Source organism: Setaria viridis, chromosome 2, assembly GCF_005286985.2.
Source record: "Setaria viridis chromosome 2, Setaria_viridis_v4.0, whole genome shotgun sequence".
NCBI classification, from domain to species: domain Eukaryota; kingdom Viridiplantae; phylum Streptophyta; class Magnoliopsida; order Poales; family Poaceae; genus Setaria; species Setaria viridis.
This window is the reverse complement of record NC_048264.2, coordinates 11,025,310-11,094,993: the sequence shown is the minus strand read 5'-3', so window position 1 is coordinate 11,094,993 and position 69,684 is coordinate 11,025,310. Positions and strand designations below refer to the sequence as shown.

Sequence of the window (69,684 nt, the reverse complement as noted above, 5' to 3'; positions counted from 1 at the left end):
CATTTTCCGTAAGTTATCTTCTAATAAAATTTTTTATTTGCATGCTTATATTATTTGTTTAATATTATTTTGTTTTATAATTCTGCCTCTCTGCAGTACGTTTGTGGTTACAGACGCCATCCTCGTCATCGTGTCAAGCATGATCCTAAGTCGCTTGCAAAGTTCTTTGATGATTGGCCTCGCAGTGGAGTTTCATTTTCTGAATGTCTGCTGGTAAGTTGAACTCAACCTGTGTATCAGCTAACGTTGAATGGAACACATTTTATGTTAACATCTACCAATGTAGATTGTGGTGCCTTACTATGCATGAGGAAATTTTGGTATGTTTGTATTGGACAAACATGCCAAAATGATAGATATAACTGACCCTTCTCCGGTTCATCATAATCCTACGCATAATCATCCATCCTACTACTATCTTCCTAGAATACAGAAGATTGCTAGAACGTATGATCATGCCATGGATGAAATAGATCCCTCTTGGAATGATGACATTTATGATTGGAAACATATATATCCGGGCCTTGTTCCCAAGACATTTTATGGGTAACAATACAGCTTTACCTCATAAGATGAATAAATCATTTTTTAGAGAAGTTTAAATTTAAATGTTTCTCTTAACTTGCCTAGCTGCTTGACTGGGTTTTTAGTAACTGAGCTCATGAACATGTGGGATGGTGAACGGATTAATGGTTTGCTCAATGTGGTTAGTATTGATATTTCCTTGTCCATCAATCTCCATCTCTACTTAATTTTCTGAATGTTGATAGCTAATTTTATTTTTTCCTCATTGAAAGGATTCAAGACTCCTTAGGAAGTGGCTTCTTATTGAAGTCCTGAAATGCAACTTTAATGAGAGTGCAGATAACATACCAGAAGATGTAAGAGTCGTTGTTTGCTCCATAAGGAATACATATGTCAAGAAATACATCTGGATGTAATATTATTTGTTTCTACTGCTTGGAAGGGTTGCCAAGCATAGCTGTAACTGTTTATTTTTCCAGCATGAACTTGGATATTTGTTGATCCATCTATCTATCAATAATACAATTGTTTTTCTCACCCGGAATTGAGCTTTTGTACTGCCTCATTGACGAAGCATATTCGAATAATTGTTGATCCATCTATGAATAACTGGACATGGTATCGCATGTGTAACTCTGACACATGCATAATGCCTCCGTGATCTTGCATGCAATGAAACTTTGCTAATTATAAACAGGATTCATGTAATTGACCAATAGTCATGGCAGCAATCAGTCTATATCTCATATCTCGCTGCTCACAAGTTCAAGTACTTATCCACCATCACCTGATCCTGCATGCTAGGAAACTTCACTAATTAAGCAGGATTTCAGGAAACTTCACTAATTAATCAGTCTATACCTCTTATCTTGCTGCATACAATTTTAAGTACTACTTAAAAGGAACTTTACGCTCAGAGATCATGTAATGTTATTCACACAAGTCTGTGTTAGTCAAGTAATAAACAAGGTAAGTGAAAGTAAATCACCAATTATATGTCATATGGAAACCAATATTCGGCATATGACTTCATTGATTGGAAGTAAATCACCAATTCATTCATGAGTTTCCTAATCAATCAATCAATTGTATGGTAGGAAACTAATCAATCAATCATATTACAACGCAAAAGGAAATTAATCAATCAATTTTGATTTTCAACTAAAAATGGTTATGAGGGAAACTATATTTAAGATTTGTATACATCCTAATCACGGACAGTTTATTTTTCCCAGCAGACACAATCTTACAATGGAGCCGGCTGACAAACCACCTTCTCCCCCCAAAGAGGTGCATTGAAGAGCCGCTTGAGTCTCCCATGGTCAACAGCAACGTGCCGACTGATGTGGAGTATCATGAAGAAGAAAGCACCGAGGCAGAACCAACAGATGAAGTAGAGGATGGTGAATGGGTTCCAGAAGAGGATGAAGAAGAGGACAATGATTCTAAACTAGAGGAGTGCGGAGAAGAAGAGGATCACACAATCGCACCAAAAAGAGGAGGAGGAGGATGAGGACGATGATGACTGGGACAATGACAAGGCAGAAGAGGATGAGGACTACCAAGCAAAAGAGGAGGAGGATGGGCAGGACGATGACTGGGACAGTGACGAGGCTGAAGAAGATGAGGCCAAAGAGGATAAGGACGACTACGACGAAGAAGACGATGAAGAGGATGATGATGACAAGCCACGTAATAAGAGAAGATGTCTAGATCAAGATGGTGTTCAAGAGATGGCTGGAGCAGTACATGAGCAGCCTCGCAGCGAGAACCAAGGTTTCAATAGCAAGGACAACATGGACCAACCAGGTAGCTCCGATGAAGAGAGCCATGAGGAGAGCAGCGACACTGAAGGCACGGAAGATATAGTTGATTAGATATTGTTGGATAATATGTTAATGCTTGAATTTCCATTAGTTTGGCTATACTCTGCGTGTTTTGCTGAATTTTTTTTAACTATTTCATCAATTTTTGCTAATTCTGTGTGCCATGTCATGATTTGGATAATTGGAATGGACAATTTGCTTTATTTTGTCCCTAAAAATGATGTTTACCGTAACACCCTAAATCTCAAATTTTGCAATTTAATAAAATTTGCTAGAAATAGATTGCATGTGTCTAAGAATTCTAACGTTGCATTTAAATTTCTTAGGCAATCAAATTCTTTTTCAAAACAAACTAATGAATCATAGGAGTTCATTGTTGCATTCATGCTGGTGCATTATTTTTTATTGTTGAATTCAAATTTATGTTTGAATTGAAATTTTGAATTTGAGTTTGTTTTCTTTTCAAACCTTTTTCCTCTTTCTCTTTCTCTCTTCCAGCCGTCACCCTGTTTCTGGCCCAGCTCAGCCCGCCGGGCTGCACCCGCCAGCCCCCGCCTTGGCCTGCTGCCGCGCTAGCCCATCCCGCACCCCAGCCCAGCCTGCTGCGGCCTTCTCCCATGCTGGCCTGCGTTCACGCCTGCTCCTTGCCGCTCTATCGCTAACCGCTGGGCCCCATCGTCATCTTCCTTCTCCCGCTTGCGCCGCAACCGCCACCGGGCTTATCCGCACCGGATTCAGCCTGAGCGTCACCGCGCAACCACCTCCACTTCCTCCGCATGCACACGCGCCTTGGCCTTATCTCCCTAGGCTGTATAAACCCCTCCGCCGCACGTACCCAGCCCCTTCGCCCAAACCCTCACCTCGCTTAAGCTCTAAGCCGCCGCATGCATCTGCCGCCACGCTCGAGCCATTGTCGTCGCCGTCCCTCGTTGCCGTCATCTCTCCGCCGCCACGAACTCCGCCCGAAGGTCCGCAAGGTGTTGATGAAGTCGTCGTGGGGTTCTTGTGCTTGCTAATGGCCTTTCCCAGTGCGCCCGCGCTCGCCGGAGCTGTGCCTCGCCGCCGAGCTTCGCGCCGCCGCCGCTGCCGCAAAACCCACACCATCGACAACCAGATCGAGTTCGCCGCAAGCTCCTCTAGCTCCTTGTCAAACCCCCATCCAAAGCCGCGCTCGGAGACTCGTTTTCGAGTTACTCCAGTGAGTTGCCGCCGCGCGCCGCCACTTGCCGCTGATTCCGCCGCCGCCGCCGAGCCATCGATCTTCTCAGCCGTCAGATCCGGATCCAATGGCTCGGATCCAATCTGACCGGGTTGGTACCGATCAACACGAGCGCGCCGCATCATCTTGCTAAAAAGCCCCTGCGTTTCTTGCTTTTGCACCATAGTCTAGCGTAGTTCAAAAACCCTTAGGTTTAGGTCCTATTTTCTTTCGCCTAGGCCCCTGAGCTTCTGCATATTAGTACCCGCCATCCAGCTTGGCTCTTTCGCATGTTAAACCTTTAGTTTATACACATAATTTTGTTTTAGCCCTTGATTTCATCATGTTTAGCCCCTGAAAGTTTTAAAACTTCGCCAGCAAGCCCCTGCTTCTTGTTTAGTGCATATCTTCAGCATCCTAGACCCGTTTTAAGTGTTTCTTGCCTCCATGAGTTCATCTTGGCGCGTAGTTTATCTTGTTGAGCTTGTTTTTCTCTATTTATACTGTTTGATGTACTGTTTCTTATTTTATATCTTTTATTTGCTTGTATGTGCTCGTGTGATCATGTTAGAAGGACCACCACTTGAGGGATTTGAACCTCAAGCCTTCGAGGACTACGAGCAGTAGGAGGAACTGCAAGAACACAAGTCATGTCCTTCACCACAGCTTGATCCTAAGAACCTTTACTTTCATGTTCAATAACATTTATGCCATGCACTTTAAGACATAAACATGATGGGACCTAATTATGGATTGACTAGTTTTATTCCCTACACCTTAATCAACCTGGGGCATGGAGCGACCACCCATAAACCTTGATCCTAATTTATGCCATGCACTTTAAGACATAAACATAATGTTGGGTAGTACATGCTTAGTTTCTTAACTGGGACATGGTGGTGTTCATGAACTTAATTCTTAATCCTGATTTATTTATGCTATACCTTTCGTTAATGCAAGACCATTCATGCTTAATTGGAACATGGAGCGACCACCCAGGAAAACAGTACAACCACAAGAACTATATGGCTCTAGTCTTGGCTAATTAATTAGGGACTCTGGTTCATGGTAGCTTTACCTGAAAGGGGCAAGAGGAGGAGATAGTAGTTTGTGTATAACCCGGTCCTCTTGGGAAGGGAGCTTGGCTAAGATCCTATGCCCACTTGCGAGGTTTATGCATTGCGCTGATCATGAAAACCTTTAGCGAGCTATCCTGGCTGAGGAAACTTTGTAAAGGTCTCGTAACGTCCCTATGCAATCACACCTTGGAAGTGTGGTATGGTGCCTAGCTAGCACCGCATGGTTGGGTCTAAAGTTCTTTGAACTTTTACGTGACTTGTGGGTAAAGATGTGCAACATCTGCAGAGTGTAAAACTGATCGATCAGCCGTGCTCACAGTCAAGAGCGGCCTGGACCCTCACGTGAATAAATTATCGAAAGACAAGAATTAAATTGTTGTGATCTTATTTATGTTATCTCTGTTTATGATCCTGTTTAATGTGAGTGGTATAAACTTCCATGTAGTAAATGCTAATAAAATTTGACCAACTAAAAAAATACTGACATGCTACTAAAACCTTAGCCTATCCTTGATTGGCCTTACACTACATATTCCCCACGCTTGCTAAGTACTAACTATAAGTGGACTCACCGTTGCTAAACCTACTGCTCAGAACAAGTCAACACTGTGGAGGTTCTACAAGATTGGGAGGAGTACTAGGCGTACATTTCTCCAGTTAGCTGCCTATGGAGTCATCGTGCTTATTAAAGATCCGTTGCGTTAATAATAAACTTTTGTGTTATTCGATTTAAAGTCTATCGGTCATGTAATAATGTTATACTCTCTTTACGCTATGGCATTGACTTTGATATTCACTGAAGTTGTCGCATGTGTGTAATTTGATCATGACGCACATGTGATTTATGCATTCGGTTTTGCCTTTAGAACCGGGAGTGACAGAAGTGGTATCAGAGCCGTGTTGACTGCAGGACGTAAGCCTAGTTTAGAAAATGGTTGAAAATAAGGACTATAATATTTTAGAAGTCATTCTTAATTGAAACTTGTTTTAAGAAAAAACAACTACTTTAATTTTGTTCTTGCTTTTACTTCATCCTTTTTGCTTTATTTGATCTTTTATCAAAATTTTAATTTATTTTATTTTTCTCTTTATTTTTAGATAGCCCGCACCAAACACACTGCCTGCAAGAGTGCTATTCCCCAGTATCATCCTCAGGAGCCCGTGCAAGGAGCCAAAGCACCTCCTTATTTTTTCTACCACCCTAGCGACGATTCTGAGGAGGATCTAGTTCCACTGGAAGCGGAGGAGGAGCCGGAGTTTGAGGACCTGGAGATCGTCCATGACGAGCCTGCATCTGCACTAGCTCCAGCGCCTGCACCAGCTCCAGCGCCTGCACCAGCTCCAGCTCCAGCTCCAGCGCCTGCACCAGCCCCATCTCCAGCACCTGCACCAGGGCCTGATCCAGAGGGTGACCCCGAAGATGCTCCAGTTGGGGATGAGGATGTGCCAGACATAGTGCCAGATGTATGGAATATGGAGATACGGGATGAGTTGGAGGAAGGCATGGGGGAAGGCATTCCCATGCCCGATAAGTTAAGGAGGACTTGGATCAGCTTAGGGAAAGTCTTCAAGCCGGAATACAAGTGTAAGCAGTACACTCACCCCTGCTATGATACATACTGGGAGGTGGTAGTGTCCCTCTACGAGAAGGTGGGTGAAGGATGGAGGGTGGTGTCTGCTCACCCTGATGTGGCTCAAATGGAAACCATGGAGGCAGGGATCGCTGAGTCTGCTAGGAGGGCACTCTATGTCCTCTCACATGGGGCACACCACCAGTTGGAGGATAGCTATCACTGGTACATCCCCTACAGAGCCAGTGGCGAAGCTAAGACGTACATCGCCCCAGTCACTGGAGATTGCACCTGTGACTGTACTGTAGAGCTCAGTGAGTTGTTGGCTGCCACCAACACTGCTTTGGATGACGCCAACAACACTATCCATAAGGCTCAGGTGGAACTGCAGGAACTCAGGAATGAGAGAGACAGACTGGCTGCTATTGTGGATGGAAGAGATCCCCCAGGAAGTCCCGAGACGGAGTTCCCACTGCTGTCACCATCCCCAAAGAGGCCACGCTACAATGAGCCAGATGCCCGCACCATAGGAGTTCCAGTTTAATTTTAATGTAATCGTTAGCATCGTGCTCCGTTAGTTAAGTGTGCTTAGTTTAGAGTGTGCTTGAAGTGTTTGTCATTATGAACAATGTTTGAGTCGTTTCTTTGTAATGAGTGCGGTGTGTTGTGGAGTAATTGCCACAACGACATTGATTTATAGAAATAAAATTTTCTTAGTTTGGGGCTTAATTCTGTTTCAATCAATCATAATCTTGCAATCATGTTCTTCCATTCCATCTATATCTACCTATCATGCAAATGACAATGGAACCAAATCTGCTCGCGCTGCTCTCTGACATAGTGGTTCTGTTTTGATCAAAACTCAAACTACAGAACTCCGATTGAGGTAAATTCGGTTGGGTTAGCTTCAAAAACTTTGTGGGTTAATTTCTGTTAAAATTTCAGAATTTTTGGACACTTTGGCAGGGAGATATATAAGAAATTGTGGAGTAATCAGAATCTGTTACAGAAACCTGACACAGTCAACTTGTTTAAGTTATATCTTGAGTTCTGGACATCCAATTGAGATGATTCTAGTTGGGTTGGGTTCATAACCTTGTTTAGTATGACCTAGAAACTTTTCATGAATTTTGGACACCCTAACCGAGAATTGATTCATTAGAACAAACAGAAACTATTTAAACTGGATTCATATCGCTTTGACTTTTGGATTATCTTTTGTACATCAATCTAAATCTTATATTCCCAACGACAAGATGATGAACACCAGGTCCGGATCAAGAGTTGACCAGCCTGCACAGCCTCGTTGAAGGAGCAACAACAACAACACCAACCCCACTCCTCAACCGAACCAAGAAGTACCTGCCGGGATGGAACAGTTCCTTGCAACACAGACCCAGCTCCTCACGAACATGGCCAACACCATGGCAGCCATGCAGGCTCAGCTCAACCACAATAACAATAATAGTAACAGCAACAATCAGCAGCAGCCACCAAAAGACAAGCGTCGGAAGTTTATCAGCCACAGGCCCCCGACATTTTCCCACTCTACTAACCCGCTTTTTGCTAATGACTAGCTGAAGGAAGTAGAGAAAATTCTCACCATCACTCAGTGCACCGACAGGGAGAAGGTCCTGTATGCTTTAGGATGACTGGAGGGATCTGCTGCAGACTGGTGGGATGCTTACACCATCGCACACGCTAATGCTGATGCTATCACCTGGCTGAAATTCAAGAATAACTTTAGGAATCACCACATTCCTGCTAGTCTTATGAAGCTAAATAAGAAGGAGTTCCTTACTCTCAAGCAGGGGACAATGTCCGTGAGTGAATACAGGGACAAATTTTTCCAGTTGTCCCGTTATGCACCAGAAGATGTGGCTGATGATGACAAGAAGTAGGAGCTGTTCTTGGAGGGACTGATTGGACCACTCCAGTATCAGCTGATGTCCCACACCTTCCCATCCTTCTAGAAGCTATTGGACAAGGCTATTGTCTTGGAGCACAAGCGCAGCGAGCTGGGTGAGATCAAGAGGAAGTTTGTCTCACAAGGACAGTCTGGGAGCAACACCGGCCCCCGCTTCGCTCCACCACAAGGGACACCACTCCGCCTCATGGGCCCGAGTGGAAACTTTGGGCAGCATCAGTTCCCACGCCCGGTACAGCAATTCCAGCACCCTATTCAGCAGCTCCAACGCCCAATACAGCAGACTCCGCGCCTCATTTTCCCACACAACCGCCAGTACCATCCTGCAGGCACTCTAGTGAGGCCTAACACTCCAATGAGCAACACTTGCTTCAAGTGTGGAGAGGTTGGCCACTATGCCAATGCATGTCCCAAGAGAAATGGCCTAAACACTCCCGTGTAGAACAGCAGTGCTCCTAGGCAGAACTAGCAGATGCAGCAGCTGAGGAATGGGAACCAGACACCCCAAGGCAACCAGGGGCAGCAGAGCTACGCACGTGGCAAGGTGAACCACGTAGATGCTGAGACTGCTCAGGAAGCTCCAGATGTAGTGCTCGGTATGTTCCTTATCAACTCAGCCCCCGCATCAGTTTTATTCGATTCTGGAGCATCGCATTCTTTTATTACTTCTCAATATATGGCCAAGCACAATCTTCCCATCTGCACCATAAAGCATCATATCCTAGTTAGTTCACCAAGGAGGGAGATGAAAGCATCATACATGTGTCCTAAGGTTGATCTTAAGATTATGGGAGTGGACTTTTGGGCAAGGTTGATAGTTCTGGATTCAAAGGGAATTGATGTTATTCTGGGCATGAGTTGGTTGAGTATGCATGATGCAATCATTCGGTGTGCAAAGAGATCAGTTCTTCTAACAAGTCCTGGTGGAGAAAAGGTTGAATTTGTGGCTACGCTACCTTCAGCAGCAGATTGTACAATAAATCAGTTGGATGGAAAGGCTTTGGAGGATATCAAAGTGGTGTGTGACTACCCAGATGTGTTTCCAAATGAGTTACCAGGTATGCCACCTGACCAAGATGTTGAGTTTATTATTGATCTTCTACCTGGCACTGTACCAATTTTTAAGTGTCCATATAGAATGTTTGTTGATCAACTAAAATAACTTAAGAAACAATTAAAGAAATTATTGGATAAACAGTTCATTCATCCTAGTTCATCACCATAGGGAGCTCCAGTTATCTTTGTGGAGAAGAAGGATGGCACGCAGAGGATGTGTGTGGACTACAGATCACTCAATGAGGTAACCATCAAGAATAAGTATCCGTTGCCCCGCATTGAGGATTTGTTTGACCAGATGAGAGGAGCCAAGGTATTCTTCAAGATTGATTTGTGTTCTGATTATCATCAGATGAAGATCATACCTTCTGACATTCCCAAGATTGCTTCCACCACCAGATTTGATCTTTATGAATATACAGTAATGTCCTTTGAGTTAACTAATGCACCTGCCTACATCGTGTATTTGATAAATAAGGTGTTCATGGAGTATCTAGATAAATTTGTTGTGATGTTTATTGATGATATTCTGATCTACTCCAAGAATGAGGAAGAACATGAGGAGCATTTGAGGCTAGTGCTTCAGAAGCTAAGGGAAAATCAACTGTATGCAAAGCTTAGTAAGTGTGAATTCTAGCTGACTAAGGTTTCTTTTCTAGGTCATATCATCACCAATGGGGGAATTGCAATGGATCCAAGCAAAGTCAGGGATATTCTGAAGTGGAAGCCACCACAAACAATCATAGAAATCAGAAGTTTCCTTGGACTTGCAGGATACTACCGCAGGTTCATTGAAGGGTTCTCTAAAATAGTGAAACCTCTCGCATCACTGTTAGAGAAGGGAAGGGAATTCAAATGGACTGAAGCCTGTCAAGCTAGTTCTGAGGAATTGAAGAAGAGATTGCCTACAGCTCCAGTGCTAGTGATGCCGGATCTGTAGAAAATTTTTGACATTTATTGTAATGCGTCTCGACAGGGCTTAGGCTGTATTCTTATGCAAGAAGGGCATGTTATAGCCTATGCCTCCAGGCAGTTGAGGAAACATGAGCAGAATTATCCTACTCATGGTTTGGAGTTAGCAGCAGTGGTGCATGTCTTGAAGATTTGGAGGCATTATGTTCTCAGGACTAAGTGCCAGATCTACACTGATCACAAGAGTTTGAAATACATTTTCACTCAGACGGATCTTAACCTGAGACAGCGTCGTTGGTTGGAGTCGATTAAGGACTATGATTTGGAAATTCACTATCACCCGAGGAGATGAAATTTGGTTGTAGATGCTCTGAGTCGGAAGGGTCATGCCAATATGGCTCTAGTTTTCCAAATGCCTGAAGAGCTGATGAAGGAGTTTGAGAAGCTTAATTTGGGGATAGTTGCTCAAGCTGAAGGGGTAACATTGGAAGTGGAACCAACTCTAGAGTAGGAGATATGAAAAGGACAACTTGAGGATGCCAAGATCAAGGAGATCAAAGAACTCATGGAAGAATGAATTTTTCCAGATTTTACAGAGGATGATCAAGGAACTGTATGGTTCAAAAAGAGGATTTGTGTATCGGATGTGGGAAATATTAGAGACACCATTTTAAGGGAAGCTCATGACTCAGCCTATTCTATCCATCCTGGTAGCACCAAGATGTACTAAGATCTCAAGGAGAAGTATTGGTGGTATGGAATGAAGAGGGATGTGGCTACACATGTAGCCTTGTATGATATATGCCAGTGAATCAAGGCTGAACACCAGAGACTAGCTGGGTTACTACAACCATTGAAAGTGCCAGAATGGAAGTGGGAAGAGATCAATATGGACTTCATAGTTGAACCGCCCTGTACCCAAGCCGGTTATGACTCTATATGAATTATGGATAGGTTGACTAAGGTGGCTCATTTTATTCCTGTGAAGACCACTCATTCTGGGGCTAGGTTGGCAAAATTATATATGTTAAGAATTGTGTGCTTGCATGGTGTACCCGAGAAGATAATGTCCGACAGAGGTGCTCAGTTTACATCCCGTTTTTGGCAGAAGCTACATGAATCCATGGGTACAAAGTTGAACTTCAGCTCAGCTTATCATCTCCAGATAGATGGACAGACCAAGAGGATGAATCAGATTCTGAGGACATGTTGAGGGCATGCGCTCTAAAACATGAAGGTAGTTGGGATAAGAGTATGCCCTATGCTGAATTCTCTCATAACAACAGCTACCAAGCCAGTCTCAACATGTCACCCTTTGAGGCTCTATATGGAAGAAAGTGCAGAACACCTCTGTATTGGAGTGAGATAAGAGAGCCAATTATTTGGGCAAGAAATTATCCAAGAAGCTGAAAGGCAAGTGCAGATAATCAGAGAGAATCTGAGGACAGCTCAATCCAGGTAGAAGAGTTACGCTGATACTAGAAGGAGGGAGTTGACCTTTGAGGAAGGTGATTATGTGCATCATAAAGTATCACCTATCAGAGGCTTGCGCAGATTTAAGGTTAAAGGGAAGTTGTCGCCTTGCTTTATTGGACCCTTCAAAGTTCTGGAGAGAATGGGAGAGGTAGCTTATCGGTTGGAGTTACCCAATCAACTCTGAGATGTGCATGATGTGTTCCATATCTCTCAATTAAAAAAGTGTCTCCGAGTTCTAGAAGAACAATTACCCATGGAGGATTTAAAGTAAAGGATGATCTCACCTACACTGAATATCCCATCAAGATCTTGGATACTTTGGCTCGGTTACAAGGAACAAACTGATAAAAATGTGTAAGGTACAGTGGATTCACCATGCAGAAGATGAGGCAACATGGGAAAGAGAGAATGAACTGAAGGAGAAATTTCCCCAGCTCTTTGATAATCCATTCGAATCTTAAGGACGAGATTCTTCTTAAGGGGGTAGGATCTGTAACACCCTAAATCTCAAATTTTGCAATTTAATAAAATTTGCTAGAAATAGATTGCATGTGTTTAACAATTCTAAGGTTGCACTTCAATTTCTTATGCAATCAAATTCTTTTTCAAAACAAACTAATGAAACATAGGAGTTCATTGTTGCATTTATGCTGGTGCATTGTTTTTTATTGTTGAATTCAAATTTGTGTTTGAATTCAATTTTGAATTTGAGTTTGTTTTCTTTTCAAACCTTTTTCCTCTTTCTCTTTCTCCCTTCCAGCCGTCACCCTTTTTCCGGCCCAGCTCGGCCCGTCGCGCTGCGCCCCGCCAGCTCCTGCCTCAGCCTGCTGCCGCGCCGACCCATCGCGCGCACTGGCCCAGCCTGCTGCGGCCTTCTCCCACGTCGGCCTACATCCACGCCCGCTCCCCGCCTCTCTCTCGCTGACCACTAGGCCCCGCCGTTATCTTCCTTCTCCCACTTGCGCCGCAACCGCCGCCCGCCTTATCCGCACCGGATTCAGCCCGAGTGCCGCCATGCAACCACCTCCGCTTCCTCCGTGTGCATGCGCACCTTGGCCTTATCTCCTCGAGCTATATAAACCCCTCCACCGCACGCACCCAACCCCTTCACCCAAACCCTCGCCTCGCTCATGCTTTGCGCCGCCGCGCCCGAGCCGTGCCATCTCCCTTCCTTTTTGTCGTCGCCTCTCCGCCACCATGAACTCCACCTAAAGGTCCGCCAGGTGTTGATGAAGCTGCTGTGGGGTTCTTGTGCTTGTCGGTGGCCTTTCCCCGTGCGCCCGCACTCGCTGGAGCTGTGTCTCGCCGCCGGGCTTCGCGCCACCGCTGCCGCCGCCAAACCCACACCGTCGACACCCAAATCGAGTTTGTCGCAAGCTCCTCTAGCTCCTGGTCAAACCCCCGCGCAAAGCCGCGCCTAGAGACTCATTTTCGAGTTACTCAGGCGAGTCGCCGCCGCTTGCCGCCAGTTCCGCCAGCGTCGCCGAGCCATCGATCTTCTCAGCCGTCCGATCTGGATCCAACGGCCCGGATCTAATCTGACCGGGTTGGTACCGGTCAACGCGAGCGCATTGTGTCATTTTGCTAAAAAGCCCCTACGTTTCTTGCTTTTTGCGCCACAGTCCAGCTTAGTTCAAAAACACTTAGGTTTCGGTCCTAGTTTCTTTCGCCTAGACCCCTGAGCTTCTGCATATTAGTACTCGCCATCCAGCTTGGCTCTTTTGCATGTTAAACCTTCAGTTTATATATGTAATTTTATTTTAGCCCTCGGTTTCTTCAAGTTTAGCCCTTGAAAGTTTTAAAACTTCGCCACCAAGCCCCTGCTTCTTGTTTATTACATATCTTTAGCATCCGAGACCCATTTTAAGTGCTTCTTGCATCCACGAGTTCATCTTGGCGCATATTTTATCTTTTTGAGCTTGTTTTTCTCTGTTTATACTGTTTGAGTTCTTATTTTATTTCTTTTGCTTGCTTGTATGTGCTCGTGTAATCGTGTTAGAAGGACCACCGCTCAAGGGATTTGAAGCACAAGCCTTCGAGGACTACGAGCAGTAGGAGGAAGTGCAAGAAAGCAAGTTGTGTCCTTGACCACAGCTTGATCCTAAGAACTTTTACTTTCATGTTCAATAACATTTATGCCATGCACTTTAAGACATAAACATGATGGGACCTAATTAAAGATTGACTAATTTTATTCCGTGCACCTTGATCAACCCGGGCTTACATAATGTTGGGTAGTACATGCTTATAAATTACATAATGTTGGGTAGTACATGCTTAGTTGCTTAACTAGGACATGGTGGTGTTAATGAACTCAATTATTAATCCTGATTTACCTTTAGTTAATGCAAGACCATCCATGCTTAATTGGAACATGGAGCGACCACCCTGAAAAACAGTACAACCACAAGAATTATATGGCTATGTTCTTCGCTAATTAATTAGGGACTCTGGTTCGTGGTAGCTTTACCTGAAAGGGGCAAGAGGAGGAGATAGTCGTTGGTGTATAACCCGGTCCTCTTGGGAAGAGAGCTTGGCTCAGACCCTATGCCCACTAGGGAGGTTTATGCATTGTGCTGATCATGAAACCTTAGTGAGCTATCCTGGCTGGGGAAACTTTGTAAAGGTCTTGTAGCGTCCCTATGCAATCACACCTTGGAAGTGTGGTATGGTGCCTAGCTAACACCGCATGGTTGGGTCTAAAGTTCTTTGAACTTTTACGCAACTTGTGGGTAAAGATGTGCAACCTCTATAGAGTGTAAAACTGATCGATCAGCTGTGCTCACGGTCAAGAGTGGCCTAGACCCTCACATGCATAAATTATCGAAAGACAAGAATTAAATTGTTGCGATCTTATTTATGTTATCTCTGTTTATGATCCTGTTTAATGTGGGTGGTATAAACTTCCATGTATTAAATGCTAATAAATTTGACCAACTAAATAAAATGCTGACATGCTACTGAAACTTTAGCCTATTCTTGATTGGTCTTACACTACACATTCCCCACGATTGCTTAGTACCAATCATAAGTGTACTGACCCTTGCTAAACCCGCTACTCAGAACAAGTCAACGCTGTGGAGGTTCTACAAGATTGGGAGGAGTACTAGGCGTACGTTTCTCGGGTCAGCTGCATGTGGAGTCACCGTGCTTATTGAAGATCCGCTGCGTTAATAATAAACTTTTGTGTTATTCGATTTAAAGACTACCAGTCATGTAATAATGTATACTCTCTTTACGTTATGGCATTGATTTTGATATTCACTAAAGTCGTCACATGTGTGTAATTTGATCCTAACGCTCATGCGATTTATGCATTCGGTTTTGCCTTTGAAACCGGGTGTGACATTTACTTTTTGAGATTAATAACCATATATAAGTCAGTATTATATCCAAGATCTGATACCTTTTTAGCAGCTGCATGTGTTCAGCAAGAACTGTATTGTGCAGTTGCCAGAAGCCACGAAAGGGCCACTGAGCATTTGGCGAATTGTTCTAGATCGATCGTGCCATTTCACAATTAATAAATATGCCATCACACTACTGCGCTGATGCATAACCACGGCGTTTCCTTCTCGTTAGTTCCATTCCTGAACTGCACCGTTCTTTACAGTGTAGGAGGTGTAGAGACTCACGCGTACGACAACAATGTCAACCCCACCAGATTCCCTGATTGATCCTTCAGGGTTGTGGCCTCCCAAGCTTCCGCAGGTTGTCTCAGATGATGATGAGGAGAAGGACTCTGTAGCAATGTCATCTGATGGTGAGCGTGGGTTGTCGGCCTACAAATTCTACGGCGTCAAAAGTGACGAAGACATCAGCGAAGGTGTCAACAATGACAGCAACGACGACAACGACGATGGCGACGACAGTGAAGATGGTAACAACGACGACAACGGGCCACCTAGCAAGCACCGTCATGTGGACGGCTCGAGTGAGAATGGTGGAGGTCTCGGCTATAACGACACCACGTAATCTTCCGGCCGACTTTCCAAAGGTTGTTATATATTGTATTAATTCCAATCTTCTTTGTAAATAGGTTGTGTGTGTATGTGTGTGTGTGTGTGTATATATATATATATATATATATATAGATAGATAGATAGATAGATAGATAGATAGATAGATCTGTAGTCGGAATGTCTATGGACGTCGAGCAGAGGCAGTGGCCACTCGATCTGACTTATTCATATATACTTAGATACACCGCCCTTACAGTCTGACGTAAATACGTCAGACCTTTGAAGTATCCTTATGGCTATATATTTAGATCAGGCGAAGAAGACGACAAATGCATCCACGTTATGTAGCCTGATCCGGCAATTGTCCAACTATTTCATTTTTTTCAAAGTTTCAATTTCCCATATCTAAACTTCTTGTACAAACTACACGTCCAACTTGTCAATTGATGAATATAGTTTGTTTATTTTTTAATAAATATTTGAATTTGGATGGTTAGTTATACGTTATTTCTAGTAACTATTATCTTGTATGTAATCCTTTTCATATCACGTGCGACACGTCTACTGTTCTCTAAAAAAAACGGCGAGGGTTTTGGCCGGAAAACCCCAGAAGCCAATTCCCAAATGGCGTGCCACCGCCCATCGCTCCTCCTCCGCCGCCGGCGCAGCATCCCCACCCCTTCCTCCCTCCTCGTCCTCCTCCGCCACCGCCCCTTCGCCTCCTCTCCCTCCCCGCCCTCGCCCCCCACGCCGGCCTCCTCTAAGCCCCCCGCCCTCTCCGCCCGCCTCGCCTTCGTCTTCGATCAGCTCGACGCCATCGACCGCTCCCGCTCCTCCGACATCTCGGCCCGCGACGCCGCCCTCCGCCGCATCCAGTCCTGGCGCCGCCCCGCGCCGCCCCCGGAGGCATCGCCGCTGGAGGCAGAGCCAGGGCCAGGGCCGGGGCCGGGGCCTGGGCCGGAGCCGGACGAACCGAAGAAGGAAGCTGAAGCCTCGGCGGCGGCGGCGGCGGCTGATGAGGTGGGGAGGATGAGCATGGAGGAGGTGCTGCGGAGGGAGGTGGAGCTGGTGCACCCCTGGCCCGAGTGGATCGAACTGATGGAGCGGCTGGCTCAGCAGAGGTACTTCGACCTCGGGCGGGCCGGTGACGAGGCCTCGATGGCCGCCGCTGTGCCCATGGACCTCTCAGAGGTCAGTGAGGAGGCCGGGTTCGACTTCTCCAGGGACTGGACCACTGTTAAGAACGCCTGCATGAACTTTGGCCGCGACCGGTTCGACATCCTCAAGTACGTTTGTTGCTCCTAATGTTACATTTCGTGGAACATTTATGTTCCTTGTGTTGTTAATTATACGCGATGCGGAAGTCAAATTCATCTGGGTGCCTTTACATGAATTATTTTACCTGTGTCATTGACTTTTGGTCAAAACAGGTTCCTTTCCTAAGGTGCTTGCGATAGCTTTGAAAAAGTTTGAAGGCAACCCATGTTAAGATAATTCCAGTCCATAGTCTTCGATTCAGTTCATTGCCATTCCAATTTTTCCATCCTATTGAGAGACCATTATCATTTGTTAGAAGCTTGTGGGATTATCAAAACAGTATCTTTATTTAGAGTTGTCAAGTGCTAGCTGCATAAAATTTGAAGGCAGGATTAGATGAAAATTTCTAGATCCATCAGATGGGTTGTTACTGTGTTCTTTTTCCCCCCTAGTTTTGATGCTTAGAAGTTACCACTGTTGTCGCTCATTGAAGTTAGATGACTACCTTGCTACACATACCTTTTTCTTCGCTGTAAGTGGATAATGATGATGCATATCCTGCCATTGTTATTCCCTTGGACGCACAGGAATAGATATTTTAAGTCGCATTTAAATTTTGGAAAGCTTCCCCTAAATTTATTGCAAAATTTGGAAATTTAGGGGTACAAGTATCATGTTAAGTTGGAAAACTCATCACTGCTGAGAGTAAATCACTATGGCCATCCGAAATCAGATATTGCTTCCTTGCATATAATTTTTTTGGTGAATCCATGACTGAAGCACATGATAATTAAATCTAAGATATATTGTATCGGAGAACCAACATGCTTTGCCCGTGCATGTGAATATTGTTATTTTGCCTCAAAATTAGTAAAAGGAATTCATTTAGCATGCCAGATCAGAAAGGGTTATTATTAATGTTGCAGCATTTGGACGACTTTGTTTATAGATACAACAAACGAACAAACAGGAGTGTGCTAATAATCATGTTATTGTTTCCTCAATCTTATGCAGGTCCTTGCCAAGGAAGGATCTTCAGATATTGGTTGGCCATGGGTGCCCCAGCATGGATGCAAAAGCGGTGTTTTCTGCAAAGCTTATAAGAAAACTTGTCCATCTTGATGAGGGTGATGTAAGTTGTATATTCTAAACCGAAATTTGTTTCTGAATGCCCAAAAATTTGCATTTCACCGCTTTGTGTTGTGTCTACCGACTTGTATCTCATCCACCATGGTCTCTAGTCATCATTGCGACTGGCTAGCACTTCCTATCATTTAATATCCATCCCTTTGGTCTTATTGACATAAGAGATGTCATTTATAGTTTATCTCTTTCTTTATCTGGAAAGTCAAGAAATTCTCATCGAAACATCGAGGAATTAGCCTCCTCCTCGAATGATAGCATAATGACTGGTCACGAAGGGTTTCGTTTTTGTAGGATGGTCCGAAAGAATAGGACAACAGTAGCCTGACAAACAGTAGGTTCAGTGCAGTTACGCCTACTTGTTCAACACTATATTTGGATGGGGGCATGACAAGTACCAGAGAATCTCAGAGAGAACATTTTTGTTATTTAATTATAATAGATGGTATCTGAGATTCTGAGTTTATGAGGGATACACGTGTTGTCTCACATTTTACTATACCATCTTCATTTCTTTCATTCTTAATGTCCGGCTGCATATTGCAAACACATTTTTATTTGCTTGTGCCGATCCTTTAAGAATTAGTTGGATTTGATAGCCCTAAATTTAGGCAAATAACTTGAAATTCCATTAGTATATGCTTAATGTTTTTGTTTTGCTTGCCTATTGTTAACATCAACAACACATTTAGCTATCTACACCCTGATCCTGACCCAGTGCTACTACTGCTGCATTGACACTCGCAAGAGTCAATTCACTAGACAGACTTAAATTCATGAAAACCTGCGATGCAATTGCTTACGCGGAAAATTCCCTCATGCTTGTGGTGTATTTATGATTTATCGTTCCTTGGTTGTAACTTATGTTACTTATACCAAAGCCACCATGATAGAGTCATCACAGCAAGAGAGTGAAGGAACTTTACATGGCGTAACAATAACTAAATGGTTTTGATACCAAATCGTTTTGTCCTGATTCCGCTATCATCAAAGAGTCTAAGATTGATAAGTTAAATAAGATAATTTGAACCAGAAAAGGAACACTTCTATCTGCTTCTCACATTGAACTGGTACCGTACATGCTAGACTGCGCTGTAAAAGGTTCTAGTCAAGTAGCTGGTTTCGCCTAATGCCTAGCTGACCTAGCATACAAGATGGTGATGAGAGGGAACTGCTGAACAGGAGAGGTGAGTGGGTGGAGTGAAGGAATCTAACCATGCTGGCCATGGCTCGAAACCAACAGGTGAAGGAAGTCATAACAACCTTTGCCTCTGGCTGTGCCTCCACCTCCACTTGCTTCCTTTTCTAAAGCCGGAGCCACCCCTTGGCTTAGCTGATCTCCTCATGTTTTGTTTTCCTCGAGCACGCAGGAGAATCCTCATGTTTTCTGTCCCCATCGTATCTTGATGTCACTTCGTTGCATATTGTTCCTGTCTTTGAGCTGGCTGCGGTGAGTTCTATTCCTTCTGACCGCCTTGACAGGCTGGTCACCTAAGGTCACTGACTTGGTCGAAAGCTTTACATGAGAGTGCTTCCTAGTATTCTGAAGCCACCTAGCACCTAGGCTGCTGCCAAGGCCACCTTTGGAACATTGGTGTTAGACAAACTAAAATTCTCACTATACACAAATATGATAATGGAGCATATTCATTTGACATTAGTTGTAGTAAGGTCATTTAATTGTTAATATGAGCTAAAGAATATGTGCTAAACAGTCCTGTTACGAAACGTCTGTATTCTTTTTTCTGACAACCTATGTCACATTTAGGGGGGAAGAGTTTATTTATTGCATCTTTTCCTGTCCTGGGAACGAACTAGCCTCCGTGAAACAAGCAGGGTAAGGCTGCCTGGAAATTCCTTTCCCTAAACCCACCTTGTGTGGGAGCTTTCAGAACTGGGTTCCCCCTTTTGTATTGCATTTTTACCCTCTACCCCTACATCAATGAAACAAGGTTATGCTGTTGTAGCATGCCAATTAGTGTGGTGATTTCTCTTTTAGTTTTTTTTCTGTGCCACCTTGGTTTCTGCACATGGCAGTTTACAGACAAGAATTGCGAAATAGAGTTGAGTTTTATTTTTGGCAACTGAGTTTTTGCCTAGTAAAGCTGCTTTAGATTCTGCCCAAAACAAGAGACTGAACTAGCTTATGTTGGTAACTCTGCGTTGTCAGATGGTATATTGCTTTTGCCTGACAAAATATGACAGATGTTTGCCTATCCCAATCGCTTTTTACCTTGTCTGACGTGCGCCTTCTTTTTGTTTGGATGTCATTATTACTCTTAACACTTTATCCCTTTTGTTTTGCTCTCTCATACTGGTTTTATTGTTAGCCCTTCTCATATAAGGTTATGAATATATAATGAGGTCTCCATTACAGTTTGGCCTTGTCATGAGATCTGAATACTTGTATTATATTTTCTCATACAGAAAATGTCATTCTTCTCATTTTTCTCTAGCTAGTGTACTGCTTTTCTACATCATCATATATAATTCAGTGTAGTACTCCGTATTTTGTAAGCATAATCAACGCAGGGTGTTAGCGCGGAGGCATATAATTTTGTTCAATTCACTTTTAGATGCAATGTCTAAGTGGACATCAAATATGGTAATACCTTTAAGAAAATCTGGCCTTCTGATTCTTTATTTTGCTTCTAATTTGCAGGTATGTAGTTCTTGTAATTTACGAAATAAATGTTCGAGGGGCTACATCCTTACACGTAAAGAAGATGAAGCTCGGACTCTTGATGTTATGCGTATTTTATTGATATATGGTTTTGATCACATAAAGGAAACTGTAGAGAACAAACCTCTTCTCAAATTAAAATCTTTGAAGACTGTTGTCCGGAAATTAATACATGAGATTGTGAAGCTGAGCGCTGTTCCTATTGATCCTAATCTTCCACCCCCTGTAATAAAGAAACCTCCTCCTAAGGTGAAGCAACCACCTCCCCCACCAAAGAAGCGAGTCGGACGTGATGATGTAGAGATGAAGAAAGGAGATTGGCTCTGCCCTAAGTAATTTAAACCACTTGCCTGTAATTTATGGAACCTCGTTAACTTGAGGGATATGATTTTTATTTTCTGGAGTTTGTTTGCAGGTGTGACTTCATGAACTTTGCAAAAAACAATATTTGCTTACAATGTGATGCTAAACGTCCCAAAAGGCAACTCCTCCCGGGAGAGTGGGAATGTCCTCGGTTAGCATACTCACCATAATTCTGTTTTGGTGTCTATTTTTCTAGCCTATTATATCTTAACTGTATGGAATGCACACTGCACTAACCCTTCGCACTTTTCAACATCTTTTGCTGCATCCATGTTTGCTAATATTTTATCTGTCCTCAAACACATTTCTGAAAAAAAAAATGACTTGGTATCTAGGATGCGGTTTATTTTTCAACCTTATGGTTATCTCCTCCTGGCAATTTCCAGCATTTCTTGTTACATCCATGTTTACTGCATATGGTTATCTGTAATCAATCACAACTGCGAACAAGAATGAGTTGGTATCAAAGATTCATAGTGTTTTCTGTTACATCTGTTACAATTAATTTGCTATGTACTGTTAATGTCTTCACTTATTGAGCTGATTTGTATACATGGAATTGCAGGTGCAATTTCTTGAACTATAGGCGGAATATGTCGTGTTTCCATTGTGAACATGATCGCCCTGCAGATGAGTACTCCAAGAGCCAAATGGAAGCAAAGCAATCGGCACTGCAGAAAAGATTGGAAAGACCACCACGCAAATCTGATGTTTCTAGTGCATGGAACTTTGATTTTGATGATAATGAGTCAGATGGTGCAGATGTTGCTGCATTTGAGTTTGCTGATTCATCTAAAGCGAGGGGGAGCTCATCTGTGGACAACATATCCTATAGAGATTCTACTAGGGGCTCTGAGGATGAGGAATTCAGAATGGCTGAAACAATGGGCAAGGGAAGAGATGATAAGTTCTCAGAAAGAGAGAGCTTGCCATCTTCTAGAGTTGGTTTTGATGATTTTGATGATGAAGAGGATGACATTGACAGCTATGAACTTGACTTATCAAAAGGAAGTCAGACAGGTGGAGTGTCAAGGATGAGTTATTCTGATCTTGAGAATGCTTCTGATTCAGAAGGTTTGGATGAACTTGATAACGGTAGAAAGTCAAGATATGCAGCCAAAGATGATACAACAGTGTCTGCTGATGAGGATGAATTTGAGGATCAGCCTTCCCTGAGATCGAGTCATCTTGCTGATTCTTGGCATAAAACCAGAAGTCGGAGTGGTTCTAATAGATATAGAAGGGCATCTTTAGGATCAGAGAGTGATGAGGGGATGAATTCTGATCTGGACGAGGACATTGACAAAGGTCTAGGAAGTAGACGAAGCCATAGTCATGGAAATCCTGACAGAGCTTCTGTTAGGCACAATGCACTTGCCTACAGTGATGATGAACCATTTGCTGATGATATGGATTCTGGTATGGTTGATCGGTTCCAATCTAGGCGGACTAAGTCTTCCTCAAACATCAGTGGTAACTTCCGTGGCAGGAGCCATGACATGAATGATAGACAGTCTAGAGGTGATCGTTATAATAGAACAAAACGGAATGAACAATTTAACGGTTTTGATATGCATCGTGGTGGGCCGGTCTCGGATAGGGCTCGCAGGGTTAGAGGAAATCAGCTAGATAATGGTTCAAGAGGTTCACAAAGAAATGTAAGAGGAAACTGGGATAGAAGAAGTGATTTTAATGGCAGGCACTCAGGTTTTTAAATAGAACATATGAATCACATAATGTGAGTAGCAATACAAGTATCAGAAGGGGGACCAGTGAGCAGCAAGTTCCTTTGGTTGAAAAAACTGAACGGGAATTGGATTTGGAGGTCCTGGCTGATATGGGTTCTTTAGGAAAGTTAAGACTTGCTAGTCATTTCTCCAGTTTTGCTAACACTTGCAGCATTATATCACATGGCCATATATGTCTGTTGAAATCATGTTGTTTCACTGATTTTCTGAGCCAGCAATAAAGTTCAGTTTGTCATGTGAAATATACAATATGATGACCCACTGTATTTCATTTTTGGGTTTTGATTCAGTGGAATTGGGGTTTATGCTTTAGAGCAGTATCTAAACGATGGATTCATGTGTATGCTTACATCTGTTCAGTTTTTGAGTCTGGGTATTGCAATTTTGACAGGTCCATCCACTTCAGGATGGCTCCAATTTGGTTCCACCATAGCCGTGTTCCATGATCCTCCGTTCTGTGGTCATACCTCTCATCTGCATTTCCTTTTGAAGAATAGCACTTGTTTGTCTTATTGGTTTGGCATTGCATGCATCGGAGCCTACGAACCTGATTTACTCTGCTGGAGACGTGGACTGCAGGCAGGCCAAGCTGGGCCTGACTGAGCCGCTCGATCAGCTTACCTGCCTTGCGCCGGTGGATCGGGCTGTGATGCCGTGCAAGGTATGTGTGTTTGGGTCTGGGCACTGATTTGGGTTCCGGCTCAAGTTGGGGTCCAGTTATTCGAATAGGTTTTCCAACTATAGTTTGGACAAAGTATATTCAAATTCATTCTACACTCCAAAAATTCCACTTCACTCCAAATAGAATAAGAATCATTCATCCATGCACGCTCTATTATTTAAATGCACTATTTCATTTACTAAAAGAAATTCAAAAGAGGAGAGATGCATTGACTTATATTTGACCTATTACAATGGATGGACACAATTCAACGTTCTTTTTCTTAAAAAAAAAGCGGAGCTTTTTGCCAACACTACGATTAGCTTCAATATACGTAATAACCGGATGTTCCTGGAAGGGCTACTGGAACCACTTTTAGTGCCACTCGATATCTTCTCGCCTTCACCATATTTCTTCCGGCCTTCCATGGCTTCGCTTTAGTTGATGTCTTTTTTTTCCAAACACGAAGTATTTACACATATACACATACATACACTCATCCCTTTAAACACACACGCATGTACGTATATCATGTCTCTGTAAATACCTTTGAAAAGTTGGCCTGTTATTTCTGGAAGGAATCTAGGAACATGTAAGGTCAATGCTAAGTCTAAAACGAGAATAATCTAGGTAGACAAGTTCGACCACAACTCCATAAAATGTAAACAAATGAGTTTGTGCTTGGTTGATGTCTTGAATCTTCACTTGCTCTTCTAACGGTTTGAACACTTCTTTTTACCTAGTTCATTACCTTGCATCAATAAGACTGAGACATTTTATACTCACAAACGTCGTTAGTGTAATCATGTTATCATTAATGATTAAAATCACATAAATAAAACATGTGCTAGGATAGTTGATTCTTCAACAACAACATTTTTCAAATAACAAAACCATGAGGAAAAACCAACTCATTCAAGAAAATCGAGAAAAAAAGGACATGACAAAAACACTAGTAGACAAAAAGAAAAATACAAGGAACACATAAATAAAAGCAAAGTGTAAAAGGTTTTGCGAACATTTTTTATCCAAAGTTTGAGGACCTCACAAAGCTGCAGCTATTGCAATCATTATAAATAGTTATTTGTCAAACAATGTGGGCAGTAATTCTTTTTTTTTTACGGAACCGGCAGGGGAGCCCCCTACCCCTATTTTTTATATATAAAAGGATAATATTTACGAGTTACAAGGCCGGAAGCCCAAGGGAGAAAAGGAAATAACTATTTACAGACTACTCAACCAAACATTGATTTTCTCCTTAATAGCTTGGTTTGGCCCTAAGGGTGACCAGACGCAAATCCTCCACGAAACAATGTGGGCCAAGTCGAGAAGCACAAAATCGATAAAATCAGTTCACAATAATATGTACTTTCTCCATCCTGAAATACTATTCGTACATATATCTATGTGCATATTAAAAGTTATGCATATCGAAAAATCAAAATGAATAGTATTTTAGGATGGAGGGAGTATGTGCTAACTTTAACCGTTGTGAAAATAGCAGGGAGGATGCTAAATTATAAGACCTTGTTTTTTTTGCAAGGAAAATTGTGACCTTGTCCTAAGCCTCAGATCTTGCGATTATGATTATTATCACAAAGGTAATTTTTTTCAGACCATGTCGGCATTGACCTTGCAAGTCATCATCACAGGCTAGATATAGGCAAAGTTGATGGTATGCAAGCAGGACGCAGAAAAAGGAGAACAACACAAATGCAAGAATCATGCGTGAAAAATACCATTTTTTTGCGAGTAAAAAAGTACCATTCATTACCAGTTGCGACACTTAGAGGCGATATAACCTACGGAAATGATCGTGAAGCCCTGCATCAAGTATTTCCAACTCTGCAACCAGCGGCTGCCTGCTCTCTGGCACGAGCAGAGAGCAAATATATAGAGAACAAAGGAAAGGATGTGTGGTTTTCGTGGCAGCCAAGCTGGTTGCGTCGGTCATCCGTTGACGACAACGACACCACTCAGAATTGTCTGATCAGCCAACGGCGTGGTCAAATGTGGTTTTCTGATGGAACATCTGGAAGGTATTCATCAGAGAAGAAGAGCTTATGTAGCCACTTAGAATAGAGCAGAGTGCCGTCGTGTTTTGATTCATTCTCCGGATGAAGATCCGCCATCGTCCCAACTTTTAGGAGCGAGATACTGTTATTAGCAGAATTTTATTCAAATTTCTAAAACAGAGTACGTTTGTATGCGTTATAGCCGGTCCAACCTAATTTTGGACAACGTTTCATCAACTTTGCCATTAGATTTTCCATGCCATTTAAATTTTACACAACATGTAAGAGTAAAACCATGTATGATTAAACAAATAAAACTTGCTTCTTGTTCTATAAGATTCTATGGCACCAAAATGGTTTCGATGTCATCGAATGGTATGATCGCAAGAATTTTAGGATCTGACAACATTGTAGGAGTGCTGGTGGAAACCACCGGCAAATATCTTAAATTCCTTTAGCTTGTTTTTGTGAAAAGCTAAATCTCACGTGAGCATTTTTAGACTTGTGCGAAAATTTATGCTTAATGGTGGTTAGTATAGGAGGTAAGGAAAATGCAAGCTTCTTATAGCGTCCTGGCACCTAAATTTTGTTTATCCTTAGTATTTTATTCTTACGTTGTACGTAGTTCATAGACGAATTATATTCGCTTTTAGGATGTACACTCTTTTTTTACAAGACATATTTTGTTTCTTTGGGACAAGACTTCGACCAACAACTACTTCATTAGTTTTTCATTACAAAACTATAATCGTAAGAAATATTTTCGAATACAAATCTAATGATATCAAGTTTGTATCATAAAAAAATATATACTAATAGAGTAATTGTTGATCAAAGAGGTTCATCATAACGAAATGGGATAGAAATAAGCCGTGTAAATAAAAACACGGAGTGTTTTTTTTCAATAATTATGGTGTGATAAAAATTAGGGTCTTAGAGTATCCATAATACCTGCTTTTCGTTACTGCAAAGTTATTAGCTAGTCAGATCAATCCGAGCAGTATGTCTCAAAAGTTGAATGGCCGAAAGATCTCCTGCCGTCCTTGCCCCCCCCCCCCCCCCCCCCCCCCCCCCCCAAAAAAAAAAAAAAAGTCAACAGTTTGACTCTGCTGTCAATCTAAAATTGGAGTAAGGGGCACGCATACATGTCCATTCAAGGCTGCGAAAAGAAGGATAGGTAGTCGTTCCGTAGCTTGCAAGGTGTTGACACTGACACACAAGAATTTGGCAAGAAATTAAAAGTTGGCGCAGAACCGCCAGCCAGTTACGTGCTGCTACTGCTCCATACCTTCCATACAAGTACCATGCACGTCCTTAGCCCACCTTGGAGGTGCATGCTCAACCACTACTATTAATTACTTACATCCCAATCAGTTTCACCAGATTGCGATTACTTTCTCAGATGACAATTTTGACATTATCAACTAACCCACCGCACAGACGGAAAAATCGAATGAATTGCAGCATGCAGTTGCCTACTCTGATTTCTCAAGCCGATCGAGCAGCAATATGAGCAAAGGGCCGGCCGGCAATATGAGCAAAGGGCCAACACGTCTGCAGCTAAACTACTGCTTGATATGAAAGTTGTGTTAGTTATCCTTTTAGTAATACATAACGGTTAGTTTAGCTAGTTCTTATTTTTTATTTTCAGTATACATGTATTTATACGGTTATGGGAAGTTTATTTCATTTCATTTTTTCACCGTGGGTTCGTAGATTTACAATATTAAGTTGTGTACTTCCTTACTCTTATTCATGTCTTAATTCATATGCAGGGGATAGCCTCTGTAGCACGGTCAATCGAGCATCGTACGGTTGATAACCATATGAGAAGTGGTGTTGCGATTGTAGAGTTCGGGTTGTGTAAACCAGATCTCATTTGTGTCAAGTCTCAACCAAATCGAGAATTGTCCTCACCTAATAAAAGATCAGGCACTCTAGTTCCTATCAGGTGCACTTCATGCCCTTGTTGCAATTTTTCTACTCTCCTTCGCGCTACTAGCAAGCACACATGTCCACTTGTACAGTGGCTTCAAAGATGTGTATTTCTCTTCAAGTATTGTTAGGATTCGGTCCGTGTACTGCCTGCTCCTCGTATGTTGTCCATCCAAACATGCTAACCATGTACTTGTCCACCTGAGTCTGAATTGCCACATGTACTCATATTTTTCTGAATTTATTTCAGAATTTAATCAGAGTTGCTCGTATGGGTAGGGTTGCATGTTGTATTTACGGGTTGATTGGTATTAGCACGTGGTGAATGCCCATACGAATCCTTTATCAAATGGGAACATAATCAACACACCTACCATAGTTCCTGTTAGGCATTTCTAAAATACTAACTAATTTCTAAAATACTAACTAATTATATATATAAAAATCTTATTGGTTATATCGTGTCTAACACATCTTGAAAGTATAAGACATGGATTTGTCATGCGTGCTTCCATGTGGGCACATTATCGTATTTTAAATGGATCTTACTCTTGGGTTATGAAATAATGGTTGCGACAACTCAATTAGTAGATCAAATGATGTTAAAATTTGAATTTTGCAACCACAACTGATTTAATATTTTAAAATAAAAATTCGTGACGGAGAATATGAGCGTCGTCGCCGCGTCGCGGGGAAAAAAAATATCAAGCCTCCCCGCAACCTCCACCACGCGTCACCATGCCACGTGCCACCGCCTGCCTTATCGCTTGGCGATCGCCACCCTTCCGCGCCACACAAAACCAAAAAGTATCTCCCGCGCACGCTTCCTCCTCGCGTCCTCTCTGACACGCCCCGCCCCGCCGCCCGCGCGCGCCATGGCCTCCGACGCGCGGCTCTCCCTGCTGCCGTGCCGCCTCCCGGCGCCCCTGCCCCCGCCGCCGGCGCTCCGCCGCTCGCCCGCCCGCGCCGCCGCGGCGTCCACCTCCCCGAGGTGCCGCGTCGGGGCGGCGGCGGCGGCGGGGCCCGCGCAGCCGCACCCGCGCGCCCGCCGTGGCCGGTGGCGGATTCGCGCCTCCGAGGGCGAGGCGCAGGTCCCGGTGCAGCAGCAGGAGGAAGACGAGGTTGTGGACAGCAACGTGCTCCAATACTGCAGCATCGACCGCAAGCAGAAGAAGACCATCGGGGAGATGGAGCAGGAGTTCCTCCAGGCGATGCAGGCACGTGCGCGCCCCCTTTCTCCTCGCCTTGATCTGCGCGTTTCTACTTCACGTATACCTGGCGGTGAACTGAATTGAATCGAGCTATTTGCTGCTCCTGGTGTTTAGGCGTTCTACTACGAGAGGAAGGCGGTCATGTCCAACGAGGAGTTCGATAACCTCAAGGAGGAGCTCATGTGGGAAGGGAGCAGCGTTGTCATGCTAAGTAAGTGTGTTTTCGACTTTCGTAGGCCCATCCTGATTTTGTTTGTATCTGACGCATGGAAGTGATTTGGTCAAGGACTCAAGGTAATTCCTAATCAATGTCCCTTTTGCTTTTGGTTAGGCCCAGATGAGCAAAGGCTTTTGGAAGCCTCCATGGCATATGTGTCTGGAAACCCCATCATGACGGATGCTGAATTCGATGAGCTAAAGTTGAAATTAAAGGTTAGAACTAGTTATCCTACAAATCTCTTAATTTGTTAGTGTAGTTGTAGTGACATGCCATCTGATAAATTGAAAGGGTTCACTGCAATTCTTAGTTCTTAGCAATCAATTTTTCTCCTTTACTAAGGATGGTTCTGTTAGTTTGGCCTCTTTTTCTTAAGATTATGACTAGAATAACTAAAAAGCAAGCAGGGAAACATATTTGATGGAAGAAAGCCATTCGGTGGAACTGTGACCCAACTTAAAGCCATGTTTACCTGTTTCGAAAAAATCTAAAGAAAAAAAGAACTCATGCATATACAGGAGGCGATTATGTACAAGCATGAAAAATTCTAAGATTGAAGTTGACTCTGTTTCCAAGGTATGAAATTGGCAAAGAGTGGTGATATAATGAAGAAGAGCAAACATGTACATGCTGTAATTTTTTTTTTCATTTGTGTTTGTTCTCTGCCAATTTCATGTCTCAAACAAAGTAGAGTTTGGCCATGAATTTTATATGCTTGTGAATCACCAGCTCCTCTCATCTATGTGAGTGTGGTATAGAGAGAATGAAGCTCAAACAATTTAGCAAGTTATTACCAATTCAAAATCAAAGGTCTAGTGGCATTAAGCAAATAGCTTATTACTAAACCCCCATCCGTGATTGCCTTGAAAGTATGGCATGGTCGCAGTTGAATCATGTAACGATTAACGAGCACTGTGGTGCACTGAAAGTTTGCCTCCACAGGTCAGTGCACATAAGAGAGGTCGATTGTTGATTTGTTTAGTGGGGTTCCATTTTCCTTGTTGCCTGGGCCACTAGTTTTATGACATTTGGGTGCTATTTGGCTTCAGGTCTAGTATTTCACTTTGGACTTTGGGACCATGAGAAGCTTAGAGATGAATTTCACCTATCAACTAATGCACCATAAGCACAGCAATGTGGTATTCTAAATCTGTCGTTTTCTTGATAATTTCTTGACAAATCCTCTGTAGAAAGAAGGAAGCAACATTGTACAGGAAGGTCCAAGATGCAGCCTACGGAGTCGAAAGGTATGTAATAATCATTCAATGTATTGTCTTGCCAGTTATTCTCCTTCATGACAGCACACATGGGAAAGGAAAGCATAGTTCTATCAATCTTTTCCCTATATACTGAGGCTTGTGATGAGGCCATGCTTCAACATAGTTATCCTTACCTATTGGAACATCAGGACCAGTCCTTTCATCAGCTTTTGTCACCAAACATTTTTGCAACATTGTTGTCTAGACTTCCTTAAGTGATCAATCGCCTGACGCCCTGGCATAGCGCTCAGCATATATACCATGTGAACTGTAACTGAACATTATTAGTGGTAGTGGGTTGAAGGAAACGTTGTCTGTCGCTATTAAATTTTCTAGTGTAATGGGTGAAGCTTCTCTGATCTTAAGTCCATACCATCAAGTCAATGCTGGGAAACATTATCTTGTAGATCTCTTGTACCAAGTAAACAAACCAGGAAATTTAACAAACAGTATCACAAAATCAACTCAGATGAGTTTACATTATAGTGTGTAAAATTCTTCAGACTAGATATGTCCATTAGGCCCCATTGTCAATGATTTGGGCAGTAATTTGAGTTTGTTCATTTTAAGAATCCTGACCCATTATGGAATTATGTGCAGGTCTGTGTAAATCAGATGAGTTTACATTATAGTGTGTAAAATTCTTCAGACTAGATATGTCCATTAGGCCCCATTGTCAATGATTTGGGCAGTAATTTGAGTTTGTTCATTTTAAGAATCCTGACCCATTATGGAATTATGTGCAGGTCTACAGTGACTTGACTGTTGATTACTTCAAGATGTTCCTGCTAAATGTTCCAGCAGCAGTTGTAGCTCTAACACTGTGAGTATTAAATGGAAATATTCTGACATGACATGAATGAAAAGAGCACTGTTTGAATTCTTCCTGATTTCAAACGTTCATATTACACTGCGGCCAAATATTGCTATTGGTTTAGCAAGGACCACTACCTTTATTAGGTGTATAATGCATTGTTCTTCTTGACAGATTCTTCTTCTTGGATGATTTGACGGGATTTGAGATCACATATCTTCTTGAGGTAAGTATTGCAAATTGAAGTTCTACTGTATGTTTCTTATTGATGATGTTACAACAATTGCATACAAGTGCTATTTGAATGTGCTTTTTGTTAGTATAAACTCGAATCAATCCTAATCCCTACTAAAAGAACATTAGTTTAGGCTTCTGGACAATAATTAAGGAATGATGTGATCACATTTCATTATCCTTGATAAATTTTTTTAATATACTGAAATTTATTTCTCTTGAGTTGGAAGTTTAAAACTGGGTGTTGCACTCCAGTGGGCGTGAGCTGCTGCCAAGATTACCAGGGGTGTCTGACTATTATGTGTACCCTTTTGGAAATATAGTAGCATGTCATCTCTATATCACGGAAAATAATCTCTTATATTAAAAATTTACCTCCTATGACATTATATTTGTCCTGCATAAAGTGAGCAGCTAGGACTGAGTCTAGTGCTAAACACGCTGGCTTTGCCAAACTGTTCAAAACATTCATGCTAGGCAATCGGATCGGCTGATGAATGCATGCAACCAATTTATTCTGATTTTATCATTTGTTCTTTTTTATTTTCATCAATAAATGATAGACTAAAGTCAAAAAGGAATAGAAATAATTCAATGGATCAATTGTTTTCTGGTTAGATGAGCTTTCTGAGACCCACTTATTGTCAAATACAACTAGGACTTTCCTTTGAATTTCTTGTATTGCAACAGACTTGTACTTGATAGTTCTGATAACAATAAATGACATTCTTTTTCTCATGCATGCTACTTTTGAAAGTCCATCTTTGTTCTCAGTATACTTTAGGTTCTTAATTTTCTAACAGTTGCCATTAGTGCCATCCATGGAACTTTATTATTTGTAACTACATTTTTCTGATTTATGCAGTTGCCAGAGCCTTTCAGTTTCATCTTCACATGGTTCGCTGCACTGCCTTTAATATTTTGGATAGCCCAGGCAATCACTAATGCCATTGTGAAAGACTTTCTGATTTTGAAGGTATTTTCCTTTTTGTTGTAAATACATTATTGTATGGTTAACTGGAGAACACAGATGATTATTATTCCTTTTTCAGGGCCCATGTCCAAATTGTGGAAATGAAAACCTTTCCTTCTTCGGGACTATATTGTCAGTGCCTAGTGGTGGTGCAAAAAACAATGTGAAATGTGCAAAGTATGCCTTCAATTGTTAAAATCAAGTTCCGTCTGTGTTTTGAGTTTATATTCTGAGAAGTGTTTATTGCTATGCTTGTGCATCAGCTGCGGCACTGAGTTGGAGTATGACTCCGCATCCCGGTTGATTACACTCCCAGAACTGGCAGAGGCATAAGGTGGATGTGGTTTAGGTGAGTCACTCTTCTACGAGCCTTCACTCATCAACGGTACAAATTAGTACTCCCTCCGTCCCAAATTGTAAGTCATTCCAAGAATCTTGGAGAAGTCAAAGCATCTCAAGTTTGATCAAAATTATAGAGAAAAATATAAAGATTTATGACATCAAATAGATATACTATGAAAATATAATTGATAAAGAATCTAATGATACTTAGTTGACATCATAAATGTTATTATATTATCATATAAATTTGGTCAAACTTGAGATACTTTCACTCTCCAAGATTCTTGGAATAACTTACAATTTGGAACGGAGGGAGTACCATGCTATTGACTTCACAGTTATATGGGTACTCCTTTAAGAATCAAACCTACAGCGGAAAACAACTAAAGTGTTTGGGAAAGTTCGTAAGATCGAGTAGGACATACATTGCCACTTCTGTGTATAAGATAATACTAACTACTTGGATATTCCTAGATTTCACTAGCAGGATGGAGGGCCCCTGGTGCTTGATCTACATCTACAGTACAATTGTACAAAGCAAGACAGACTTTGAATCGGGTGACAATTGTGTAGTGATGTTTGTTTGGTATATGCTAGTCTCTATGTATATCTTGATCAAATGTAGATATTTGTACTATACAGAGTTGACGCAATGGCGATACGTGCGGTCGTGCATAGAGTGTACAAAGAAAAACTAGCTGTATATGTTTGAACTATCTTAGCATATGCATACCTGCCTGAAGAACTTGATGTTGTGTGTGAAATTCACTAAGAAAGGATTACTTAGACAGGCGCCATCCTAAAAATATAACTCAGCTTGAAAAATGCCATCCAATGTGAGTTTGTAGTCAAGTTAATTGTGAGAACAAGAGACTACGATGCCTCTTCTTGACTTCACCCTGTTCTTTTCTTGCTCTCTGGGAATGTTGAGTGAGGTGGCCACGGCAGGCCCAATGGTCTAAAATGCCATGTACAAACTTGTGACAAAATAATGTGTTTACTACTGTATATGGGTCTCTCTTTTTTATACATATTTTTTTGCTATACAACTGTATATAGGTTATGTCTAGATATATATTAAAATTTATGTATCTATGGGAGCATGTCAGAACTTTCCGTTGGGAACATTCTTTTGGAGTGCTGCAGTTGCACGCAGCAGAGGATAATGCAAGTTAGGCTTTGGGTTTATCTAGGATTTAGATAACCTCTTCCTGGTTGGGCGTGTACCCAGCTACCGTACTTATGAACAGTTGACATGTGTCAGCTAGTGAAGCGGCGGTGTGGTGGGCGGGATGAGATAAATTGGCCAAACCAAACCCAAACGCGCGTGCGTGCTCGCCACGACCCAACCCGGACGAGGGCCCTGTGCCCTGTGCCTTCCCCACTGTGACCCTAAAACAGTTTTATTTTTGGATTGTGTGGGGCCGGGCCGCCTCGGTCACACCGGCGATACGCGTGAATGAATTGCATGACTCTAGCTCCAAAATGGCAGGCACGCACGTAGGCAGTGCCTACCAACAACCACGACTCCACGAGCGATCGTGTATTGCTGAGTTTTTCTTTTCTTTTTTTGTTGCTCTATCTCTAGGTGGCCACCGGCCGGCCTTTTCGTTTCGATCTGCACGGGATCGATGATCAGTAATCTGAAGCACCCACCTCACTAGCACGTACGCAGGCTAGTGCCTTTCTTGTCGTCTCTTGGCATGCGTTTTGCTGGCGTACCAGTCAATTTTGGTGGCGGTTGGATTTCGATTCATCAAACGGCGGTGCATATTTCAGCCCACAACCTTACTTCCTTCTCACCCTCTCTTTTTATCCACTTCGTCTCCTAGCTTTAAGGGCTCTCACGTCATCTTCGCGTCACCATACTCTACATCTCTCCTCCTCAGTGCCATTGTCTCCAATGCAAACTTCTTCTTCGACTCCAGCGTGCCCTGCAACCCTTGTTGTCGTCACCTCCTGTCTGGTCTTTAAATACTCCATCTGATTCGAAATATTTGTTACCATTGTTTTTTTTTCTCGCAACATTTTATCATTCTTCTTATTCAAAAGTTTATTGTAAATATATGAAAAGATTAGTCATGCTTAAAAGATATTTAATGATAAAGTAAGCTATAAACGAAATAAACTATACTTATATGATTTTTTTGAACAAGATGACAAAAAACTAACATTGACAAACATTTCAATACATATCATGGTCATCCTTCCCGGCTATCTCTCTTTGAAACTGCTGAAACTGAGGTAATAAATTCTCACCCCCGACTAGTGATATAAATCTCTAGTTCAAATTTTTTGAATCGATGTTTGAATTGATGATAAGCGGTAGTAATTGGTAGACTGTATAAGTCCTAACGAGACTTCGGTTATACAATGTAGGCATGTTAGGTTGGCTGGATAAGCCCCTAGCCAGGCCTAACTTATGCATCATGGCCCTCTTAGCCTGGCTAGCTGGAAATGTGAGGGGCGGTCGCATCCACGAAGCCAGGCTTCATTTAGCTATGTGCTATGCATCCACTCACCTCCCATCCCCGCTGCTGCCGGCCTCCCCCGTCCCTACCTCCCACCCCGCCACCTCGCTTTCCTGGAGGAGGAGGAGGAGGAGGATGACGGCGGCGATGGCAACTGCAGTGCCATCTGCGTCGTGGGCATGCCGTCCTCCCGCCACCGCTCTCCTCGGAGCCGGTGCAGTCAAGGTTCATCCCGAACAGCCACACCCGCTTTGAGGTCGATGACGCCACAAGCAGCGGTGGTTCCGCGTCAGATGCTGCTGCTGCTGGTATGGCCGATAGAAGAGCAGCTGCTCTATGCCGCCTCCCCCACACCGTGGCTGAAGGAGATGGTATCCCCTCAATCTCGAGGACTGCATGGTCGCCGAGGAGTTCAGGAGCTCCTTCTCCTCGCGAGGTTCGACGTGGCGATGAGTGACAGGGAGGTGAGGGCAAGATGGCGAGCGAGACCGACGTTACGGTGCTCGACTGGAAAATTGCTGCTGCTGCGCGTCTGCGATGCTCGTTTGGCATGATGAGTCCGTGCCACCTATAGGAAATACAGGGTAATCTTATCACATTGTGCAGCCAACTAAACATAAGCATAACAAATCAGGCTATCTTTAGCCACCTAACCAAACACGAGCAATTTGCATTGATTTAGCCTGGTCGAAATAGGCCCAGGTTAGAGTTTGCCTAGCTAGCCCATCACTACCCTACTGAATCTAAAAGGTGAAGACTAAACTATTTTGTCCATGATCTATTCGTGACCAAGCATGCATAAAGGAAGATACAATGCTACTACATAGCTTATAGCCAGCCTCAGCCACTTAACACAGAGATGGTGCGTGGCCTAGGCTAGCACTGGTGCCACTTCGGGTCGTTGATAAGGTCGATCACTAGAGCGAGCACTAGCGCACTGCTCCACCACCCCACAATACTGGCGTACATACGCGGGGGCGGGGCACGCGTACGTGCGCTCCGCTAGTTAGTGCCCGCACCACCACCGCGGGCAGCACACGGCGGCCTCGATCTCGAGCAACCACAGCCGCACAGAGCCTGCAGTACAAACCACGCGCCCACCCAGGCACACCCGGCGCTTATATATCGAGACGCAAACGCAACTCGTGGGCTCGTGGCAAGCAAGAGCCTCGTGCACTGCAGCGACGGCGACGCACGCCACGCACGACTCGAGTGATCTGATCGATCGCTCGCTCGCCGGATCGGAGGATGGCCACTTGGTTGCTGCTCTGCTGCCTCATCGCCTCGTCGTTGGCTGCCGCCGCCGCCGCCGCCGGCGACGGGGGCAACCAGGTGTACATCGTGTACATGGGTGCCGTGCCGCAGCGCGCCTCCCCGAACCTCCTCCAGGAGAGCCACCTGCGCCTCGTCAGCACGGTGCTCAAGAGGTCGGTCGGTCCGTACGTCGTCACAGTCTCGTCTCCACAGGAATATTGCGTTCCTACCTCTATTCTGAACCTACGTATGTAGATAAACGCACACGTACGCGCACATCGTTCGACGATCCCCGTACCCTATTGTCTCGTGAGTCCCTCCAGCCAAACATCCTTCAACGTGGTGTCGTCTCGTACCATCGTGTCCCGTCCCGTCCCATCCCGTCTCAAGAACTAAACACATGCTTAATTCACTTCTCATCATCATGGGTACGATGCTAACGGGTTTCTGACAACTTGTACGCATCACGTGCGCTAAGGTTTAGGGTCCCCGGGAGGGGCTTCTTGGGGTTATTCTGGGATTAGAAGGATGAGGGTGGGGGTGGCAGGCTTGACCGCGGATGATGGCGAGAGCAGGGTGGCGGAGGAACGTTGAGGGGCGAGGGGCAATTACAAAGTAATTAGTACAGTGAATTGCATATTATCCAAAATTTAGCTTGTTCATTTTGCGTACGTGGTTTCCTTCATCGATCAGGGGACGGAGGGCGGGCAGCGTGGTGGTGCGGCAGTACAAGCACGGCTTCTCCGGGTTCGCGGCGCGGCTCTCCGAGGTCGAGGCCGCCGCGCTCCGCCGGAAGCCCGGCGTCGTCTCCGTGTTCGCCGACCCCGTGTACCACCTCCACACCACCAGGTCATGGGACTTCCTCCAGCAGGCGGCCGTCAAGATCGACGCCGCCGCCCGTCGTCGTGGAGCCCACAAGCCCGCCGCCGCCGCCGCCGACCCCTCGTCGTCGTCCCCGGACACCATCATCGGGCTCCTCGACTCCGGCATCTGGCCGGAGTCGCCCAGCTTCAACGACGCCGGATTCGGGCCCGTGCCCGGCCGCTGGAAGGGCGTCTGCATGGCCGGGGACGACTTCAACTCCTCCAACTGCAACAGGAAGCTGATCGGAGCGAGGTACTACAACGAGAGCGACGTGAGGGGCCCTTCCCAGAGCGGCGGGGGCTCGCCGCGGGACGACGTCGGCCACGGCACGCACACGTCGTCCACGGCGGCGGGGAACGCGGTCGCCGGCGCCTCGTACTACGGCCTCGCCGCCGGGACCGCCAAGGGCGGCTCCGCGTCGTCGAGGGTCGCCATGTACCGCGTCTGCTCGGAGGAGGGGTGCTCGGGGTCGGCCATCCTCGCCGGGTTCGACGACGCCGTCGCCGACGGCGTCGACGTGCTCTCCGTCTCCCTCGGCGCGTCCCCTTACTTCCGCCCGGACTTCACGTCGGACCCCATCGCCATCGGCTCGTTCCACGCCGTGGCGAAAGGGGTCACCGTCGTGTGCTCCGCCGGAAACTCCGGGCCGGCCGCCGCCACCGTCGTGAACGCGGCGCCGTGGATCCTCACGGTCGCCGCCACCACCATCGACCGCGACTTCGAGTCCGACGTCGTGCTGGGTGGGAACAGCAGCGCGGTCAGAGTACGTGAAGCTGCTGCTATCATTTCTCAGTCTCATCAACCTCAGATCATATATGCATATATATAATTATATATAAATTCATAAATATGTATGTAGGGTGGAGCCATAAACTTCTCGAACTTGGATAAATCCCCCAAGTATCCATTGATCGATGGAGCAGCAGCAAAGGAGAGCTCAGTTTCTGATGCTGAGTCAGCTAGGTATGTGTACATGTTGATCAAAATCCTGAACATTAACAGCTCTCTGCAAAGCTTTGTGACGCCATGATCATCCTCCTGTAGCCACTGTGAGCCCGGCACGCTGGACAGCGGCAAGGTCCAAGGGAAGATCGTGCTGTGCAACCACTCGGAGGGCGACACGTCGAAGGTGGTGAAGGCGGACGAGCTGCAGAGCGCCGGGGCGGTGGGGGCCATCTTCGTTAACGACGCCGAGAGGTCGGTGGCCACCACCTACCTCGACTTCCCGGTGACCGAGGTCACCTCCGCCGCCGCCGCGGCCATCCACAAGTACATCGCCTCCGCCAGGTAGGTAGCCAGTGCACCGATGGTCTCATCTAGTAATCTCCAAAAGCGAAGAAAGACACCTCACTTATGCCCAAACCCTCTTCCGATCCGTAACGAAATTGAAGCCAACCGGTGGCCACGATCACGCCGACGGCCACCGTGACGGAGTACAAGCCGGCGCCCGTGGTGGCCTACTTCTCGTCGCGGGGCCCGTCGGCGCAGACCGGGAACGTGCTCAAGCCGGACGTCGCGGCTCCGGGGGTCAACATCCTGGCGTCGTGGATCCCGACGTCGTCGTCGTCGCTCCCGGCGGGTCAGAAGGCGGCCTCGCAGTTCAAGCTCGTCTCCGGGACGTCCATGGCGTGCCCCCACGTCGCCGGCGCCGCCGCCACCGTCAAGGCGTGGAACCCCACGTGGAGCCCCGCCGCGATCCGGTCGGCCATCATGACCACAGGTAACAACAATCTTCATCTCCGAACCTGAAATTCTGAAATGGCCGTCAACGAAGAACAGAGTCTCATGTATGCCCGATCGATCCGCCGGCGGCACAGCGACCCAGCTGAACAACGACCGTGCTCCGATGACGACGGACTCCGGGTCGCCGGCGACGCCGTACGACTACGGCGCCGGGCAGGTGCACCCGACGGCGGCGCTGGACCCGGGGGTGGTGTACGAGGCCGGGGAAGACGACTACCTCCACTTCCTCTGCAACTACGGCTACGACGCGCCCAAGATCAAGCTCATCGCCGCCTCCCTCCCCGACGGGTTCGCCTGCGCGGCCAACGCCAGCGCGGCGCTCATCTCCGACCTCAACTACCCGTCGATTGCCGTGTCGGGGCTCGGCGGCAAGGGTGGCAGCCGGACGGTGACCCGCGCCGTCACCAACGTCGGCGCGCAGGAGGCCGCCACCTACACCGTCGCCGTCAGCGCGCCGGCCGGCCTCAACGTCAAGGTCACCCCGACCAAGCTCGAGTTCACGAAGAGCGCGAAGAAGCTGGCCTTCCAGGTGACCTTCTCCGCCGGGCACGACGCGGCGGCCAAGAAGGGCGCCATGTCTGGCTCCATTACATGGTCGGATGGAAAGCACTTGGTTCGCAGCCCGTTTGTGGTGACCAGCTGAAACACCATGGCGCAGCGTGACGTCGACCGGACGCACTCAGCCACTCAAGCCCAAACAAGGCAGTAGGATCAAGCAATGCTGCCATCGATATAAATGATATGATGTTGACAACAACTAGTAATAGTGGCAACTATCAAAGATTCTGAAACTGGTCAGTCTCAGACATGATACCATGGTTAAGCATGTGAATGAGCAGGGCCGTCCTATAGTGAAAGCTAAGCCAGCAGTACTTTGTAACACAGAAGCAACTTGCAGAGTACCACAAATGAACAATCGATGTAGACAATGTTTCAAAACCCACAGATCCAATCCATCAGCAAGCCAACTCAGACTGCAAAGCCATCTTACCTTTTCTATAACCAGAACAGGACTACACTTTTACTATTCAATAGTCGGATTTAACCACTCTCCAATGAGTTGTTGTGCATACAACCAAGTATAATGCGGATGGTCAAAAAATACATAAGCAGAATGCTGCTCATAATAAACTAACCTAGAACATGGATGATACTATGAGAGCTATATTTTGGGGCTGCCTTCTGCCACATATTACATCCACCGCAATCAGCTTCCGAATGCCTAATCCGATGATATCCATAGCATCGTCAACCAAGATAAATCAAGTTTCCTTAAGCAGGGATGAAAGAAAACATTAAGTGCTGTTAGTTTAGTCCTCATCAGAATCACCAAATGTGATCTTCGTGGCTTTAGGAGCATCAGCTGTGATTTCCTTGAAGTGGGAGCCATATAATTTGGATTCCTGCAAAAGAATGATAGCAGACAAACTCAAGGTCATTTATCATAAATCACCCTCATGCAAACTACTTTAATGTTCATTCTGTTCTCATGTCGTGAGTTGGGCCTTAAATAACAAAGAACCGAATAGTATTCTCAGGATTTAAAAGTTTTCCTACACAATTTTTTTGCGCTTTAAGCCAATACTAGAGTTAGAAAAAGAGACTTTATTTTGACTGACTGAAAGTGTTTGGATATAAGAAAGCATTTAGTTCGAAACCATTAGAAACTATTAACTCTTTTGGAGTTTTGGAAACTCAAACTAGTACTCAAGTCATCACCAATAACCTAGTACTCCACCCCACACGGTTTGTTTAAGCTGTACTGTGGAAGTGGCTAGGTGGCTCAAATTGAAAAAGGTCAATCACTCCCTCCTGACTCCCAGGCCCTCAGAACCAGAAATTGGCCACATGCATTGCCACCTCTTTGGCTCTTTCTAGTATGTTTTCATGTCCAGAAAAGATGGAAGCAAAGGAAAAATATGTTTGCTACATATAATATCACAAAACTGTAGTTTCTATACACCATGATTGTTGGAAACTCAGCCCTCGTGTCATTTCAGACAAAATATACCAGGATTTTGCATGATGGATCAAGTACTTAATTACTTCATTAATATATGTAGCTGACATATTGATGGGCAAAAACTTGAAATGTATAGCAAAACTGATTATGTACAGTTCAGCATTTTTTTCACATCAAAGAACATGGCTCAATCTTAAATTCTTTTTCGAGATTTGTTTACTTATACGCTTGAATTTCATAGGATTTATAGCACTTCATAGAGCTTGATGTCTCCTGCCATTTTTCTGCATCTATAAATGCCACTTACTGGGTAAAGCTATTTGCCATGACAGAAAACTAGATCAGTTGTGTACTCCATGTCAAAACATGTAGGATCTGGATTCAATGTCTGTCCATCGAGAATATCAACACAATGTCTGTCCATTGAGAATATCAATAGTGTAGTTATTGCAATGTGTCCACCCCCTAACCCTAGTTAAATGCTTTGAAGGATCAATATGATTGTATCATTTATTTAGTAATGGCCACTTCACATTGATTTTTTTCTTGGAACTAATACTTCCTTGGTTAGTATGCTACGGACAAATCAAAGTGGTTTCTTGAGAATGTACTCAATGAGTATGTGTATTTTCAAATGTATTTCTTTCTGTACTGACATTGCTAGATATCCATACCTAAACAATCAGACATGGACTAATATGGACTGTGAACAAAAGATAACTTAAGATAACTTCAAATGATAAATCCAAGCTAAGTACAAACCTTTTTCTTGACATGTGTGCCAAATTTCATGAGGGCTTGAGGAACAACCTGACCAGCCTCCCGCAAAACATTCACGAGTTCACCAGCAAGCCCCTGTAAATGCAATTAAATTAACATAACCTCAAGTCCTCAACAACTGATGTCATTAAGTGCAAAAAGGGTATGATCGAGTACCTTGTTCTCTTGAGTGAAAAAGGTATGTGCAACACCTTTCTTGCCAGCACGACCAGTCCTTCCTATCCTATGGACGTAATCCTCAGTTGTCAAAGGATAACTATAATTAATGACAACTTCAACATCAGGAATATCAAGTCCACGTGAAGCAACATCTGTAGCGATCTGCATGTATTACAAAATAATGAGCACACAAATGGAACAAACCATATGTTGTTCGAAACAGAAACAAATAAGAGATGGTTTGACAGAATGATGTCAAATGCAAGATAATTGGTCTTATACTGAAAAACCGTACATCAAAGAAAAATCAGAAAACTACAAACATTACACACTGGTTTCAGACAGCCACATATTTAGAAGAATTTGCACTCTTGCAAAATGTTTTCATTAACCTCAGATTCAACTCGTGTCACAGGGAAAAAAATATAAAATGGTCTTACTATATGAGCAACATCATAACTCGCATGGGTGCTGGCACTGTGTTGATATACAGAGGTTTCTAATTTTCCAATAGGTACACAAATTATAAATTCGATTCACAACTTATGCTATATTTCTTGGATGTTTTGAATCACTGATCAGAACACCTAGATTTCATTAACAATTATCTCTAAACAGTAAAGATCCACGAGTAGCATAACTTATTGATATCCAGAAGGAGCCCTTTAGCTGCTCTAATTTTTCTATAAATTCACAGTGCAACATGAAGTCATGAAACCCATTAGTACTTCAAAGCACTCCTACCTAGCATGGTTCTCCACTAGCAAGATTTGCCTTGCCCAACCTTGCCTAGCAATGCTGGAGTCTGGTGGGCAAGGTTGAGCAAAGAAACCAAAAATGCCCCAGATATGAAGGTCCAGATCATAAATTAAAACAGCAAACCATGTATAAAAAGCAAAGTCACACATATCAACAATTGGACTATCAGGCCTTAATCAAGTATACTAAAGTGATTGAAAAAGCACACCATTAAAGGGCATTTGCCTTCTTTAAATAAAGACAAAGCTTTTGTTCTATCATGCTGAGCCTTGTCTCCATGGACTGAAACAGCCTTCCATCCCCTTCAGAAGAACATATATAATTAGAAATATGGAGAGATATTGTGCATTGTGCAGAGATTAAATTGAAAGATAGAAACAAATATGCTACCTTCTCTGAAGCATTGTTTCCACTCGTGCAGCTTCTTTCTTGTACAGCACAAAAACCAAAACCCTGTTGCTGTTGCATAGAACAAGTAAACTTCCTTAGATGAGTTTTAAATATAAGGCTCCAAAGATAAAAGATCATCACTAAACTGTTTATTCGCAAAAAGAATGTTTCTGGGAGGGTGGTAATAAATCACTAATAATGCAAATATTGGTAGAGTAAGAAAACAAAATATCGCATATGAGGAATGCTGTAATTGGACATGCAAACAAGGAAAAGAAACGTCATCGATAGCATTGCTCTGACATGTTAGATGCAGTACATGGAAAAAATGAGGTGGCTTAAAAGGAACATATCAGGATTCAGGACATTGATTGTACTATGTTAGTTAGGAGAACAGTACCATTTACAGTAAGTGTACGTGTTACGCTATGCTGGTGGCTATAATCAACCGAGTGTGTTCCTCGAAATACCACAGTACGTGTAGCTATGCTGGTGGCTATAATCAAATCACCAAGTGTGTTCCTCACTTCCTCGCAAGTGAGCCATTGGTGTGGTTCAAGTAGGACCAACATATTAGATCAAGTAAGCTTTTGTAAAACACTAGGTTAATAATACCTACAGTTGTGTGCCCACCCAAAACTGAAGCTTTTTGTAACTTACACTTTTCTAATAGTAGTTCTAGTCCTCTTGAAATTCTTCGAAACTTTTATTTAAGTTTGTTCCAAAATGCTAGATTTTTTCATAACTTACACCTTTCTACAGTAGTTATGGTCCTCTTGAAATACTCTTTCCTCGGAACTTTTATTTAGTTTTGTTTGAATAGAAACAAATCTTGGAACCTGACCTACCCTAGAGTTTCAAGCAGACCGCCAATTTCTCCATTTGTAACAAAATTGTATCCAATCATATGATCTATTACCAACCCTGATGCTGTGGCCAGCAGAATCAGTGCCTTAAGGGAATGAAACATATGTAGACAGATACAGCAGCAAGTGAAACCTGACTAATACATACCTTTGCGCTTGATGGTATTTGTCAAGCAAGGCAAGTAATCTTGAATCTCGGGATCTATCATCCAATACTTCAACAATTTGCATCACATCATGGTTAGCTGCAAGATCTTCTGATCCAATAACAACCTGCAGTGAGAAAGAACAGACTGTCAACCCCAAGCAATCAGGTACTTTGAAAGCAAAAAAAAAAACATACAAAAAAGCATAACCTTTATTGGATTTGGATCCATAAACTCTTGGGCTAGCTTGTGGACAGCAAGAGGCCAAGTTGCACTAAACATAACCATCTGACGTACTGCATGAGAAATAGCATCATTATGCTATGCATCATACAAAAAACAGGCTTGAGGTCGAGGATGCAGCAGAAAAGGCATAAAAAGGATAAATTTACATGAACAACGCAAACAAAATAAGAGTGTTTTGGTTCTACGAGCTAGCCTTGCCTTGCCTTGTCTGCACAGAAACCGGAGCTAAGAGCAAGTTAGGTTTGCTTGCCTTGCTGCCTTGGGGCCTGCGCAAGCAAGCTATTTCTTGCCGAGGAAAGCGAGCCGGATTTGCTCCGCCACCGGCAAGGCAAAGCTTGCCTGGCAAAGCAAGGCCAGGTAAGGCTAGCGCTGCAACCAAGCGTGCCCTAAAAGCTACTGCTCAAATAACTATGATAACAGCACTCCTATGTAACATGCCACAAAAGCCAAGTTGCTCAGGTTGCATTACATAGCATCATCAATAAGTTTTCTACTTTGTAGTAAGCACACAGTGACCAAAAAAAATGTGACACCTGTACTTGCCAGCTTTACAATCCAGAAAATCTGAATTTCTTTTGTTGTTTATTTTATATTCTGAAATGGGCTTTGTTGTTGAAATTCTATTCTGACCTAATCTCCTGGCTATCAACTTATTGGCAGAATTGTTGATAATCTGAAATATTTTGCATACAGCAATAGCAGAACAAGAAGACCAGCAGTACCGTGGACGGTCGCGTATCCTGTCGTCTAGCCCAAACCTAACACCCCCCCCCCCCCGCCACACACACACACACAAACAAACACACACCCCACCACCACAAGCAAAAACTGACACATGCATAGGTAGAGGGAAGCGTAAGTAATGGATACAAACCAGATGATGTTTGGCTCAAAATCGCCCTGACTTCAGGTTCAAAACCCAAATCCAGCATTCTATCTGCTTCATCTAGAACCTATGCAGGAAAAATCTGTGTTAAAGGACATCTATCACACCATACAAGACCAAAAGCAACAGAACGAAAACAATAATTAATCATTAAAGCACAACCATGAAAGTATAAGCACAGCTGTAGTCCCAAGAAACATTTGAGGTTAGTGATTGATCCCTGAAATATGCTAATCCATTTCACTATTTTTTATCTTAACCACAGGTTCTTAGACCTAATCATGTGGTCATCAGATCCCTGAACGAAGAGGGATAAGGTAAGGACGATTGGGGATGCAATCACTGTGGGAAATGACATATTCAACTAATTTGTTACTAAGTATGTGAATTATATTGGTGATTTCCTTGAGATTAAAATGAAGCACCAAATGACACTAAGAGTGTGTACCAGGCTACACAGTTAGACAAAACAGAAAGAAAAAGGATAGGGTAAGGAAGATTCAGAGGGAAATGCCATATTCAACAAATCTGTTACTATTTATGTGAACTATCGGGTCATTTCCTTGAGATTTAAAACGAAGCACCAAATGACACTAAGAGTGTATACCATGCAACACTGTTAGCTGAAACCAATGCCATACCTAGGTAACAGGCAATTCAATTATTATTCTAATATATTATTAGCACCAACGGAGCATGTTTATTTACAAATAGTTGAATACATTTAGATTAGACATGAAAATGGTACTTGTAGAGTTGTCTCAGAAACAGAAAGTACTCTCATAATGTTTTTTCACTACCCAGTTCCCAGGGCTTCTGGGTTCAAGATGTCATTGGACCATTTCTTCCATCAATTTAGCATTACGCCTAGTTGTAAACATACAATACTATGGAACTACTTTTAACTAGAAAACTAGTAACATGGCTTTCATACAGCCAATCCACATAGTTTGACTTTTAGGATTCAAATAAAAAGGAAACAAAGACATAGTGATCGAAGTTGCAACTAGGTGATCCTGTTGATGTCTAAAACACCATGTGTTTGTACAGAAGAGAATATATATAATATCCACACCATAATTCATAGACAACAAGAATAGCACAACTGACTTACCACAAATGAAACCTCATTAAGCTTACAAACACCCATTTCAATAAGGTCTTTCATACGTCCAGGAGTTCCTATGACTATATCCTGAAAGCACAAAACCACCCAAGAAAATGAATAAAGGGTTAGGCAACATGGATTTTTGCATAAAAGTAACTGTGGAATACTGAAAAGACCAAGGCACAGTTGCATGTCTTATAAAATAAACAAGCATTTCTAATTTTTCAATAAGTGGAGTCGGTGGGGGAAAATTGTATCACACTAGTGATTGGTTATACAGTGATATCAGAAGTTCCCGAATGTAATCAATTTCAGTAATTATGTGAACAATGGCTGAGCAAAAACTGAAAGCAGAGTTCTCTTACCACTCCTGATTTAAGGGCAGCTATTTGGGGTCCCTTTGAAGTTCCACCATAAAGGCAAACTGAATTTATCCCACATGGTGTACCAGCCTCACTAAGTACATCTGCAATCTGGCACAATACAGAAATGTGTAAATCATCCTTTGCATGTTAATATTCAGCCATATTGTTTCTTTCAGACCCCCACCAAGCCTACAAATTAATATGTTAAGTTTTTCTACTATCCCACTAACCAAAAAGGATATGATACGCATTTGTAGATAAAGGTAAAAGCATTTGCCACTCTTATCCAAGATTTTTTTTTTCTATGTACACTAGAAGTTTTTTGGAGAAATTGAAAAGGCAGCATATCCATTAGATTCAGGCTACAAACTGCAACGAGAAGCAGAAGCTCAAAAAACAACTGGATATGAATGTAAATAATGATTATTACAGAAAAAAATTACCAAATAAGAAAAAACTCAAAGACTCATCATTTCAATAAATTTGAAGCTTGAATAACGATACAACTTCTTGGGTAAGACAATGCAGAAGTATGTATGTCAACTGAACCTAAAGTAACTTATTTAACGCCACAGAAATCAACCAGCAAATTTTTACCTAAAATTTGCATACCCTGTTCGAGTACATAATTAAGAAGGAAAGTTGTGGATCGCATTCACTTGGTTACGGGTTACCTGCTGAGCGAGCTCTCTCGTCGGCGACAGCACGAGGCACCGCGGCACAGCCTTCTTCCCTGTTTTCCCCCCTACCTTCTGCCTGATATGCATAAGCGCCGGCACACCAAAGGCAATCGTCTTCCCTGGCTCCCGAATGACGCAAAGCAACAAGTTCATCAGAAATTTGGAAAGGAATAACCAAATGGAAAGGAATAACCTCTTCTAATTCACTTCTAATCCAAAATAACATGAAGTGTACTAGTGTTTGCTTTTCTTCGTTTTGTAACCTATACAAACTAAATCATTTTGACACTTGGAACTGTAGTCTGCACACATGGGTTCTTCCCTAATGGCCTCGTGCTAAGAGCCTAAGCATTTCTTTTTTGGCATAGCAGTACTCAATTTTGAGACCAAATGAACATTTTGGGTGCACACCTAGGTGTCTATTTTGTTAGCTTTAGTAATATGTAGTACGGTGGACATTGGGCTGTCCTAGTTTGAAGTTCAAGATCATACGTAATATTCAGTGCCTTGTACACCTTTTTTATGCATTTCAGAAGTTATGCATTTGTCTTCTTCCTGGTTCTAATCAGCACAGGATCATATAGTACAGCGAACATGTTACCAACTAGTGTTGAACTTCATCTGCTGCATATGTTTCATGATTGCAATTCACAAGACGCACATTTTTTTATAACAATAGAAGCAACTAGTGTTGAACGTTTTTGATGTACCGGATCCAGTGGCGGCGATGCCTATGAAGTCGCGGCCGTCGAGGAGGAACGGCCAAGCGTGCGCCTGGATGGGCGACGGCCGCGCGAACTCCTTGCAGCAGTCGAGCACCTGGGACGGCAGCTCGGCGGCGGAGAACGACCGCAGCGGCGCGTACTTGGTGTCCTCGGAGCCCTTCCCGGTCACGGCCACGGCCTTCTCGGCGCCGTTCTCCGCCTCCCCTCCTCCTCCGCCGGGTCCATCCTCCGCCCGCTTCTTCTTCTTGCCGCTCTTCGCGACCTCCTCAACCGCCGCCGCCGCCGCCGCCTCGGCCTCGGCCTCGGCCTCGGCCGCGAGCTTCCGCTTCTTGTCCTTCTTGCTCTTCTTCTCCTTTTTGCTGCTCCTGGGTAATTCGGCCTCCGCTTGATCGGCGGAAAGCTTGCGGCCCATGGCGGCGGTGGGGGAGGTGGCGGTTGTGAGGGGCGGCGGCCGGCGGGAAAGTGTGGAAGGCGAGGACGGCGGGAAGGGGGACGGGAAGGTTAGTTTCTAGGGTTTTAGAGGGGAGCCGAGGCACGGGTCGGTGGATCTTGGCCGTCCATGTCACGATCCTGTAATTTCGTAGCCGAAGCCCCCAGGTGCCCAAGCACCAGCAAATATCTTCCTCCATTCGATTTTATCCTGACCACGTGTTCGGTTTTTTTATAACGTCACTTAAGACCTGCTTATTCGTAAGTCATTTTTTATCATCAGATTCAAATTAAATTGGTTAGATCAACTTTTAAAACATTTTAATAAGCCTGCAATGTTCTTTCTTGAACGAAAATTTGTTTTTCTTGACGTGGAATATAATTTGACTGACAGATATACAAAACATAAGTCTCCTGCTATTGGACTTTTTTTATATTCGGGTTACAATCTTACACAAATAAGAAGCTTTAAAACCATGCCTTAAAAATATAAATTTGAATCTCATATTTGGGCCGTTGGAAGTTGAAACTTAAAGGCTTTTACATTCTAAATTTCTAATAAATAAGTTGATAGATGAAAAATGAAAGGAGTGAGTAATATGTTAAAAACTGATTTTGCATCTTTTAGTAAAATGATAGATGAAAAAATAAGTGATGTTGAAAAACTATTTTTGCATCTTTTTTGCCATTTTTTCTTTAAAAAAAGGTATTGTGGCGGAACCGCCCAACTTAGACTGGTTTAAATGCGCCTAATCGCTGTCGGAACAGCAATTATTCGAAACGCACTTAAAACAGTATAAGTCCGGTCGTCCGTCGAGTGTCCCTAAGACTCCTCGAACGATCCACGTCACGTCTCATAGCCATACAACAGGATTGTTTCCACGATGGGAAAGCATCAACAAATATTACATTTTTACATACATACATGAGGTACGAGTTATTATAGAACATAGTTTGAAATAAACTTAACAGTGCAGGTCAGAGAGAGATTCTAGGATTTAAACATAAACTGGTTTAGGTGGGAGATGAGCATTTAAGTTTCCTTCTGAGGGTATTGCGAAACTCTAACAATACCCTAAGTTTTCGAGGCTTCCTCCTCGGCGGACTCCTGCGGTGCCTCTGAAAAAAGCTACAAGGGATAACCCTGAGTACGGGGTACTCAGCAAGGCTTACCCGACTAACCAATATAATAGCTTTTTCTGGAACTACATGATGGCTTTTTGGTGTACTGGCTGACACACTTTTTGCCAAAGAGCTTACTAAAAGTGCGTCCTTAGCTTTATCTTTTATTCCAATTATGTTATTACCTAACCATTCTAAATGATGACAAAAATGAATATTTTGCAAGCAAACAAGGCATTAAGTTATACACCAAATCATTAGTGGAAAGATATTGCATTCATGAAATTATACTACGATACTCAAGCGTGATCAAGTGCATTCATAACCGAGAATTGCGGCGATCCGGATCAAAATTACATCCTGCAGGAGAGTACTCTGATCACCAGTTACGTATGATTAGTAAACCCAAGGATTGGGAATAAGACTACCCGGACCCAGGGACGCACCCCCACATGGGACCCCACGTCTGGCCTGATCTCCATGTGAGTTTCAGGCTACGCCCCTGCCAATCTCCAGCACGTCAAGCACGGGTACGAAATATTCCCGATTAGAGAGTTTACTAACCTACCGGGCTTTACTGGTCCCATACCCAGTAAGTAATCAGGTGTCATTCACTTGATCAAAGGTTAAGACAACGATCGGGCCTTAACCAAATTAATCTAGCAGACAGAACTGCATCCTTAGCTTCTGTTCGCCTTTCAACTTCCAAGTTATCCTTCCATGATTAGCATGTATGACCCAACATTTTTCCTTAATGTTCGGTAAACAAGTTACTTAGGTAACTAAGCATTTCTAGACTTGGGTTACTTACTAAATATTTGAACAAGTGGCAAAGATGTCCTTAAAACAAGGTACGATAATGCACAAAAATAGGTTTCAATCAACTCCTAGACTTAAGTGCATTTATATAGAAAATAACCGATAATTGAACACATGAAATAATAATTCCAAAATAATTAGGTATAATGCACCGGGGCTTGCCTTGTTCTATAAAAATGTTAGCACTGCTCGATGGATTGGCTTCGCAGGGGATCAACTCAACAATTTCTTCAAACTCCGGAGATCCTTCTAATAATTCCAAGAAATCCTCTTCCGGTGCTTCGGTGTCTATGATAAAGCATATGCATGGGTTAGTGATGCAACTTTTTGAATACAAGACTATACAACTTTCCTTCATGGTAAAGTTGCAAGCCAACAAGTGACTGTATAATTTACCATGATAAAGTTGCAAGCCAACACACAAAAACCCAAAAGATTAACCCACCATTTTTATTTCCTTTACTAACCTTACCTTTTCTTTTATTTTTAGAAAATGTTATAATTATTTTCTAGTCTTGAAACCTAATTTCCTATAAGTTAACAATAATTTGTGATTATGAAAATGTTATTCCATATTTTATGCATTTAACAATGATTAAGTATTTATTTAAATACCTTAAAGAAAAGGCATTAAACAAATACTTAAATTTTTATTATTTTTCCTAGGGCATAAAAATTTTAATGCATAAACGAAAACAAAACAATCCTAACAAAATTGGTTTCACTAATTTTGGACACCCCTAGAAATTTGTGTGATTTAAAAGGTGATATTCGGATTTAATCTATTATTCTATAAAGAAAATCTAAATTTTTCCCCAAAAACTCCCGGCCTACTTTTGTCACGCACCCTCTTCCTACCCCCTCTCTCTTGCACTGGGCCTGCAGCTCGGACCCACCTCTTCTCCTATTCCTTCTACCCGTCGGCCCTTTTCTCCTCTGCGGGGCTCACTGGGCCGTTTTCTTCTCCTCTCCTCCTTTCCTTTTCTTGATTCGGCCCAACGACCCAACTCCTTCCTTTCTTTCTTTCGCGCAGCTTCCGGCCTGCCCAACCGGCCCACGGCCTGCTGGACCCTACAGGCCCCCGGCCTCTTTCCTTTATCGACCGCCCGCACCGGCACTTGGGCCTACTGGACTCCCGGTCCACCTAACACCACGGCCGCCCTTCTTCCTTCCCCTGTTCTTCTGACGCGCGGGCCCACCAACGCCAACTCCTTCTTCTTTCTCGCGCCAAAACCCGAGCGCGGTAGGGGGCGGCGCGGCTCGCTGGCCGGTGCCCCACCGGCGACGGGGCTAGGTCGGGGAAGCATCCCCATGCCCTAGCGCACCTGTGCGCGGCGGTAGCTCCCCGGGAGGTGGCCAGAGCCATCCTCTCCACGGCGGCGGGCGGCGAGGCTAACGGCCGGCCGTGGCCAAGCACGGCAGCGGCGCAACTCGCCCTTTCGACTACCTCTAAAGCTTCCTAGTACCCCAAGAACTTACCTACGACTGACCACAAGTAAAGAAAACAACGGCAAGATAAAGCTCACCGTGAGCAGGAGGTGCGGCGGTGGCGGACGGAAACGACGGGAGCTGCGTTGTGGTGGAGGAATTTTGCTCGGCGGCGGCGGCTTGACAGAGGATTCACGGGCGGCGGTAAAAGGTGACACGTAAACACGGCGGCGGGAGCGGTAGTTATTCGAAGTTTCACCGTGCGCATGGATGGCACCGTGGCCTAGCCATAGACTTGCGTGGTGAAGCGGTGGCCCTAGGTGTCGAGCTGGACAGCGAGCAAGGACGCCGGCGGCGACACGTCCTGCCCTTTCTGATTTCCTTTCCCCCTTTTCTTTCTTTCATCAGAATGTTCAGACCTTCCCCGCGGCCGATTTTCAATCCGACAGTCCACAAACCTCTTAAGCAAAGTTGGAGATAATCTCAAGCTCTTCAAATTTTATTTTGGCTCTTGCTCGAGATAATCATCCAAATGTGGTCAATTTTGAATTTCTTTCCCTCAGTTAACTGAATCCTTTTGAACACCTTATTCAGTTCGACAGTCACCTGATCATGGTCATTTGCCCATCTTTGGAATTATTTTCAGTGGCCCAAATCCATTCTCCTTAAGCCAATCATTAACCATTCATGTTCTATAACCATCAGGGGTTCCATTTTACTCATAAACACCTATACCTTTTACACTACATCCTTCTGAATTTTGCTCCAAACTTAGCTATTTATCACTGTTTTCAGACTTAAGAAAAATGGCAGTTTCAGTGACTCAGCCGAAAATGGCAAAGTACCAACTTTAAATCCTAAATTAAATTTGTTTTCTTTATGGTTCCTGATCAACAACACCCTAGTATACTTGTCCAAAGTCTATACTTCAATACTGTATAGTTGCCTTGGTCGAAAATTTGGCAGAAATCAATTTCCAAAATGGATACTTGTACTGTTTTATGAAAATTCCATTTTCGGACAGTGAACAATACACTCTTGTTTTGATTTTTCCTTTGCCTTCCTTGAGATGTTTAGGACTAGGTTTTGTCTCCAATCTTGATTCCCCAAAGTTCTAAACACTCTCAAGCTTCCATTTCATATTTTTGCCAAATTTTTCTGAATTTAGAATTCAAAATTCAAATTTCGGTCAAATTTGACTCGAATTTGACTTTTAGCCAATTTCTTCTCTTTTTCCCCATAATTTGCCTTTAACTTTTCTTAACCATCTTTGATGGTTGAACGTGACAGGTATGCACCCACATGAAATCCAGATTTATCTTGTGATCTTGTCCTCCTCATTAGAACATATTTTCCATTTCATATTACCTCACTTTATATCCTAACCATTAGCGAGCGGAGGAAAACTGAAGCCTCGTGGCATTTGGCACCGTAAATAATGATCGTGTGACATACATGAAGGATTCATATACGGTAAATACATTGGTATCCGTAAATCATGAACTAATTAGGTTTAATAGATTTGTCTCGCGAATTAGACTTTATTTGTGCAATGAATTAGACTCTATCTGTGCAATGAATTTTGTAAATAGTCTATATTTAATACTTCTAATTAGTATCAAACATCCGATGTGACGGGTAAGTGTAACCAAACACCCCGACGTCACGACGATGACTAGCGGTAGTCATGCAGTCCGAAAACACAGGTGGCTATTAATTCATCTGGGCATATCACGCCACTGTTTGAGCATTGCGCTGCGAAGGAGACGTTTCGAGAGTAACATGGATGGAGTGATTATATGCGTCATTATTTTAATTAATCACGGTATCCAATTTCGATTTTGTTGGTCTTATTTGCTCATTCTAGTGTAAAAAAAAATGCGTCCGCATCGTGTTCTTTGGCCGCTGTCTGAAGCGTGCTCCTCAACCTATCCAGCTTCTTTTACTCTATTTGCTTGGCCTAGACTTGTCGCTGAAATTGAAAATTGTGAGGCAAGTTACTCGTGGCACGTAAATAATTGGGACATGACAAGGCAAGGCATCGCCGTGCATGTTGTACACACTTGCAGATTTTATTTCATTTATTTGTTGGCTGTGGAAGCTTAGAATAAAGAAGCCGGTGGCAGCGCTGCATGTGTGAGATCTGTGGTGGTGAGCTGGTGGGAGCGTGGGCTGCGGCGCGGCGCCCGGCCCGCGCTGTGCGGGGACAAGGAGACGAACCACGTGGTGCTTTGTTTACTTCTGAGCGCAACAACCAACAACGCCACAGTATATCCAGCCAGTGGGTACGAATGTGCGATGCGACGGACAGGCAATGCGCTAGCTGCTGCCTGCATGCAGTATCGGATCGGATCGGATCGGAAGGGATGCGATATGGTGAGATGGGATGAGAGCATGATATGAGAATCGGCGAGGCGATTTGGTTCCGGTAGGCGAGGAGAAGATTATTTCGACACGCAGCTCCATCGGCTCCCCCCATCGCTGGAGCCTGGAGGATATAGGATAGCAGCAGGCAATAACGGAGATTAATTAAAATCCGCACGGCAGGAACTGAAGGCGCCTATAAATGCATCCCCCCCGGCCCACGGCGCAGCCAGGGGGGGAAACAAAACCGAAGCGAGCTGAGCACCTGTCGCCACTCTTGGTGCTCGTTCCATCTCCGGCGGGCTGCTCCGTCCTCCGCACGCCGCCGACGATGGAGTCCCCCATCCTCGCCGCCGCCTCGGTCGCCAGCAGCAGGGCCGCCACCACTGTCTTGTCGCCGCCGCTCTCGTCGTCCTCTCGGCCCGCCGTCCTCCGCACCACCGACGCCGCCGCGCGCGTCGTCCGCTGCCGCAGCGCCGCCGCCACCAAGCAGGTGCTTTGCCGGACCACCAACCATATCCCTCTTCAGTTCCTCCCTCGTAGTAGTCCCCTCTCGTCTCGGACGGACGGAGTGCTCGATCTGCCCCCCCCCCCCCCCCCCCCCCCCTCTCTCTCCTGTCTTCTGTCTTCTCTGCAGGGTGTTGACCCGAGACGCCACCTTACTACGACAATACAATGAGCGTGCTTATAAGATATAGAAATGCACATTTTTATTTTAAATAAAACATAAAAAATACGGAATGAGAACGGTAACAATGTTTCTTTGGTAATGTCTCTATCTGTAGCGTGCTTTTATTTATTTATTTGATCGATGCATGGCACGTGCAGGGCTCGCCGGCGGCGGCGCTGCTGCTGGCGCTGGACGACGCCGAGATGTTCAACTCTGCGGAGGTGGTGCAGTGGGAGAGCGGCAAGTCCGTCAACGCCATCGCCGCCGCGCAGGGCATCCGGGTCCGTCGCCGCTGCCGCCCGAGCTACCCGTCCGAGGGCGTCGGCGCCGACAGGGCCGTCCCTCGGGACGTCCTCGAGCAGGTCGTCTGGGACAAGGAGGTCGAGGTCTCGCAGCGGAAGGCCCGGGCGCCGCTCCACAGGGTGGCCGAGTCCGCGCAGCGCGCGCCACCGCCCAGGGACTTCGCCGCGGCCCTCGGCGCCGCGCGCCGCCGCAACGGAGGGCTCCCCGCGCTCGTCGCCGAGGTCAAGAAGGCGTCGCCCACCAGGGGACTCCTCAGGGACCACTTCAACCCGGTTAGTTGTACTCAGAGGATGAGACTTCTTTCTTGGATTTGGATATAGCTGCTGGGCGCAACATTGTGCCCTGCAGCTTGCTTGCCATCTCTGAATCGAAGATTGACAGTGTGTGTGTGAGTGACCAATGCGATTCTGCAAAATTCTTGACAGGTCGAGATCGCGCAAGCTTACGAGAAGAACGGCGCGGCCTGCTTGAGCATCCTGACTGACGAGAAGCACTTCCTGGTAAGGCATTTGCTTCTTGTTCTTCAACTGATGAAATTTCTTTGTTACAGCTCTGACATTTTCTGACCCTGTGCATATACGTTCCTCTAGGGGAGCTTTGAGAATCTGGAGACCATACGCAATTCTGGTGTGAATGTAAGTCGATGCAAACATGCTTGCATTGTCTCAAGAATTGAAATATTTTCTTCTGTCTCTCTTGACTTTGACTTAATTTGCCTTTGTGGATATGGTTGTTGTGCCCATGCAGTGCCCTCTTCTCTGCAAGGATTTTATCATTGACATCTGGCAAATCTACTATGCGCGTTCGAAAGGTGCCGATGCGATTCTCCTGATTGCCGCCGTGCTGCCGGACCTTGACATCAAGTACATGCTTCGTGTTTGCAGGAGTCTCGGCATGACAGCTCTTGTTGAGGTTAGTGGTCACAAGCTTCGTATCTGTGGGGTATCCTTGTAAACTAACTTCTTTTAAGCTTTTATATATATATATATATGGTTTCAGACAACAATGTAGTCAATTTACTAGAATTGATATGTCCATTCTTGTATGTCGTAATTTACTATAAATCGATTGTACTACTAGTTCTTTCCTGTCATAGTAAATTCTACCATACTACTGTTGCAAAACAGTCTAGCTTGATTATTGAATTTTCTAACACGCAAATTTTTATTATTGAAATGTTAGCTTACATACATAAGTGTAATTCACCATCTCATACAAGTTGTAATTCACCACTCCTTTTGCCGTACTAAAGGAGTTAACCTTTTCTTTTGAGAAATTACTAAACATAAATTGTATTTTAGGTTCATGATGTGAGGGAGTTGGATCGCGTACTGAAGATAGATGGTGTTCAACTTATTGGCATCAACAATCGCAGTCTAGGTATGTCTCCGTCAGTGCTTGCATAACAAAAGTTACATCGAGCTAAATTTGTTTGTGGGTGCAGCTATCCCCTGTCGATCCGGTAAGCTGAAATTTTATTTATGTTGCAGGGACATTTGAAGTCGACACTACGAACACAAACATGTTGTTAGAGAAACGTGGTGACATCATTACGAACAAGAAAATAATGGTAGGTTGGTCTGGCTTTTCATATAAAAAAACTTTGTAATCCCAGCTTGACATAACAGTTGTTTCAATGGATAATTTTTTTTCCAGTCATTGTTGTGATGCTGTCATTGTTGATACAAAATCTAGAAAGTGATCCACTAATCACAACAGAAAGTTACATAAAAAATCCATGATCCTAATCGCAACAGAATTTTTTTTTATCTCAATACCTTATTTTACCATGCCATTTAATTTGTTCCTGATGCCAACATTGTACTAGATACGGGAACCAGAATAAAGTGGGACAACTGCATTTTATCCACTTCTTGTGCATTGACTTGCAGTATTGTTGATTTGGCCATTCAAAAGAAAACCAGTTCACTGGATAGTTTCTTCCTACTAGCACTTAGCATGTGTTGTCTAATTCCAAAATAGAAATTTCTCAAAATGGGCTTATAAATATTAAATTTCAATGAACGTGTTTCTACAGGTTGTGAGCGAGTCCGGGTTGTTTACGCCAGATGACGTAGCATATGTTCAGAATGCTGGTGTTTCAGCTGTAAGTTTTCTAAGACATCCAGTTTTGCTACAAAATTATAGTTTAATGTAAAAATGATTTTCATATTTGAACATATGAATACTGTTTATAACTTTTTGATGAGAACCGAATGCATTTGGTGTTTTTCCACATAAAGGCCTTCATTTTATTCATTTGTTAGTACAAATAATTCTATTCAGGCAACTAATACGTTTGAAAAGCATTGTTTTTTTTCCTTTAAAGCATAGACTGGATTAACTTTGTCATAGCAATACCGAGCATATACTTTGATCTTAATCAGAGAAAAAATCTTTTCTTTTTTTTTAACCTAGGGGCTAGGGTGATATATACAGACATTGATTTGTTGTTACTCATGTTGTCAGGTTTTGGTAGGAGAATCCCTACTGACGCAGGAAGATCCTGGCCGAGCAATCGCTGGGCTGTTTGGGAAGGAGCTCTTACACTAATCTTGTTCCCTTGTGCTCTAGCTAATTGTTGTATGTAGCAATTCATCAATCATTGGCTGAGAAGTGAAGGCTTCCAAGCGTAAAGATTGCACAAGAGTAACCATGAACAAGCGCATCACTACTATTTTGTGCAGTGCATGTATTGGAATATCAGTGCAGATTGCGTATGACGAATTTTCGTTTTAGTGATGCCATGCCATAGGATTTCTTTATCGTTTGTTGAAGGCAGATTGCTGGCACAGCAGACAGCATATGCAATATTCCAAAAAATTGAAATATTAAATTGAGAGAAATTTCCAAACATTTAAAACTTTTGTTTGAATTGTGTGCTCATTTCATAATTGTAATCAAATTCCACTCGCTTATCTAAATTCCCTATTAATGCAATCCCAGACTATTTCAAAACTTGTGTGGTTTGATTTGGTTCTTTTTGGATTTTATTTGGATCTCAAATACGAGTGTGTTGGAATTTTGAATCCAATTCAACATTCAGACTAAAAATAAAAACAAACCTAAACTAACAAATCTAACCTATTTAACCCAAGGCCGGCCCGTAACCCAACCGGCCTGGCCCGCCTAACCTTCCCGAAACAGCCTAGCAGGCCGGCCTGCGAAACCAGCCCACCGCTGCCAGCCACCACACCCCCCCACCCTCTCTTCCTCTCCCGCTGCCCCTCACCTCTCGCCGCCTACCTCTCTCTCCTGCCTACTCTACTCCGCGCCGCACGCCTCGCTGGCAGTCGCGCCGCGCACCCGTGACCTTCTGGAGCCTTCCGCGAGGGGGAAATCCCCGTCGTGCCCCTTAGCTCCCGCCGGCCGCACCCCAAACCCTAGCGTCCGGGCGTTGGATGGCCGCCACACCACCCTCGAGCGCGGACGCTGAGGATGGATGGCTGTGCGTGCTCGCACCCGTGCCATAGCCGTAGCCTCGGCCGAGGGCTATAAATATCCTCGATCGGGAGGCCTCACCCATCCACACGGGGTCTCCCCGTGCCACCGCCGCCAGTTGAGAGAAGAGGAGGAAGGAAGAGGAGAGGAGAAGAGAAGAGAAGAGGAAAGAAGAGAGAAAGAGGAGGAGGTCGCGCCGGAGCAGCTGACGCGCCACACTGGGAAGGAAGAGCTGGAGCTGCCTTGTCACCGCCCGAGGAGCAGTCCCCGCTGCCGTTGCCAAGGAAGTCGCCGCCGTTCCGCGAGCCTTCACCACGCCAACGTCCCTCTTCTCCCCCGCTTCACCATGAGCGTCGCCGCCCTTTTTCTCTTCCTCTCTCTCCTTGGCGCCTCTGGCCGGCCCACGCAGCGCCGCACCTTGCCTCGCTACGGCCAAAGGCTCTGCCTGTGACCGGGCCGCAGCCACGCCGCGCTGCGACATCGCGCCGTGTCGCAATGTCGTGGGCGCGGTCACTGCCGCCCTTCGCCGCGACGTCGCGTCGCCGCCGCTCGCCGCGCCGCAGCCAATCGCACACCGGATCCCAACTAACCCGGTGCGGCCATGCGTGCGCCATGTGGCAGCGCCACGTCGAATAGGATGGCCACGTGGCGCTGCCATGTAGAATAGGATGGCCACGTGGCTACCACGTGGTCAGTCACGTGGCGCTGACGTGTCAAAGGGCCGGACTAACAAACAAAGGGGCCCACAGACCAGTGGGGCCTAGTTGACCGCTGACCGGTCAACGTTGACCATCAACGGGTCAACGTTGGCCATTGACCGGGCAATGCTGACGTCAGCCGACACGTGGCACCCTCCCGTGCTACCACATGGTGCAACCAGAAGCTGACACGTGTCACCCTAATTAATATTTTTTCCGAAATTAATTAAATAATTAAATAAATGCTTTAATCTTTAAAAATTCATAACTAATTCATTAAATTTTGAAAAATATGAAATGAGTTGCATTTAATTCGTAAAATCGAGACCGTGCTGTTTGTAGCTAGTTTGATGTTATTTGGATCTTCTAAATTTAGCTTTCTTGGAGTTTTTGCCTAGATGTAATGGTGATTAATTTATATTGCACTGTACCTCATTCTGTTCAGACCCGAGCTACGACTCGTAAGACTCTCAAGACCCCGACTACACCAAGGAGGATCCCAATGACTATGGACAAGGTGTCATGTCACTCCCAATCATATATATCCTATGCATGCTTAGTTGCTAGCGCTTTATTTATGACGCTTGGATGATGATTGATTGCATAGCCTATGTTTCTAACTATGCCTTGATAATTGTTTATCCTATTTTTCTTGTTACCTACTTGTGGACTAGTTACAGACCCCTAGCTAGTCTACCTTACTTATTTCCATATATATGCTTTTGAGTTATGGATGGGCATATGCCATAGCTTTGGTGATGGGTTTTCTTGTACACGCTCGCGTGTGTTTTGGGTGAGTGTGATTTCTTAATGTGTTTTGGTGGGAGCGAGCCGCGGTTGGTACCGGGGAGTGCCTTTCCAGGGGAGAGCATTCTGGACTCTTTCCACCCCCTGTGCCTATGGCGGGTACCTTGTTTGACACGAGAAGCAGGTGGCGTACTTGTACGTTGCAGATGCTTCAGCACATACTTGTGGAGTTAAGTGCTCGCTCTCGGCCCCTAAGTACTGAGTCAGTTTACCACTAGTCATAGTATCTATTTTTGTACATACCATTCACCTTGTTATGGGCGAGGTTCGGTACGAGACTAGTGGTGATAGTGCTCAGCCTGTAGGTGGATTGGAGGATTAGTGTAAGGAGTTCGAGGCGTTGACCTACTCTGACCAAACTGCACCCCAACGTGGGTAGGTTTCACAACTTCGAGGTTCTCAATTGGTGACGGCGTGCCCTGCAGTTAAGGATGGTTTCAGACTCGAGAAAATAGGGAGTACTATCCACTTGCTAGAGCTCCGGCTGTTAGGTGGGGATTGGACGGATCGCTACCGTTCAGGCTCCATCCGTGCGGGTACAGTTGTACAACTTCTACAAAGTGTATAAACTTATAGTTATAGTTCGTGTCCATTGGTTATGGACAGTGCTGTTGACTAGTACTACTTGTAACTAGATTTATATTTTTTACTTCTATCTTCCCTTTTTGAGATAGGCCGGCGTTTGCCATTGAGATGTGAGGGAAGGGAGCTCTCACATCGCCTAGTGTGTTTGGGTACTGGATTCTTGGGTGAAGGATCTGGTGATTTGTGACGACTTCCTTGATGTGAAGTGTTGACCTCGGAGATGGTATTGCTTTGATGCATCCGTGATTGTTGCTGCTACTGCATATACCTCTACAGCCATATATAGGTTGTTCCATGCATATAGTATTATTTCCCCGTTTCCTTGGCTTGTTTCTTTTGGGAGTTGACATGACCTACCCACTTCTTGGGCATATGGTGGCTTTTTTGGGTCGGAGCCCGACTACGACTTCGATAATGATGGATGGGAAGAATAGGGATGGTCCCTCGCTCAAGTCACCTCTGGAGATATTGTTCGCTACGCTATGTGTTTCCGCTGCATAAATGTTTTACCTTCCATGATTTAGTCCTGATGGATTTGTTCCGGCATGAGCCGAAGTGTTGTACTCGATATTTATAATATTGTTACTCTGTCGTCATTCTATATTTCTGTGTTGGTATGAATTTGCACTATCTGAGATAGAGATTCGCACGTGATAACTTTTGTAGGACTATCATGGAGGTGCGTAGTTTGAATTCTTTGAGATAGGAATTCAGGTCGTTTCAGCATAGCTCAAGTTTATCTAGGCATGCAGCTGCTACCCAAAATCCGCCGTTCAACCTTTGGTCCAGTGTTAGAAACGACATGCGAAAATCCTAATCAGCCGTAATACTTCATCGTGGGCCAAGATCACATTTAAATGGGAGGATCGCTAACATGAGCGCACCCAGAGCAATGCATCAAACCATACGTGCATCTCGCAGCACCTCACCAGAAACAATGCAATATCAAAACGGAGAAAGCATGTGAATGCCATGTGAAGTGACCTCAGGGCAAGAGCATATATATGATATACGACACCATCGAGGAAACTAAAACAGCAAACCACAACGCATAACGCAAAATACCAATGTGCTCTCAGATATCCCATGCCATATTTTACAAGAACCTGAGGCCACTTTAGGCATTCCGCACTACATAGCGTAATAGTTTTTGTTTTTTTCCCACCAAGCAAGTATATATGGTAATAGTTAACATGGTAACATTCCGATTCCACCAGAAACTAGCATCCTAGAACGAGCATACTTTCCAACTGTATTTCCGCCAACGCCAACTGAGGTCAGGACTTTTGAGGAACGCACCTACACATCTACTCTGCTCTTAGCAGCAGTTTGGTTTTAGACGACGGCTGTTTTAGCTAACAAAGGCAAAAGACTATAACTCCTGTTCTTCCCCACCAGATGTACATTCACCTTAGCTGTCAGCGAAGCGAGCACAGATCCTTCGCTCGATGGGAGACCTGCAGGATGGGCACTCTGTCATGCCCACCTCTTGGTGGCGTTGGTTGCAGCCTGCACAAACCACCTGATGCCCACATGGGAGGAAAACCACCGAAACCTCCTCTTCCAAGCACATGGCACATTCTTGCTCCCGTTGTACGGAATCCATCGCGAACCCTGGAGGGGGCATGAACATTGCGACCCTCTGAAGCTTGCTGCTGCTAATCATTTCACCTACCTGCTGTTTGAGATTCCTGATGTTGGCCTGCAGCCATTCCTGATCTTTCTGCGCTTTCAGCAACAGATTGCTAGACTTTGTTCTTGCTGATGTATCAATCCGCTCAAGTGCAGTTCTTTCAGAGTTGACCTGCTTCGTAACTGCATCTAGCATCTTCGCTCCTTCCTGGCACCTTTTCTGCAGTGGTTACGGCCAAAGGTCATAAACAATCTTTGCAAAAATACATTAACAAACAAAAAAGCTAGGCAACAACACAAACATTTTGTAGATGATGCATGAGTCAAGTAAATACTAGATTATGTTTAGGATTTTCATCTCAAGACTCAACCAAAACAACGAGCATGTCTTCCTACTAAGATGGTCTATCAAGTTGTTCATGGTGCAGGAAAACACGCGTGCTTGCACACGCTGCATCCTCTATGTAGGTCATTTTGATATGTAGCCATTAACCGGTATCTAGTAATCAACCCATTATTGTCATAAGATGTGTTAGGCAGTACATGACCACAGTGAAACCCCAGAATAAGAAAAGGATATAGTGCCCACAAGGTTGAAACCGTAAAGGACCAGCATGGTGACACACAAAGTTATAATATACGACCAACCAAGGAATTGAAGATATGCCACAGTTGCTGCCAAGGAATTTGGCATCTCGAGCACCATGGTAGTTAACAACATATTATGTACATCATTGCTGTATGCTAAAGCAAAACCAATGCATCCTGCGGCCCTGCCAAATCATGAAATTCGAATTGTGCAAATGCACATTTCTATGAAGTTTGCCAAGACAAGTTCAAAGTCAGTTAGAAAAATATATGCACAAAAATATAATTCCCTGTCAATATTCATTTTACAAATAAAAAATGATTTTATCAAACAAAAAACTATATGGCGAGGTAAAATGCACCTGGGTGCATTCTCTGTTCAGAATGCACAGACCCTGCAGTTGCAACCGAGAGACTGGGCCAATTGCAACTCGATGGAACTGGTTGCAACTGAGAGACTGGGCCAATTGCAACTCGACGGAACTGATTGCAACTGGACGGAACTGATTGCAACTCGAACCGAGCCAGTTGCAACTACACGCGAACTAGTTGCAACTCGGTTCGAACTAGTTGCAACTGGACGCATACCGGTTGCAACCAGAGGGTGGGTGCATTCTGTGTACAAAATGCACCCAGGTGCATTATAGCAAAACAATATATATATATATATATATATATATATATATATAGAAATCATTCAACATATCATATTTAAAGAAGACAATTGACCTACCAAACTCAAATAGGATTCTGCATGTGAGTGAAAAATGCAGTTGGGTTATTAATAAACTACTCCATTCATGAATCTCTGACAGTTAAAAAAATATGCAGTAAAAATCTCTAATTTTGATCCTTAAGCACTAATATTTTTTAAAAAATGGAGTAGTAGAATTGATCGTATACATTTCATAGCATATAAAATTACAGATTTCCAGTGGTACTTTCATGGAAAAATTAGTGGTTAAAGTTGTATCAGGAGACAGTATCTGTACAAAACGCCACATATTTAGAAACCAAGGGTGTGTAACAAAACCAATAAAACAATATGCACATGATAAGACAGAAAATTTAAAGGAACAAGGTGAATCAAATTGGAATACCTTTACTGAATCTTCAGATCTTCTAGCTTGCTCAAGACTTTTCAGAAGATTGGATAGTTTACTTCTTTCAGCAACAAGCTCCTCCTGCAAAAAGCTCTTCTCTGTTTCCATGGACTTCAGTCCGTCCATCAACTCGTTTTCCTTGCTTAAAAGGTTAGCCAAACGTTCATCTGCTTTCTTTCCCTGTAGCTGGACAGCTTTCTTCTCACGCCTAGAATGTGAAACCTTATCTGTAAGCTCCTGAACACAAGAATTAACACGATTGAGCTCATCAGAAGTACTGTCTAGTGCCCTTTGTGTCTCCTCAAGCTTCTTTCTGTTAAATACATCAGGCTCTTCAACATCTGCCTTATCCTTTTTAAGAGATAGAAGGATGGACCTTTCATTTACCAGCCTATTTGTTGACTGCATCACCCTCTCATTAGCCCAATCTGTCCAAACTTTCACCTCCAGCTTTAGCTCGCCCAGACGCTGCACTAGTTCTAGAGCAAGCTCCTCTTCCCTCTCTTTTGGAACCCAAGTGGTCTGCATGCCGTCACGTGAGAAATTAAATTCAAAGCCCTCTGCAGGGGTGGTATGTGGGAGAGATAACTGTACAACATCAGGTTCCATTTGCAGCATAGACTCTACCATTGCACAAGATGATGAGATGGAGGAACAGCTAGCATGAGAAGAAAGTGACCCAGTTGAAACCATTGCTGGTGAATCTCTACTTTTGACCGACGAAGGTCCAGAAACAGGTTGTGTTGGAACTAATGTGGCTGGTTGTAAGCATTTTTTATTGGCTACCTCCGAAATGCCTGTGGAAGTGTTCTGCGCAGATCCAAGGAATGCCATTAGTGATTTACTCTCTTTCAGCATTCTTGAAGATGTTTTACCTATACCCTTGACGTGTGGAATGTTCTTGAAAACGACCAGATCCTTGCCAGAGTCTTTCTGATACTTTATGGAGTTAGTCTTACTACGGTTGCCTTTCGTTGCTTTTTTGCTACGCTGAACCACAGCCCTAGGCACCGAAGGAGAATTTTCATCTTGAGTAGAAGAAGTGTCTTGATTTTTCGTAGCGGAATTTTGAACTGAAACTATATAATTTGCCAGAATATTGCTCCACACCCTTTGGGCTGCTTCAGATTGAGATGGCTCAAATTGTGCAGGCGATTCTGTACCTCTACTACTACCACAACCACATTCTTCTGATATCTCATTTACATTCTCACGAGCTTCGCATAAGTTACACTGTCTAGGAGCATGCCCTTCTGATTGTCCATTCCCATAACCACTCGTATGACTAAAAGCTGCACGAGTAATAGAGATATCCAGGTCGCACAGCAGAATGCACCACAATGCATCTCCCAAGGTGAAAAATGGACAGCATGTCTTAAGCAAACTTGATGCATTGCAAAGAAAAAACAAGCCCAACATGTGCAAAACTGTGTCAACATTCTCACTGCTGGAATAATCAACCTGATGACCACCGCTCTGTAGCAATGTGCGTGCATGCTCCGTAATCTTATCGATAGGCCCGTCATACTGGTAACAGAGTGCAGAGTCTACGATGGCATTTACAACAGCATCCTCGGTGTAACCTTCAGAGGATAACATCTGAACTGCGGTCTTGAAGAACATGTGCAAGCTATTCAATGCAACATCCCTTAGGTCATTGCAGCCTACATATCTGAAACCATCCAGTCCAACAGCCTCCTTGCTCCAATCCATATCAAGTTCTTTTGAGGTCATGTGCTCAGCAACAAAAGCTTGTACACTTGACATTGACTGTTCAAGTTTTACGTGAACCAAAGATAGATCATCATTGAGAGGGTTCACTTGCATTTCAGCTGCAGTAAAGTCTGAACATAACTTTGTGTTGCTACTTTTGTCATCTCTTTCTCCAACATGTAAAGAATATGGGTTGCTGCCATTGCCAGCAGCACCCATTGCAAGGATATGTTTACCTGGCCAAAAACCACTGAATAAGAACTACAACACCACGAGTGCAATGGAAGAAAGGTAGTAACACTACCTGAAGGACTGAATAGTTAGAACAGCTAGAAGTAATGGCACTTAGCTATGGCAATTAAAGTTCACATCTGGAGCAACAAAGCCATGCATTTCAATTTTTTAGCTATACAGTTGATACAACAATAACATCCCTTTCCCTCAATATTTCAGGTACATGATCAACTTAAAAACACGAGACTTCAACAACATTAAGGTGTACACTTTGGCTGTATACCAAGCAAATGGAGAAGCCTGTTCCATAAACTGTCTAGCACGTTGACAAGTACAGTTGCCATGAAAATAAGAGAAGGAAATTGAGCTCAGTAAGGCCAATAGCACCCAAAATAAAGTAGTATCTACTTATGCAGTGATTACAGGATACTCGTCAAACATATGAGCCAAACTGAAAACTTGAACCACTATCTACAGAAATCATTTCTTATCCTAACAAGAGCAGACTGCAGACCAATCATGCATAAGGCCCATGCGGACACCCAGCAACAGACAGCAACAACACAATGAAGAACATTCGATCAAACAATAGTCCCAATTATAAATTAGTATAAGTAAAAGAATCTAGGCGCAGGCACACCAGCAAATCTGGTACAGCAGTGAACTTCAAAGAGCCAAAGATTAGAGCAAACGGAAACTAATATGCCCAATTCATCACTATGCATATTGAGGTTATTGTGAGAGCTACAACAGCTCCCAGCGTTCCACAAGCAGGCTCACAGGTGCACATAATCTGAAGGCACAGGAAACATAACCTAACAAGAGTAACAAATAAACAACCGGTTCCTGGTAAAACAAGCATGATCAGCCCAAGGCCCAGACCGGTAGCTACAGAGCAAGTGCGTGTTAGGTGTTTCCTTGGCAGCTAGTACGACATTAATAGCCAAAATAATTTCTATAATTTCCAGGCGCACGCAGCTTACATTGCAACCATGGAAAAATGCACAATTTTAATATGACACACAACATAGCGGCAGGATTCCTGAGCGCACGAGTATCAATCAATCAAGGGACTAAAGGAAAGAACAAAATTTTAAATCGCTATCTCAAAACAATGCATCGGACGCGAAAAATCGGAACAAAACCCAGAAATGCTAGAATCCTGATGGAACAAACAAGGGCCTGCGCACGGCACCTAATTTTTTTTCTTATTTCCATTTATTTTTCTACGGGGAAAATTTGGGAACGATTGCTCGGTCGGAAAGATCCATCTCCCGGAGCAAGCAAGTCTTAAATAGAGAGAGAAAAAACCTACATCCAACGAAGTTAGGGTTCCTTACTGACGAACCAAAGAAGGGGGGGGGGGGGGGGGGGGGGGGGGGATAAGCAACCGCGAAGTTGGGGTTTCGCCCGGAGAGGAATCGAAATCAGAATCCGCCCCGACGCAATGCAAGTGATGAGAAAGGGGGGAAGGGAAAGCGGAGGCGGCGCCGCTCACCTGCGAGGCTCCGGCCGCCAGGGTTTGTGGTCTCCGCCGGGGCCGCCCGGGAGGGAGAGGGGGAGGAGGAGGCCTGCGAGGAGGTGGTGGAGTGGGGGAGTGGGTTTTGCTGTTTCGGGGGAGACGAGGCGCGTGTGCCCTTTATGTCCTAAACCCCTCTCCACAGCCGCCACAGCGCAGGCAGGCAACCGCAGGCCGCAGCAAAGGGAGGCGGTGCGGTGTGGTGTGGGGACGTGGTCTACGGCGCCGTGCCGCGGTGTGGGCCTGCGTGTGCCTGAGGCTGGAGGGTGGGACCCGGCTTGCAGTTACACGGAACGGCATGCCGGATTTTCTTTTTTTTTTTTGGCCAGTGTGCACAAGGACGGAGCAGGGGAGCTGTGCAAGTGTGGATAGACTCGTCCTCGGGGCTGGCTCCTGCACTAGCGTGACAGTATGAGTTGCCCCTTATTTACTTCACCCCCAACTCCCAACTTTGACACTATGCAAAAAGAAGATTCCCCATCACATCAAACTTGCGGTACATGCATGGAGTACTGAATGTAGACGAAATTAAAAACTAATTGCACAGTTTTATTGTACTTTGCGAGACGAATCTTTTAAGCCTAATTAGTCAATATTTGGATAATAATTCACAAATACAAACGAAACGCTACAGTGTGCTACAGTGCTGTAACAGTAATTTGGCACCTCCCAAATTTGCCAAGTAAACAAGGCCTTGGAGTCGGAGGAGTCACGATAATCGTGGCTCCACCGGCTCCTCCAAGATATGGCAGGGTTGGAGATCAGAAGAAATCAATTTCGGTGAACAGCACTGTTACAATTAAAATGATAGGAGGAGCCGCATAAAATTGATCCTAACTTTGAGAGTAAGAGTTTATGAATAATGTGCAGCATAGCGCGACCTGTTTCATAATCGCCATGAAACTGGAGTTCACTTCCGAAAATCTGACTTTCCGGTGTTTCTTTGACTGTGGTGTGGTTTTCTTCGAAATATGAATTTTATGCTGGGCGAACCTTTTTCTCGATGTTGAACGAAAATTCGATGTTTTCAACCGAAATTACTATTCATATGAAATATCATCTATTCATTGAAAGATGCACCTTTTCAAGTCGAAATTTTGTGAATTTTGATGAGTCTCGAAAAAAGTGAAAACAAAATTTAAAACCCTGTGTGATACTGACGGTGGCCAAGCACCGAGAGCAGGGATCCGATGGGACCCCCTTTTAGAGATCCGGCCTGAGGGTTAGTTCGTGTGAAGAGATTCAAGAGGCGTTCAGGGAAGTTTTAGGGTGATTGCACTCAGGAGGGTTTTTAGACAGGTTCAGGCCGCTCAGAAGCGTAATACCTTACGTCCTGTATGTTGTGTTTCCTAGCGTTGTCTGTCTATGTTCGTACAAGAGCAGGCCTTTTATAGGCCAGGCTTATGGGGGGACTAGTTGGGGGTAAGCCTTGCGCCCCAATCCTTCCCTTTACACCGTGTGTGAATTCGGCGGTCCAATGGCTGCCCTCCTTGCTATAGTCCCTCTGATGCGCCGTCCACTTGCTCTGGCGCCCCTTGCCTTGGCGCGCACGGCCTCGGGGTACCTTGTCCAAGTTCTTTATGCATCAATCTCCACCTTCTACCATTTTACCCTGGAAGTCATTGTTCCTGTTGACCTTGCCCCACCATCCCGGGACCGGGGGGGGGGGGTGTTGAATCCGGCTCCCGGGGCTCCTCCCGGGAGGCTGCGATGCGGCCTCCCATAACAGAGTTCCTCCGGGAGCTAGGCGGGTGCTTTTAACATGAGGGCGGCGCCCGCCTCCTGTTGGACGGGACGGGTGAGGCCGTTAGTCTCCGAGGCGCCCAGACACGTCCCATCAGCCGTAATGATGGTGTTTTTATGGGGATGGGGCATCTGTTGATAGCCTGCCTCGACTGTCATGCCCTACTCGCACCAGGATACGCCACCGCTTGCTTCGCCTTGTAGCGATCCTTCCCGGGAAGCCGCCCCAGGTGTGTCTCGTCCCCGTCATGTGAGCCCTCAGCAGATCCCACCATAAAGGGGTGATATTTTCCTTATCCTTCCTAAGCTTTGTATTTCTAGGCCCATCTCCCTATTTGGGCTCCACGAGGGAGGGAGCCCTTTTCAGCAAGCGGGCCCCATTTGTAAGCGCCTTCTCGGGGGACCCCCGTCCCTATCCCCGACCCTACACTGCACCATCTTCCCTAGGTCAAGCAAGGGGCCCAGTAGAAGGAAGGGGGCCGCCTCTCGATGTTTCGTCTTCACCTCGTGCCCAAACGCTAGAGCTTTGGTTGGGATTCCCCGAGATTCTGGGACCCTCCTGCACTTATTTTTCGGCGGCTGTTTCTTGAATTCGAGGCGCCGTGCTTGTCGTCTTATAAGACTGCATAGGTGAGCCCCTAGGGCTTCCTTCCCCTCCACTTTTCATCTTCTCTAAGCCTTCGCCTTCCTTGCA

General features: G+C 44.4%; 6 protein-coding genes across 6 annotated transcripts; 4 read left to right on the top strand and 2 right to left on the bottom strand.

Annotated features, from left to right (window-relative positions):
- Positions 1 to 16,128: 16,128 nt before the first annotated feature.
- LOC117845211 (uncharacterized) lies at positions 16,129 to 23,153 on the top strand. Its single transcript, XM_034726171.2, has 5 exons — positions 16,129 to 16,818; positions 17,804 to 17,921; positions 20,595 to 20,947; positions 21,031 to 21,129; positions 21,544 to 23,153. The coding sequence occupies exons 1-5, from the start codon at positions 16,157 to 16,159 to the stop codon at positions 22,691 to 22,693; spliced, it is 2,382 nt and encodes a 793-aa protein (XP_034582062.1). The 5' UTR covers positions 16,129 to 16,156; the 3' UTR covers positions 22,694 to 23,153.
- Positions 23,154 to 28,197: 5,044 nt separating this feature from the next.
- Positions 28,198 to 33,132, top strand: LOC117845758 (PGR5-like protein 1B, chloroplastic). Its single transcript, XM_034726823.2, has 10 exons — positions 28,198 to 28,554; positions 28,663 to 28,759; positions 28,880 to 28,980; positions 29,956 to 30,012; positions 30,771 to 30,847; positions 31,013 to 31,064; positions 31,938 to 32,048; positions 32,125 to 32,222; positions 32,309 to 32,394; positions 32,862 to 33,132. The coding sequence occupies exons 1-9, from the start codon at positions 28,213 to 28,215 to the stop codon at positions 32,376 to 32,378; spliced, it is 1,005 nt and encodes a 334-aa protein (XP_034582714.1). The 5' UTR covers positions 28,198 to 28,212; the 3' UTR covers positions 32,379 to 32,394; positions 32,862 to 33,132.
- A 2,857-nt stretch (positions 33,133 to 35,989) lies between these two features.
- LOC117845756 (CO(2)-response secreted protease) lies at positions 35,990 to 39,581 on the top strand. The gene is made up of 6 exons (XM_034726821.2): positions 35,990 to 36,285; positions 36,806 to 37,739; positions 37,836 to 37,939; positions 38,021 to 38,263; positions 38,368 to 38,696; positions 38,794 to 39,581. The coding sequence occupies exons 1-6, from the start codon at positions 36,107 to 36,109 to the stop codon at positions 39,360 to 39,362; spliced, it is 2,358 nt and encodes a 785-aa protein (XP_034582712.1). The 5' UTR covers positions 35,990 to 36,106; the 3' UTR covers positions 39,363 to 39,581.
- Positions 39,582 to 39,691: 110 nt separating this feature from the next.
- LOC117845757 (DEAD-box ATP-dependent RNA helicase 5) lies at positions 39,692 to 48,297 on the bottom strand. The gene is made up of 12 exons (XM_034726822.2): positions 47,778 to 48,297; positions 47,062 to 47,186; positions 46,388 to 46,495; positions 46,029 to 46,109; positions 44,903 to 44,981; positions 43,993 to 44,078; positions 43,785 to 43,909; positions 42,771 to 42,839; positions 42,589 to 42,682; positions 41,619 to 41,783; positions 41,445 to 41,537; positions 39,692 to 40,122 (listed from the first exon to the last, which is right to left on the bottom strand). The coding sequence occupies exons 1-12, from the start codon at positions 48,202 to 48,204 to the stop codon at positions 40,030 to 40,032; spliced, it is 1,545 nt and encodes a 514-aa protein (XP_034582713.1). The 5' UTR covers positions 48,205 to 48,297; the 3' UTR covers positions 39,692 to 40,029.
- A 5,676-nt stretch (positions 48,298 to 53,973) lies between these two features.
- LOC117842275 (uncharacterized) lies at positions 53,974 to 57,781 on the top strand. The gene is made up of 9 exons (XM_034722665.2): positions 53,974 to 54,447; positions 54,783 to 55,199; positions 55,353 to 55,427; positions 55,518 to 55,562; positions 55,675 to 55,839; positions 56,229 to 56,307; positions 56,418 to 56,497; positions 56,966 to 57,034; positions 57,397 to 57,781. The coding sequence occupies exons 1-9, from the start codon at positions 54,157 to 54,159 to the stop codon at positions 57,478 to 57,480; spliced, it is 1,305 nt and encodes a 434-aa protein (XP_034578556.1). The 5' UTR covers positions 53,974 to 54,156; the 3' UTR covers positions 57,481 to 57,781.
- A 3,729-nt stretch (positions 57,782 to 61,510) lies between these two features.
- Positions 61,511 to 67,407, bottom strand: LOC117845899 (putative E3 ubiquitin-protein ligase RF298). Its single transcript, XM_034726975.2, has 3 exons — positions 67,227 to 67,407; positions 63,779 to 65,730; positions 61,511 to 62,310 (listed from the first exon to the last, which is right to left on the bottom strand). Exons 2-3 carry the CDS (start codon positions 65,711 to 65,713, stop codon positions 61,870 to 61,872), a joined length of 2,376 nt encoding a protein of 791 aa, XP_034582866.1. The 5' UTR covers positions 65,714 to 65,730; positions 67,227 to 67,407; the 3' UTR covers positions 61,511 to 61,869.
- Positions 67,408 to 69,684: the final 2,277 nt, after the last annotated feature.

What these genes read in the sequence shown, in the direction of transcription:
- LOC117845211 (XM_034726171.2), top strand. Translation starts at nt 16,157, where the DNA reads ATGGCGTGCCACCGCCCATCGCTCCTCCTCCGCCGCCGGCGCAGCATC. An exon ending in TCCATCTTGATGAGGGTGAT is followed by an intron (nt 17,922 to 20,594) that starts GTAAGTTGTATA and finishes TCTAATTTGCAG; the next exon opens with GTATGTAGTTCTTGTAATTT. An exon ending in GGAGAGTGGGAATGTCCTCG is followed by an intron (nt 21,130 to 21,543) that starts GTTAGCATACTC and finishes ATGGAATTGCAG; the next exon opens with GTGCAATTTCTTGAACTATA.
- LOC117845758 (XM_034726823.2), top strand. Translation starts at nt 28,213, where the DNA reads ATGGCCTCCGACGCGCGGCTCTCCCTGCTGCCGTGCCGCCTCCCGGCG. An exon ending in GCAGTTGTAGCTCTAACACT is followed by an intron (nt 30,848 to 31,012) that starts GTGAGTATTAAA and finishes TCTTCTTGACAG; the next exon opens with ATTCTTCTTCTTGGATGATT. An exon ending in AAGACTTTCTGATTTTGAAG is followed by an intron (nt 32,049 to 32,124) that starts GTATTTTCCTTT and finishes TTCCTTTTTCAG; the next exon opens with GGCCCATGTCCAAATTGTGG.
- LOC117845756 (XM_034726821.2), top strand. Translation starts at nt 36,107, where the DNA reads ATGGCCACTTGGTTGCTGCTCTGCTGCCTCATCGCCTCGTCGTTGGCT. An exon ending in GTCAGCACGGTGCTCAAGAG is followed by an intron (nt 36,286 to 36,805) that starts GTCGGTCGGTCC and finishes TTCATCGATCAG; the next exon opens with GGGACGGAGGGCGGGCAGCG. An exon ending in AAGTACATCGCCTCCGCCAG is followed by an intron (nt 38,264 to 38,367) that starts GTAGGTAGCCAG and finishes ACGAAATTGAAG; the next exon opens with CCAACCGGTGGCCACGATCA.
- LOC117845757 (XM_034726822.2), bottom strand. Translation starts at nt 48,204, where the DNA reads ATGGGCCGCAAGCTTTCCGCCGATCAAGCGGAGGCCGAATTACCCAGG. An exon ending in GAAACAATGCTTCAGAGAAG is followed by an intron (nt 42,683 to 42,770) that starts GTAGCATATTTG and finishes GTTCTTCTGAAG; the next exon opens with GGGATGGAAGGCTGTTTCAG. An exon ending in GCACACATGTCAAGAAAAAG is followed by an intron (nt 40,123 to 41,444) that starts GTTTGTACTTAG and finishes ATTCTTTTGCAG; the next exon opens with GAATCCAAATTATATGGCTC.
- LOC117842275 (XM_034722665.2), top strand. Translation starts at nt 54,157, where the DNA reads ATGCATCCCCCCCGGCCCACGGCGCAGCCAGGGGGGGAAACAAAACCG. An exon ending in TCAGGGACCACTTCAACCCG is followed by an intron (nt 55,200 to 55,352) that starts GTTAGTTGTACT and finishes AATTCTTGACAG; the next exon opens with GTCGAGATCGCGCAAGCTTA. An exon ending in TACGCAATTCTGGTGTGAAT is followed by an intron (nt 55,563 to 55,674) that starts GTAAGTCGATGC and finishes GTGCCCATGCAG; the next exon opens with TGCCCTCTTCTCTGCAAGGA.
- LOC117845899 (XM_034726975.2), bottom strand. Translation starts at nt 65,713, where the DNA reads ATGGGTGCTGCTGGCAATGGCAGCAACCCATATTCTTTACATGTTGGA. An exon ending in GATCTGAAGATTCAGTAAAG is followed by an intron (nt 62,311 to 63,778) that starts GTATTCCAATTT and finishes TAACCACTGCAG; the next exon opens with AAAAGGTGCCAGGAAGGAGC.